At 34.7% G+C, this 68865-nt stretch overlaps 1 protein-coding gene, 1 long non-coding RNA gene, 4 other non-coding genes and 1 pseudogene across 7 annotated transcripts; 1 reads left to right on the forward strand and 6 right to left on the reverse strand.

Moving 5' to 3' along the window:
* Window positions 1-1064: 1064 nt before the first annotated feature.
* LOC138312070 (uncharacterized) lies at window positions 1065-2137 on the reverse strand. Its single transcript, XR_011206845.1, has 3 exons — window positions 1986-2137; window positions 1534-1677; window positions 1065-1286 (listed from the first exon to the last, which is right to left on the reverse strand). It is a non-coding gene; the product is annotated as an uncharacterized lncRNA (long non-coding RNA).
* An 8671-nt stretch (window positions 2138-10808) lies between these two features.
* Window positions 10809-17940, forward strand: LOC138312071 (uncharacterized). 2 transcript variants are annotated; one of them, XM_069253140.1, is made up of 8 exons: window positions 10809-11201; window positions 12061-12224; window positions 12442-12508; window positions 13215-13304; window positions 14090-14182; window positions 16011-16052; window positions 16405-16491; window positions 17196-17940. In XM_069253140.1, the coding sequence occupies exons 2-8, from the start codon at window positions 12159-12161 to the stop codon at window positions 17426-17428; spliced, it is 678 nt and encodes a 225-aa protein (XP_069109241.1). In that variant the 5' UTR covers window positions 10809-11201; window positions 12061-12158; the 3' UTR covers window positions 17429-17940. The 2 variants fall into 2 exon arrangements, with proteins under 2 accessions (XP_069109241.1, XP_069109242.1); XM_069253141.1 differs by having other exon boundaries at window positions 13215-13294; window positions 14095-14182.
* A 378-nt stretch (window positions 17941-18318) lies between these two features.
* On the reverse strand, window positions 18319-21866 carry LOC138312072 (putative nuclease HARBI1; annotated as a pseudogene).
* A 2678-nt stretch (window positions 21867-24544) lies between these two features.
* Trnad-guc (transfer RNA aspartic acid (anticodon GUC)) lies at window positions 24545-24616 on the reverse strand. The gene has a single exon. It is a non-coding gene; the product is annotated as a tRNA-Asp (tRNA).
* Window positions 24617-25318: 702 nt separating this feature from the next.
* On the reverse strand, window positions 25319-25390 carry Trnad-guc (transfer RNA aspartic acid (anticodon GUC)). The gene has a single exon. It is a non-coding gene; the product is annotated as a tRNA-Asp (tRNA).
* A 5600-nt stretch (window positions 25391-30990) lies between these two features.
* Trnad-guc (transfer RNA aspartic acid (anticodon GUC)) lies at window positions 30991-31062 on the reverse strand. The gene has a single exon. It is a non-coding gene; the product is annotated as a tRNA-Asp (tRNA).
* A 2262-nt stretch (window positions 31063-33324) lies between these two features.
* Window positions 33325-33396, reverse strand: Trnad-guc (transfer RNA aspartic acid (anticodon GUC)). Its single transcript has one exon. It is a non-coding gene; the product is annotated as a tRNA-Asp (tRNA).
* Window positions 33397-68865: the final 35469 nt, after the last annotated feature.

The following is a 68865-nucleotide window of genomic DNA, read 5'->3' on the forward strand; positions in this document are numbered from 1 at the left end:
ACCACCATAGTAATTAAAAGGTGCCATTCTTTTAAGAATATTGACAATAACTTGAAAAACATCAAATGGGAATGACGTGTAGAGTAGCATCTGAAATTTGAATATTAAAAATCAAATTATGAATTGCAATTGAAGATGATTGTATACCTTAAGAATGCGTTTCCTTTTTGGAAGCTTGCAATTTAATGTTTAAAATGTATTTTTTATCCCCCTCAATCATGTTAATAGATACAGAAAAAAAAAAACAATTTCAAGATCAAATATATCAATATTAAAACTGCCTTGTCACTGTCAGACAAGAAATCTATTACTCTTCAAAAATTATCTACATTCATCCATGATACCAAATATTGTTTAAATATAAAATAATAAGCACATTCTCTTTCTGGACATCATACACTGACCAATTAGCAGGCCCAAGGTCGCTAGATGGACTTTTGGCGAAAATGTAAGACATAATCAATGTATACATCAGACATTGGACTTTCACCTTTTCTGTGTCTTCTTTAATATCATTGATTGACATTCTTGGTTTTACCATTTTTAGCGCCTTTATCTCCTCGGCCATGTTTTCAATTTTTCTCTCTAAATCTTTAACTGCAAAAAAAAAAAAATATTAACTGACAAATTTAACAGTTACCTTTTCCCCCAATTTGAATTACTAACATCACACCAAAATGAATTATATCTAAAAACTTTCATTTATTTTTTCTAAAATATGTGTTTGAAGGTGCAGCTGTTAAGTTTTTATATTGCAAAGTTAGAGTCTGAAATTACCATTTTACCCCAAAAGTTAGTTTTGTTGAAGTATTATGATTCAGAAGATAACCCTACGTTGTCTCAACTTCTATTTATACTTGACAAATTTGGTTTGGTTTGTTTTGCGTCCTATTAACAGCCAGGGTCATTTAAGGACATGCTAGGTTTAGGAGGTGGAGGAAAGCCTGAGTACCTAGAGAAAAAACATTGACCCACATTAGATTCGAACCCGAAACCCAGAAGAAGTAGACCTGTGGTAATATGTCAGTCTCATATTTCTTAGACTGGTGCAAATATAATATTACATTTCCTAACATGCTGTTAAGTTTACGAAAATATGACTCTTTGACTGGTGACATACATATTAATGTTCTTACTTAATTTAGACGGGTCTCCGATAGCCTCATCGCCATCTTGGTAATTGTTTAATCCATAAGTATGGTCACTTTCCAACGCAGTGTGGATGTTAGGAGTTTTCACATCTGGATCCGGAGGTATTGCCTTCTTCTAATCTTTGCACCTTGCGTCTGTTGGAGACGAGATCAATTTTATAAGGAGGACTAATTTAAAATTTCAACATCAAATGTCAATTTGATGTTGAAATTTTGATGTCAAATTCAACAAAAATAAGGAAAACCACAGAAATTTATTAGCCAACAAATATATAACATAACATGAATAATACTGACCACAACTAATTATAATGATTAGGTAAAACCGATAGTATATTTTGGGCTAATTAACATTCATTTTGAAAGAAAAACCCTAACTTACTTTCTTGGTGTTGATACAGGTATATCTGGAAAACACCCAACATTTTTGCTATACACAAAAATTGAAGGATCCAATTCTTTTTTTCCATCTGGAAAGTGGCAACTGCATATCCTGTCATTAGAATTATATTCCCTGTCCGCTCTCCTGGAAAATAAAATAAATAGTAAATAAAATGTTCACTTTCAGTAGATTCTACAGCAGTATCGGGGGATGGGAGGTGGGATGTTTAGTGATCCCCCTTCTAATATCATGTACAGACATAATGCCAGGTTTCTTTTAATGAAAGAGATGGTCTGCATATACAGAGACAATCGTCGATCTACGCTTATAACTGACCACTTTCTCGTTCTACATGTAGGTAAGAATCAGTCTGGGTGGTGCATGTAAACAAAACAGCTCCGTTCGCATGATTTGAAACATACAATAATGTATTTGTTTAAATATATCGTTACCTGCATCTTTCTATCCATTTCTTGCGTTTCTTCTCATCAACTGGAAAACGGAATAAACTGCAGGTCTGTTTTCCACCCGTTCGATGGGAACAACCAAACGCAAAACAGTACACCATCTTGTTTGTTTGTACCCGGAAGTTGTAAACCGGAAGTTCACGGAAAACGAGACTTACGGAGCCTATTTGCGTTATTCAATTTGACCTTAGGTTAATCATGCAATAGGGGCAACAGGTACAATAAAATGCCCTACCTGCAAGGTCAGAAAATATAGTGCGTCGTGAATAAATTGACAAATAACCCAATATGTAGGTTTTGAATAAACAACATTTTATTTTTCATCAGTAATTGTGTACAATTGATAAAACAAAATACAATTCATATCATATTTTTGAATGGACATATAATTATGAAAAAAAATATCGCGTAGGGGCGTGTAAAATACGGTAATGCGGCTCCTGAAATGACGGCATGATGAGCATGACGACAGTGAGGCCTAGATGTAAATTTACGGATAAAACAGCTTACGCTTTTTATTTTGAAAATTTAAATTGAAAAATTTTGACAGTAAAGCCATAAAATGTTGCATTTGCGAAGAATCCCGGAGCTGATGTCAGTGATGTATTGTTTGAAAATGTGATTTGAGACGGATTTACCTCGGGGACACGAGTTTGATCATGAGCGACGAAACCATGCCCAGCGGGAGGCAAAGTGATGGGGCCTACCTGACACTGCTCACCGGTACCACGGTTTACATCTAGATCCGTGCAAGTTCTTACGGTTTTTCCGCTTGGAATTGATATTGTCGACAAAGCTGTGCTCATAGCTTTTTTTTTTTTTTTTGACCGGCTGAGATATCTCTTGTATATTATCTGAGAGAGGATTCATTTCTGTGGGAGGACATGAACATGATGTGTCTAGTCTCGTGAACCTGGTCATTCAAATACTGAACAACAGTTGCTCTGAGACAGTGGGGTGTATACTTCCTCTCAACACCAGCAGATTTACAAATGTCTGATAGAAAATATGTTTTGCAATCGGTTTTCTAGTGTACCAGATATCATATCTACTGGGAAATTCCAGCGTGTTTCATTTGTACTGTGTAAACAAAGCGCACGGACCGTCAGCTGTTAGATTTTGAATTTAAGAACTTTAACATGTCAACTGGACGATTTGCTGTACCGGTACGATACATCCTTTTGTCAGACGGAGCCTCGGCAGACTGAATTCCGTTCTGTTGTGTGATTTAATGTCACGTACTCGCTATCCTCTGTCTTGTGAAAAGTGAAGGAATTCGTAAGGAGCTGGTGATGAAACTCCATACCTCTCGTAACAAAATGGATGCTTAGGTTAAACCAAACGTTGTGGCGGAGTACCAACGGATTGCATTTTCCGTTAGAAAGGGAAGTGAAGATTTTTGTTAAATCATGTTGTTCTATTATTGGTTTGTGTTGCGTTGGTTTAAGACTGTCAGATCTCGCGATTTGTTTAAGGAGCCCGTCTAACACACCGTTTGCTTTTCTAAATTTTTTATCTCGTATGACATCAATAGTTCTATTGATGTCAGTCATATGTCTATTGATGGCCCATCTGATGCTTATTAAACTGTTCTTGTGATTCATAGATGTAGAGTCGTCATCGGTATTATCAGTTTTCTATGGTCTGGCTTCGGCGTAAAGTCGCCCGAGGCATTCTGCTAAGGTGTCCACAGTCTTATTTTGCATGTGCATCTGGTGCCACATTCCAATCTTAAAAAATAAGCAAGGTTTCGTTGATTCTTTGGATAAATATCCGTTTAACGCGATCATTTTTTTAAAATCTAGGCCTATAGATTTTTTTTCAGGCTACTCGCGATGGGATTCCAGAGTTTTTTTATACTGTGTAAGGCTGAAACGATGTGATTATTTGTAAAATAAGTCAAATTTTCCATTTGTTTCTGCTGAGTTACTATCGAGTTACACGGTATAGTTTTTACTTTTAACAGTACTGTTACATGTATATAACCTTACTATAGTCTACCTTGAAATACTCGCATGCCCCAGGCGGTGTTTTTCTTTGTGTTTTTTATTGTCTCTCTTCAAAAAGGTACTCTATTTCTTTGGAGGACATTTTATGGAATCTGGATGACGGCAAACATGGTGTTTTTGGTGATGGTAAAATTTCCTCAAGGTCTGGGCTTTGTAGATATTGCTCCATATTCTGGACTCAACGTCGTTTAAGACGTTTGATGCTGCCAAGTTTTGAATATCGTCAAGTTGAATCGACTAGAGTTCATCCTCGTCACTATTTATTAGGCTAAAATTATTCGTTATAATCTTATCAAGAGTGCAATTAGAAACAAACGACGGGTTTGTCATTTCACGCGCGTTAGATTTTATTTCAGTATTAGATATCTAATTTAATTTCGTATTTGGCATGCTGCCAGGTATCTGACATCCTAATTTTATCATGTTAAAAATATCTAACAATTCTTTTTAGAATTAAATAAAATACACTTGATACTTTGATTATTGTTTACTGGCAGCCATGTTTGTTTACAATAGATATGTACGTGTGTATCCTTACACTGACCGCATCACTGTAAATTGGAGTACATTCTCTGATATTCTACAATGTGGGGATGAGATTCCTAATTGGTCATGCAGGTAGGCGCCAGAATTGTAGCTGCTGCCCATAATGCATGAACGTAAAAGGTGACTAAATTTAGGAGGTTATCTTTTCTCTTCATCCTAACTGACTTTGTTTCCAAGTGCCTCACTTTTGGCCTTGAGTTAAGCGTTCGCCCCTGTTAGGAAGACTCTTTGTTCTGTCCCCAGGCCAAGACACACCAAAGTCTAAAAAAAGTGGTAGTTTCTGCTCCTGCTTAGCGCTCAGCAAAACGGGAGTGGGACGACTGGTACAGTGTGGGATGTGTTGCTTTGTGTTTTCGGCGGTATGACTCAGTGATATAGCACTATACAAAGGGCAACAGTTAAACTATACAAGAGGACACAAATTCGAATATACCGCAGTCTTCAAAAACATGCACCTCGTTGCATAGATAGAAGGCCACCCTTACATGACCATGGCTTTTTAGAATATTTGTGAATTTTCCGAGCAATATTAATAATTTCCGCATATTGCACATATTTGAATATATACCCGTCCTGAAATCGTTCAACTGCGTTTGATTGTATGATTTACTTATATAAGTAAAGTCAGTATTTCCAATATATAAATCACCTTTAATCATTTTGACGTAGAATCTATTACATTACTGTTGTACACTGCTGGAAGCCATCCTAACCCTCTGATGATTTTTGCAAATGAAACAAAATTACCACGCCCATGATTTCACACACCTCAAGCACATGCAAACATGCATACAAAGTGAGTTACATTCAAACCTTCCCTGTCTTATCAATATGAGACTGTCCATGATACAGTGTACTTTTTATGGATCAAAATCCATGATTTAAAGAATACTTTTTTTCTTGCAGTTTTTGGTGTTTGTTTTTTAAAGAAAAGTTACTTATGGTAATGTTCCAAATGATGAAAAGATAATATATGAATTAATTATTAAATTATTTGAATTATTTCCACTATTAAAGTACGTAACGGACGTGATTTGTCAAAATTTAAAGATCAAATATAAAGCTTAATATTTGAAGAAAGGGATCTTTTGAGGGGTTTTCTTTTGTAACATTCAAAATAGCTTTAATATGATCACGTCTTGCAGTCCAAGTTTCTATCTGGGATAAGTCCACGCAAATTGGACGAAAGGCAACGATAGGCAGAAACTTGACCCTGCAGGTAGGGCGTTAGAATTGTACCTGCTGCCCCTATTGCATGATCGTAAAAGGCGACTACATTTAGGATCTTGTCTTTTCTATTCTTCCTAACTGACTTTATCCTTCCTAATGCCTCCCTTGGCACCGCCTCACTTTTGGCCTTGAGTTGAGCGTTCGCCCCTGTGAGGAAGGCTCTGGGTTCTGTCCCCTGGCCGAGACACACCAAAGTCTGTAAAAGTGGTAGTTTCTGCTCCTGCTTAGCGCTCAGCAAAACGGGAGTGGGACGACTGGTTCGCCCGTTGTCAGTATAATGTGACCGGGTGGGGTGTGTTGCTTGGTGTCTTCGGCGGCATGTTTCAATGATATAGCACTATAAAAAGGGCAACAGTTCCACTATACAAGAAGACACAACATGAATATACCGCAGTCTCCGAAAACACGCACCTCGTACAACATACACGCAACACACCGCATACATGGGAGGCCGTCCTTACATGACCATAGCTGTTAATAGGACGTTAATCAATCAAACAAAAAGCAATGGAAACTATTTCATATAGCAAATATATCAATGCAAGTTAATGAAAACTATGGAGTTGTTCATTTTATGACAGATGCAAAAATAAACACACGAGCTGAAACATAATGAATAATTTTAAGACATTTGTTTCACAAAGTAATGGACGTGACATTGGACAGCTCAGGCTTGCTTCAAGTACTTTAAACATTTCATTTGATGGAAAGGTGTCAATATAGTTTTATTTATTACATAAATAATGAAAAAATAACTATGTATCCAAATGTAAGGCCTTTTCTAAATATATTGTCGGTAACTCAAATTTCTATTTATTCAATTCAAAAACTAATAACATAAACAATTTCTTTCAAAGAAATTAAAAGTATTGATAAACATAGAAGCATTTACCCATTCAAAATAGGGTATAATCAAGTGTCATTCAATTATCGAAGGATGGTTTCAATTACATAGCAATTTTTAGCTCACCTGGCCCAAAGGGCCGGTGAGCTTTTGCCATGGCGCGGCGTCCGTCCGTCCGTCAACATTTCTTTTAAATCGCTACTTGTCATAAAGTACTGCATGGATTTTAACAAAATTTGGTCAGAAACATCCTTAGGGGAAGGGGATCAGATTTTGCATAAATGATGACCCTTACCCCCCTCCAGGGGCATGAGGGGCGGGGCCCAATAGGGGTAATAAAGGTAAATCCTATAAATCGCTACTTGTCCTAGAGTTCTGCATGGATTGTCACCAAATTTGGCCACAAACTTCCTTAGGGGAAGGGGATCAGATATTGCATAAATGGTGACCCTGAACCCCCTGGGGCAGGGGCCCAATAGGGGTAATAGAGGTAAATCCAATAAATCGCTACTTGTCCTAGAGTTCTGCATGGATTGCAACCAAATTTGGCCAGAAACTTCCTTAGGGGAAGGGGATCAGATTTTGCATAAATGGTGACCCTGACCCCCTGGGGCAGGAGGGGCGGGGCCCAATAGGGGTAATAGAGGTAAATCCTATAAATCGCTACTTGTCCTAGAGTTCTGCATGGATTGTCACCAAATTTGGCCACAAACTTCCTTAGGGGAAGGAGATCAGATTTTGCATAAATGGTGACCCTGAACCCCCTGGGGCAGGGCCCAATAGGGGTAATAGAGGTAAATCCTATAAATCGCTACATGTCCTAGAACTCTGCATGGATTGCAACCAATTTTGGCCAGAAACTTCCTTAGGGGAAGGGGATCAGATTTTGCATAAATGGTGACCCTGACCCCCCTGGGGCAGGAGGGGCGGGGCCCAATAGGGGTAATAGAGGTAAATCCTATAAATCGCTACTTGTCCTAGAGTTCTGCATGGATTGCAACCAAATTTGGCCAGACACTTCCTTGGGGGAAGGGAAACAGTACTTGTATAAATTTTGGCTCTGACCCCCCGGGGGCAAGAGGGGCGAGGCCCAATAGGGAAAGCAAAAGTAAATCCTATAAATCGCTATCTGTCCTAGAGTTCTGCATTGATTGTAACCAAATTTGGCCAGAAACATCCTTGAGGTTTACAGAATTCGTATAAATTTTGGCTTTGACCCCCTGGAGCAGAAAGAGTGGGGCCCAATAGGGGAATTAGAGGTAAATATTCAAATTCCTTCAGAAAAGAAACAATGAACTTGTATTCAGAATATTACATATGTACTTGGCATTACAAACCAGGTGTGCGATACAGGCCCTCTGGGCCTCTTGTATTAATTAAAAATACTCATTACATTTTTAAATGGCATTATCAATACATGTATTTTACAATATTATTAATTAAATTACTATTACTTTACCATTGTAATTAATTACATCACACATTATTATACCAATGTAATTAATTAAATTATCATAACTTTACCTGGTCCAATGTAGTTCATTAAATAACCATTACTTTACCAATGCAATTAATTAAATCACACGTTACTTTACCTGTTGAATTAATTAATTACCATTACTTTACCAATTTAATTAATTGATTACCATTACTTTACCAATGTAATTAATTTAATGACATTACTTTACCAATATTATTAGTTATATAGTCAGTTACTGACGAGCCTCCTATACTTCTTATAGAGGGTCAGTAAGATTTATAGGGGGCGAGGGCGTAGCCCGAGCCTCCTATACTTCTTACTGACCCTCTATGCCTTTAAAGGGGGTCAGTAACTGACTATATAACGAATTTATCGCAACGAGGACCATTTAGTTGTTTCATTAATTCTTTTTTTCCTATTTCATAGTATTTGTTTGGTCAAGAATATGAAATCAAACTTAAATCATACTGGCGAATGATAACAAACAATCGACACTTTTAAAATAATTGGCCTTCTTCAGTAGGCTATACATTTATTTATTCATTTATTAATTTCAGGAATTTTCAAATACACTGTATAAGGAACCTGCAAAATAATACTGAATAATTCATAAATCAACAATGCATTGATTGTAACCAAATTTGGCCAGAAACATCCTTGAGGTTTACAGAATTCGTATAAATTTTGGCTTTGACCCCCTGGAGCAGAAAGAGTGGGGCCCAATAGGGGAATTAGAGGTAAATATTCAAATTCCTTCAGAAAAGAAACAAATGAACTTGTATTCAGAACATTACATATGTACTTGGCATTACAAACCAGGTGTGCGATACAGGCCCTCTGGGTCTCTTGTATTAATTAAAAATACTCATTACATTTTAAAATGGCATTATCAATACATGTATTTTTACAATATTATTAATTAAATTACTATAACTTTACCATTGTAATTAATTACGTCACACATTATTATACCAATGTAATTAATTAAATTATCATAACTTTACCTGGTCCAATGTAGTTCATTAAATAACCATTACTTTACCAATGCAATTAATTAAATCACACGTTACTTTACCTGTTGAATTAATTAATTACCATTACTTTACCAATTTAATTAATTGATTACCATTACTTTACCAATGTAATTAATTTAATGACATTACTTTACCAATATTATTAGTTATATAGTCAGTTACTGACCCCCTATAAAGGCATAGAGGGTCAGTAAGATTTATAGGGGGCGAGGGCGTAGCCCGAGCCTCCTATACTTCTTACTGACCCTCTATGCCTTTATAGGGGGTCAGTAACTGACTATATAACGAATTTATCGCATCGAGGACCATTTAATTGTTTCATTAATTCTTTTTTTCCTATTTCATAGTATTTGTTTGGTCAAGAATATGAAATCAAACTTAAATCATACTGGCGAATGATAACAAACAATCGACACTTTTAAAATAATTGGCCTTCTTCAGTCGGCTATACATTTATTTATTCATTTATTAATTTCAAGAATTTTCAAATACACTGTATAAGGAACCTGCAAAATAATACTGAATAATTCATAAATCAACAATAAGTTCGACATTCCTATGTACACAGTAGGCCTACCTCAATACTACACCAGACCGTCTGTATATTGAAAGCATCACAAACAAGAGTGACACAAAACATCCATCTAACATTTTAAGCACAATCTCCTTGATCATCTGTGCATTCTTGCTGAGATAATCACTGAAAAGTTATGCCGAAAAATTGGTTGTAGAGTGAGGATTGATCTGTGGGTCCGAACACCTCCATTTGTTTATAATCACAGTCTAGAAAATGCTTGAATTGCTACGTTTGACTTTCGCCGCGTCATCAACTTTCAAACTGGAGTAGGGGAAGCAACTCGTATTTAAAAAAATGCATTTCATTTAATTTGAAGTATTAAAACGATTAAAATTATTTTTACACAAAAATTAACAAGTAATATATAGTTTTACGGTAATGAAGTGGTATATTTAGTTGAAGAGAATGTGTTTAAATTTTGAAGCGAGGGCGACAGCCGCCATATTGCACCATAATAAAATTTACTGACCCCCTATAAAGTGTTAGGGGGTCACCACGTGACGGCTCTCCGCCAATCATTTGGGGACATTTCTGTCCGAGGTGCGATAAAATTAATTAGATCACACAATACTTTCAGCTTTTACTAAAAGAAAAATTAGCAGTTTCCCACGGACTGGGCACTATGTAAAAAAGCTTTCTTTATATAATACATAAAGATGCATTCATTAATAAGGTACTTTAAATATCCAAATATTTCGCTGATAAGAAGTTAGAACAGTCGTATTTATATTCCATCGATCAATACAAACTCATGTTAAATTATATTAAATTTTTGTGGTTTCATTGATCAACCTTTCAAAATTGGTATGATCAGAAATATTACATAGTATGGAAATAAGACAGTCTACATTAGTAGAAGGAACAGAAATTTTAAAAAAATATATATATCAGGTCTTTAAATGCCATCATAACTTTACCACCTTTGAAATTCTATAGATATGATGAAATGGTAAAGATTTAACGGAAATGTGGACAAACGGACGGACAGACGCTGCGCCATGCCGTAGACTCACTTTGGGAGAGGTGAGCCAAAATTCTCAGTTTTTTAAAAACATCATTTCTCTTCCTCTTTTTGTTTTAATGCAAAAAGCACGCGAGGTTACTGGGTACCGTTTCACAAAGCATACGTAACTTTACGGGTACACGTAGGATATACGTGCACGTATCTTTACGTGTACGTAAATTTTAAGGGCGTTTCACGAAACCGTACTTAACTTTCCGCACTTACGTGCAGATTTACGTGCACGTAACATAGACCGGAAGTCGCAAAAAGTGGAACTCTTCATTTGTAAACATCGCCCAAGCAGCAGCAGACGATAGGCAATGGAGAACAAAATGAAGAGGCGTCCGAACTTTACTGAAACTGAATGCCAGACGCTTGCAGAGCTGGCTATCCAGCACATAGATATTATTCAGTGCAAGTTCAGCTCGACTGTTACTATAAAAAAAAAAGCTGACGTCTGGCAACAGATCACAGACAGGTACGTCTACGTTTCATGAGAGGCACATAACTAGCACAAGCTTTTATAGTATACAAGGACGTATATGAGAAGGATAAGTCACACTGGGTTTTGGGAGAGTACAAGGCAGGAGCTTTTGTGTTTGTGCACTGACCGTGACGTTGAGCGACGACTGATTTTCCTTTGATATCCGCCGGCGCAGCCTTTGATGTAGCTTGCGGGTGCGAGGGTTACCGTCTTACTTTCTGAAGCGGGCCGTCGTTTCATGAGCTGTCATATTTTTTTAACGAAAATTTAAGACATATTCTCTAAATTATCCGTCCTTAACACAAATTATAAACGTTGTGAAATTTAATAAACTTTACATTGGTGTTTCGTTTGACTCGATAAGACAAGTATTTGTTGAGCAAAACGGTTTTTATTTCCGGTTCATAGGCGTATCGCGTGGTGTTTAGTAATGTAAAGAGACAGTCACGTATCCTTCTCACTTATAAATCCTTGTAGTATACGATTGTGTTTGGTACAGCTATAATATAGCCAGAGCACCCGCGATTTACCTGTGGATTGGCGACAGTACTCAAGTCTAAAAATAACTAGCTACACTAATTTCAGTACATCGATACAAGTCAGCGGTAGAGCGGTATGGGTTTACTTTATATACACACGTCGTTCTCAGTTGGGGTAGCACGCTGTAAGCCCATCAAGCAATCAATATTCTCCTTAGGAAAAGCATTACGAATTTTAAGGAAGATTTATTACTTAAGAATTAAGTTGATTAAGTCAATGACCTTTGTTATGATTATCAACAGGTAAAAAGGACAGTCTTCCATTTCTCATTTTTACATGCATCATTTTTATCTTTTATTCTGTTCGTGAGCAGCATCAATGCAATAAGCCCTACAACCAGAAGTAGAGATGAAATAAAGAAGAAGTGGCAGGACATGGTGGGGGAAACAAGAAAAAGGGAGTCTGCCCTGCATGATGATGCAGAGACAGACAGGTGGAGGGTCAGCTCCCAAACCGCTCTCACAGATGCAGGAGCAGGTATATGTCTCAATTACTATTTCAACATTATTGACATCATAATGGTCATGTTTTGGGTTTCATTTACTCACATAGACTTCACTTTGGCTCGGCTAGTTTATATAGTAGAAATGATAAGTAAATATAATGAAATGCAATGCCATTGAATAATAGCTTCATTATTTCAGTTATATTACACATTTTTTATCAGACATTGTACATCCTTTTGTGATTACAGATTCTAACTGTGATTTCAAAAGCTTCCATCGTTGGTATTGAAGGTGGTGTGGAGTCGTCAATGGAAGGTATATATAACTATTTGATGCTAATGGCAGATTAATAAATGAAACATCAAATATCATTTAACTACACTAATTCTGACATACTGGTGTGTAAGTTAATCAATGTCCTATGAAATTATGTTTTTAATTGATTGATTACACTGCATGAACATTATAAAATTATCAAACAAGGAAAAAAATCTTTCCAAAATGTGTACATATGTTAAACTCATTACCAAAGGACTACACTATATGCCCCTCCCCTTTTCTGGAGAAGAGTTGAAGTTGTATCCCATGGATTTACAACAATAATTGTGGCCTGTAACATCAGCATTGTATCCCATATTATGTGTCTCAAAGCATAAAAGGCATATCTATGTTTACTGTAACAGATTAAAGTACCATGAGTACAGATTAATTTAAAATATGGCTGATTTTTTGGTCCACAACTTACATTTTGGTTCATTAATAAGTGCCCCCATTGTTACAATTATTTAAGTGCCCTGGGCGCTAATTACAGTGAATACGGTATGTATGGTTTGAGTTCCTTTTTTCAACACTTTATTTTGATTCTGTTTTTTATCATTTTGCAAAAGTTTGTATATGTACATTTCTGAAATGTATTGACAATATAGTTTATTATATGTCCCTTGCACCGAGAAAATACATTATTTCATTTTTATTATGTATATTATATATTGCGTAAAGAATATGTACATCTCTCTAACAGATACACAAGACAGCAACATGAAATCTAAAGTTGCAGCAGGAAGTGGGAGCAGTCAACCTTGTTCAGGAAGAAGTAATGCTGTCAGTACATGTAAGTGAAGAAGAACAGTATAAAGCTGATAAAGTTTTGAACTTAAAATTTTCAAACACATTTACATTATATTTCAATTATAATATTTGCGCTATTTATTTTAATAAGCTGTATTTAAATATCAGTCTATTTTCTCACATCTCTCATTGTAGACTTGCATATGCCCAGAAAGGCTCGATCACACACCTTTTTAACTTATAAAAAGTAGAAATGAAATATTCTTGAATCAAAATATAATAAGGATTGATTCTTTGCTTTGGTCAATTTCATGGGGTGATGAATTGTGTTGCTCTTAAAACAAAATTCAACATGAATCATTCGACCAAATCAAGATTCAGTCATTAATTATTTTGTTTTTATTTAAAAGACCTTTTGCTTGGTAATATGTAATGCATTTTTTAGCCCACTATCTGAAGGGATCTGTCTCAAATTTTATATGTACAATGGAGTATGTTTGAAAAAGTTTGAAAAGCAGGGAAAAATCCCCCTTTTCATTGTCAGGCATAGATCATTTGTTGGTGGGCACCAAGATCCTTCTGGGATCTCTTGTTTTTAACAATTTTCATGTCTTAAATATAAGTTTAAAGGAAAATGGTTTAATGAATTTTATAAGGTTGCAATATATTAAGGGAGATAATTGAATCTTATACATCTTTTATGTTTACAAGTCTATTTAGATTTCATGAAAAAAATAACCTTTTTCACTCTCCTTATGAGATAGTAATTCCATATTAAGTGCATCTTTTGAAGTGAAGAGTGAAAAATCAACATTGAAATATCGACAGGTCAGTTGACATCTCCATTTACTCCATGGAGTCAGCAGAGTACAGCTGGTGAATGTATTGAAGGTGCAGCAACACCTGAGGGCGTTCCAAAGGGTATGTATAATTTTATAGATGGATAGTTTATCTCGAGGTTGAACATTGTTGATTATGCAAAGATTTTTAAAATGTTTATTTTCTGTCCATGAACATATATTTTTAGGTCACCTGAGACGAAGTCTCAAGTGACCTATTCTAATCACCTTTTGACCGTCGTCGTTGTCAGGCATAAGGCCAATCAAAATTGTGAATTATATGGTCTCCACCCCCCAGGGGGCTGTGGGAGGGGCTAAAAGGGAAATTTATTTAATGGAGCCAAATAAATTTCACTGTTGCCTATTTAATTTACTCTTAACTTAACTGTATTTATTACAAAATTAAACTTTGATCTGCTTAATAGATAATTTTATGTATACCTTTAATTTCTTTACTTTTGGCATTTAATTTTGTTTCAACAAAGACATTTATACTCATCAGTTGCCCTGACTATCATTTTTAAAAGTCTATAAAAGGACCAGGTCTCTGTACTGTGCATTGATTCTGACAATTAGATCACATAATGAAAATTGAATATTCTCGAGGTCTGTCAATTTAGCTGTAAAAACAGACATAAGATTTCTAGTTAAAAGTTTGTACACAAGGTCCACCTGGCTTATACCAGAACATATATAACTTATACATGTTTCCTCTAATCTACTTATGTATTTAGCCTGATTTCAGTTGCAATATTTCCTATTTTATATATAATTAAAACGTCATCTTAACTGTATACTGTATATATATTTTTAAAATTCTCGTAACCCCATTTCAGGAATACTTATATGTCCACCTTTGTTGTATAACCCCACTACCAAACACCTCACTGCCGTTGTCCCTGTGACGTCACATCCGGTTATTCCCCAAATCAGCGTTTTTTCAGTATTTTCCATTCCGTGAACACTTTAAGGTCCTTTAGAAAAATTGTGAATTATATGACCCTGGGGTCTCACATTTCCCCCTGGGGAGGGGGTCAAGTTTACTATAGTTTATATAGGCACATTTAAGAGCATTTTTTGCTCAATTTTCATTGGAAACGAGTTAAACTTGGTTAGAATTATTAGCCTGATATAGCATTTTAACATCATATCCATATTGATCCTGTCTAACCCCTTGGGGGCAGAGGGACGGGGCCAAAAAAGGTCAAAATGATTAAAATTTCAAAAAATACTTCTAAGTTCACAGGTTTGATGGAAGCAAATACTCTTCATAGACTAAAAAGTCAAATTTATAAATCACTGACTAACTTCAAGGCCCAGCATATAGTGTTTATATGTCTTTCATTTGTTTCATTATTTGTTTCATTATATATTCCAACTCAGGTGACCGTTAAGGCCCATGGGCCTCTTGTTTTTTTTAAAAACATTATGCCATTGTTGTACACGTATTTTTTTATGCTTTTATATACATGTATTGTCTAATTATATAATATATCAATGTTTATTCATTATAAATGGAAAATCTCTAGAGATTTTATTATGAAAATATAATAAATATGTAAATGTCAATAAGTATTGAACTGCATTCATTAAATTTGCCGTTGTCCAGTTCCAAAAACTCATTCTTCAGTAATACTAACCAACTTATAACAGTTTAAATTCAATGCTGAATAAATAATCTAATACATTTATATATTTTACACTTGCTAGGCTTGATCACTATATGTAAGTACTAGCCGATTTTGTTTACCATAACTGCATGGTAACATTGAACTTTGAACTTGCGTATGAAAATATTATATGCAACGTAAATGGGCCCCATAGAATATATTCTTAGAGGAATTGCTCCATTCAAGCATGGTTAACATAAAAACGAAATCCAATCCCTATATATATTACATTTCAAACAGATGATGCAATTGTCTTCAAAAAGAAGAGGAAAGTCACATCAGGTAAAAAGGACCTTGTTTCCATTTCTAATCATACTGTTATGGTCAAGTTCACCTGAACATATCTCAATTACCAAATTAGAATAATTAAAATCATTGAAAGTAAGCAGTCAGCAATATTGATAAAATAATAAAGATCAAGTGATCCTAGTAAAAAATGATTATAAAAAATAATACCTTTAATTTATTAAAGGTCAAACTGATCATTATGTATTAGGTTTTCATATAACTAATATACGCAAGAGAAATGTATATTTACATGTATACAACCACAGGTGCTCGTTTCTAGTTGAGGTCAGTACCTTGCTCTTCTATATTTGAGATATATGAAGAACACTTTGTGCTTTATTGTTAGATGACTGCGAAATAGAAAAAGCGGAGATCAGCACTACATGTCTTCACTACAAAAAGAAAACAAAAAGACCTACATCTCTATGTGAAGGTATTATATGTAAAGATATATTAATGGATGTATTAATATGAACAAATCAATTTATGATGTCTTAAGGCTAATGTAGTTATCACTATTTACATGTTTATAAAAATTATTTGTTTTTGAGACTTTAGGGCATCGATATCGAATTTATACCTTGTTTTTTCTCTCAGAATCCCTTTATGTACATGTACATGAATATATTTACATTTTCACTGCAGTCCTACTATGTAATCTTACCAAATGTTGTTGGCAATCTTATTGACTATGAAATTCAACTGCTTATAGTGACATCATTATCATTGTGACATCACAACTGTCGTGCCAGCAATCATGGAAAATGGCTGTTCCATCCTTGAGGATAACGAATAATTAATTTATCATAGATACAAAATCTTTTCTGATTTCATCATAAAATTGTAACCAAATGTAAATATAAGCATTGAATGTATTTCTGTTGGCATTCATAGCCAATATCTATACAAAATTCAACATGAAGCGCTAAGCCCTAGTGTGCTTCATAGAATTTGCCTCTATCCAGTTGGCATCGGCTAAGAATGCCAAGTGAAAGATGTTCATTGCATGCCTATATAAAGATAGAGCACTGGTTAAAACACATCTTGATCGAATATTCAAGTCAATAATGAAATGATGCTATAAATGGTTAATTGAGAAAAGATATTTTACATGTGCTATAACTATGTCATTTTCAGATTCAAGTCAAGAAATCATCTTACTTGAAAAGGAAAAGGTTGCCTTAGAGAGGGAGCGTCTGGACGTTGAACGGATGAGGTGTGCGATAGAGAGAGAGCGTTTGGAACTGGACAAAAAGAAATTTGACATTGAGAAAGAGAGACTGCAACTTTTGCAGTCCTTGGCAAAACGTGATACATTAAGTATTAGCCCGCCATCTTTGTCCCTTTCCCCTGTAATAAAATTTATTTAAAAATGCTCCACCGCCGACAGAGCATAAGTGATATTAATCACTTGAACAATAATTGGTGTTTAATCGTGTATATGTATGTATAATCAACAGAAAAAGGATAAAGTGCCACGGAATTTTTTCAGGATGCAATTTATTATTTTTTGTAATTTAACTTGAAGTAAAATTAGAAGCTCAAACTTTTCAATGGTGGTAATAGTGTAAAGTAAGTAACTTTTGTTACTGAAGAAAAATACTAAATCGCCTGCTCCTATTTTTGATATTGAAAAAAATACCATTTGTCAGCGGTGGTGGAGCATCTTTAAGCCTTTGTTAAGGTCATGGTAATTCAGTAAAATTGTGTAAATGTACAGTACATATATACCATGACATCACAATTTATTGTATCTTTCAAAAGGGCAGATAACTCTATAATGTTTAGAGGCGGGATATCTTATATTATTGCAGTGAAGTCGATTATTTAATTTGTAGTTCAAGGTTTTGGTGCAAGTGTTCAAAAACTGTTATCAGTATAACAACTGGCATTGATTTCTTCATTATATTTGGATTATAGATACGTAGTGTCGTAATTTCTGCCTTAATATAGGGGCTTAGGATTACACCTGTTATGGATATGGTAATTCATTTAAGGGATAAAATATTGGATTTTAAGAATTTCATGAGGCCCACTGGGTATACATGTACATGTACTTGCATTAATTCTGTAATGGCTGCCAGAAAATAGTAACTTACTTTTCATTCAAGACACTATTGATACTTCGATTTCTCAAATGTTTTTAATCTTGCTCATCTGATTTTAAATTTCAGACATAGTAAAAAAAAAAACCAGAAATGTAATGGTAAGAAGAATATCTGTTCATTAAATCAACTATATGTAAATGATATTTCAACATTCAAAATCGTTGCTGAATAAGATGTGCTCTGACATCGCGTCCATCTTCCAGATGTCCATGGTATTGGATGTTTTCTGGTTCTGGTTCTGGATCTATTTCATTCTCGGGAGGGTCAACCGCATTATCAATGCACAAGTTATGAAGAATAAAACAAACGTAAACCACCTTGCATGTTTTTGCTGGAGAAAACATGATGCAACCAGTAGACTTGTGTAAACACCTGAAAGGAATTTTCAGAGAACCATTTGTGAACTCGTTCCAGTTTCGTACATCTAAAAAGTAAAAATCTTTCTAAATGATATCATATACATACATGTATGTACTTCATATTATGATAGTATACTCTCTATGTTAAACAAATATATAGAAAAAATAATTGAAATTGAAGTTTGATTATATACATGTACAATGGATACATGGCCATATATTGCACCTGCATGCAACTACATGTATTTGACATACTCGTTTATATTTTCCTTATGTACTCATTCAATTTATCATTCTTTTACTTCCATTGATATAAAGGAAATCAATTTTTGTACAAACTAAAATACCTGAATCTTGACTTAAGCAGTCCAAAAGATCTCTCTACCACATTCCTTGTTTTCATATGAGATTTGTTGTACCTGCATGGATAACAAAGAGACTTAAATGATTAGTTTGTCTGTCTGTCTGTCTGTCTGTATGTAAGTAGGTACATTTAGTATGTAAGCCTGTATGTTACATCTTTATTAGCGGGTATGTACAATTGCGAACTGAAAAAATAAATTGTGTATAGAGATCAGTGATTTCATTACCTTCTTATTAAAATAACCTTTTAATGCATGTACTTGAATTCACATTCTGTTTGCATTTCGTTCTCTGCAAGGTGTTTTGTTATGTACTCTATAAAAATACATGTAGTGGACCAAGTCTCCTTGTGATTATTCACATCGGATAGTTTCTAATCTATTATATGTTTCACGGATAAATGAATTCACGTCCCTTTTACTTAAATTGCATGTTTAAAGCGAATTTGGGACCTTCGCGATTCCAAACATATACACGTTCACGTATATATTAAGAATGTTACTCAATCAAATATATATATTCACTTTAATGCACATACATTTCATCACTTTTGGATGCAGGGATGGCTACTGGTGTAAGAAGCCATGGCCTCAAGGGATAACCCGAATCCCCTAACAGCCATCCATACATCTGGTCCACTGTCGTTCCAACACCACTGTGGGTCGTGAACAGACCCTGGCCATTTGCAGACGACATTTATGAACCTAAGATATAAAATAATGTGTCGAGTTTCTGTTCCCTATCTGTGATCAAGGATGTAGATGAGGAGGATAAGTCACTCGGTGTTTTGGACGAATACGTCGCGAGCACTTTTGGCGACGACATATTTCCTTTTGACTCGCCCAATACGTACGTGTATAAACGACCCTCCCCCTATAGGCGCACCTACCATCTTCTAGAGAAGAAGTTGAAGTTGTATAAGCGCCCCCATCCAATGGATTTAACAATGTTTTACAACATGTGATGCCTTTAACATCATAATAATTTATTATATGAACTCGCGAGTCTTTACATGTGAATCACGACATCGGGGACAATGCGTCTCAAAGAATGAAAGACATATGCATGTTTAATGTACATGTAACTGATTAATGTGTTATTAGTACAGAAAGGATTAAAATATGGCTGATTTTTTTCGTCCACAACTTACATTTTGGTTCATTAATAAGTGCCCCCTTTGTTACAGTTTGGATGCTATATGTAATTACGGCGAATACGGTATGTAGAGTATGATATACCGATTTTTGACCTAGACCTCTAAAACGTCTAAAATGGTCTTCGGCCACTGACTCTGATGGGTCCATAATTATAAACTGTAACTAATTCTCAGATCCCTGTGGGATTATAATTACCGTTTTACTTTCTGAAGCGGGCCGTCATTTCATGAGATATATATCTTTTAATGACAATTTACGACATTTCTTCTAAATCTTACAGGTATTTGTTGAGAAAAATGATTTTTACTCTCAATTCATCGGTCCCGCGTCGTGTATAGTATGGTGTAAAGAGACAGCTGTGACAAATCCTCCTCACTTGTATATCCTTGCTGTGATGGTTACATGTATAAGGAGGATTCAATTAATGGTAACGTGATGCTAATATCCATACCATGCATTACCACAGAGCCTACATTGTACATATGTACTCTATGACAGTTTGCATTGTTTTGTATACTTTATTGTGCATAAAACTCGAGCAGATATCAAAAAAATATACGACAATATAACCATGCTTTGAAATAATCGACAAATATGGCTCGACATATCGCATATAAATATAATACGCGTGCTATTTTCCACAGGCAACTTTTACCACATGTTTTGTAATCCTTCTATGATAATACAAAATATGGATATACATTTTATCTGTTTTGAACAAGAACATTAAGTCAAAATAAACTACATGTATAAATAACACACACACACACATTACATATATGTACATTGTATGTAAACTAATTCTCAGGTCCCCGTATATTTTTCACATACATGTACCCATGAACTAGACCTACTTAAAGGTTAATTTACATTTAGTCTTCATGATTTTTTTAAAAAATAATTATGCATTTCTTAACATAATTTATGTTATCAGCACCAATTGAAATTATCATGACGAAAAATTTACAGTTAAAACAATGATGATATCATAGTCAAGAATCAAGGACTAGAGTTAAGAGGCTTAATTTTGTTTTTTCATTGTTTAGCACAAACTGATTAACACGTTTAGAGTGCATCGCTTTGGTATTGTAGCAAAAATGATTCAGGGATATATTTAGGTGTACGGCTTTCACATTGTATGTTCCGTCTTTTTGGTTTTCTTTCTTTATTATAATCGACTTAGGGGACATCACTCTCATTCAATTAAAGAACGCTGGCGGGTATGCATGAGTTACATCAATACATCTTACTTCAAAGAATGGTCGCAGATTGCTTGCACATTTAGTACATGATAACCTTTTCTGCAAACAAATACGTGCTCGTCGACGGTGGGGGATTGGATTGGTATAAGAGTCCCATCAATAGCACCCACAACATTGGGCAATCCGACGATTTCGTGGAAACCTTCTTTCACTGCACGGACTTCAGTCATGGAGGAAGGGAATTTTATAATATGGCGATACTCGTCAAAGAGTGCATTGGTCACAGATGAAATACTGCGACTAACAGATGCTCTGCTAATCCCGTGCAGATCTCCTACTTCTGAAAGAACCCCCCCCCCCCCCCCCTTCGCAAAATATCTAGGCACACAAGGACCCGTGTTGTGGGGGGCACTGCATGTGAACGCCGAGTTGGGCGTGTAATAACAGGTGAGATTGTTAGCAATATATCATTGATTAAATGTCTCGGTAGTCTATACCTCTCAATCAGAGAAACATCATCGAACATCTCTAAGATGTTTTGCCGGTCCCGGAACGCCCTTTCTCGTCTAATCATCCGTCGATTTTCATCTTCTTCTTGTAAAAACAACACGGCCGCCATATTTGTTTACGTTTACGTGGGGTTTACGGGTGGTATTTTGTTGGCGTAAGTTACGTACGGTTTTGACGTTATTTACGTGTACCCGTAAGTCATTTACGGGTACCCGTAACTTACGTGTGCTTTGTGAAACGGTCAAAATAACTTACGTACAGGTTACGGGTACCCGTAAAGTTACGTATGCTTTGTGAAACGGTACCCAGGTTAGAAAATCCTCGGTAAAAGGCGAAGGATGTCTGGATATATAATCGATTTTAATGGAATTGAGTTCCGATTTTTCATAGTCGATTTGTCTCTGAGCGATGTAAATAAATGTAAAATAAAAATAGAAATTTTGAAAAATAAATCCTCCCCGGCGGGGAATTGAACCTCGGTCTCCCGCGTGACAGGCGGGGATACTCACCACTATACTACCGAGGATTAGATGATAGCAAGGTTGCGCACAATTGCTTTTTAAGATATATGTGTCATAACCGGGGGAACAATTTGACAAGTTGTTGTTTTCTTATTAATCTACTAAAAACCAACAGGTTTAATGAATCAAGCTGTGGAAATCATTGAAAGGGACTGACAGACAAACATGTAATATGCCTTATAAGCAAGGTAAAATTCTCGGTTTTTATGCCTTACATATGTTTCGATGGAAACACACCTGCAGAAATCTATTTACAATTAATTAATAACCACGTTATAATGTGAAAAGAAATTGTAGACCACAACTTGGCTTAATGGTCATGCCGTATGTACTCATTTCAGTGCAGTGTAGACCTGCCAAAATCATATTGTTTTCAGTTCTTATTTGTGCTTGTAAAATTAAAATCTATGCACTGTAAGTATTGAAATTCTCAAAATGTTAGCTATAATTGGTGGTGAATAAAATATTAAAGCTCTTTTTGATTCGTGAGTATAAATTTACGGCATGTATAACTTAAAAAGTTTGGTTGAACGGGCACGAGCTGTACGGCAACTGTATTGTACAGGTTAGAAAATCCTCAGTAAAAGGCGAAGGATGTTTGAATACATAATCGATTTTAATGGAATTGAGTTCCGATTTTTCATAGTCGATTTGTCTCTGAGCGATGTAAATAAATGTAAAATAAAAATAGAAATTTTGAAAAATAAATCCTCCCCGGCGGGTAACTGAACCTCGGTCTCCCGCGTGACAGGCGGGGATACTCACCACTATACTACCGAGGATTAGATGATAGCAAGGTTGCGCACAATTGCTTTTAAAGATATATGTGCCATAACCGGGGGAACAATTTGACAAGTTGTTGTTTTCTTATTAATCTACTAAAAACCAACCGGTTTAATGAATCAAGCTGTGGAAATCATTGAAAGGGACTGACAGACAAACATGTAGTATGCCTTATAAGCAATGTAAAATTCTCGGTTTTTATGCCTTACATATGTTTCGATGGAAACACACCTGCAGAAATCTATTTACAATTAATTAATAACCACGTTATAATGTGAAATGAAATTGTAGACCACAACTTGGCTTAATGGTCATGCCGTATGTACTCATTTCAGTGCAGTGTAGACCTGCCAATATCATATTGTTTTCAGTTCTTATTTGTGCTTGTAAAATTAAAATCTATGCACTGTAAGTATTGTAATTCTCAAAATGTTAGCTATAATTGGTGGTGAATAAAATATTAAAGCTCTTTTTGATTCGTGAGTATAAATTTACGGCATATATAACTTAAAAGTTTGGTTGAACGGGCACGAGCTGTACGGCAACTGTATTGTACAGGTTAGAAAATCCTCGGTAAAAGGCGAAGGATGTCTGGATATATAATCGATTTTAATGGAATTGAGTTTCGATTTTTCATAGTCGATTTGTCTCTGAGCGATGTAAATAAATGTAAAATAAAAATAGAAATTTTGAAAAAATAATTCCTCCCCGGCGGGGAATTGAACCCCGGTCCCTCCCGCGTGACAGGCGGGGATACTCACCACTATACTACCGAGGATTAGATGATAGCAAGGTTGCGCACAATTGCTTTTAAAGATATATGTGCCATAACCGGGGGAACAATTTGACAAGTTGTTGTTTTCTTATTTATCTACTAAAAAACCAACAGGTTTAATGAATCAAGCTGTGGAAATCATTGAAAGGGACTGACAGACAAACATGTATTATGCCTTATAAGCAATGTAAAATTCTCGGTTTTTATGCCTTACATATGTTTCGATGGAAACACACCTGCAGAAATCTATTTACAATTAATTAATAACCACGTTATAATGTGAAATGAAATTGTAGACCACAACTTGGCTTAATGGTCATGCCGTATGTACTCATTTCAGTGCAGTGTAGACCTGCCAAAATCATATTGTTTTCAGTTCTTATTTGTGCTTGTAAAATTAAAATCTATGCACTGTAAGTATTGTAATTCTCAAAATGTTAGCTATAATTGGTGGTGAATAAAATATTAAAGCTCTTTTTGATTCGTGAGTATAAATTTACGGCATATATAACTTAAAAGTTTGGTTGAACGGGCACGAGCTGTACGGCAACTGTATTGTACAGGTTAGAAAATCCTCGGTAAAAGGCGAAGGATGTCTGGATATATAATCGATTTTAATGGAATTGAGTTTTGATTTTTCATAGTCGATTTGTCTCTGAGCGATGTAAATAAATGTAAAATAAAAATAGAAATTTTGAAAAATAAATCCTCCCCGGCGGGGAATTGAACCCCGGTCTCCCGCGTGACAGGCGGGGATACTCACCACTATACTACCGAGGATTAGATGATAGCAAGGTTGCGCACAATTGCTTTTAAAGATATATGTGCCATAACCGGGGAACAATTTGACAAGTTGTTGTTTTCTTATTAATCTACTAAAAACCAACAGGTTTAATGAATCAAGCTGTGGAAATCATTGAAAGGGACTGACAGACAAACATGTATATGCCTTATAAGCAATGTAAAATTCTCGGTTTTTATGCCTTACATATGTTTCGATGGAAACACACCTGCAGAAATCTATTTACAATTAATTAATAACCACGTTATAATGTGAAATGAAATTGTAGACCACAACTTGGCTTAATGGTCATGCCGTATGTACTCATTTCACTGCAGTGTAGACCTGCCAAAATCATATTGTTTTCAGTTCTTATTTGTGCTTGTAAAATTAAAATCTATGCACTGTAAGTATTGTAATTCTCAAAATGTTAGCTATAATTGGTGGTGAATAAAATATTAAAGCTCTTTTTGATTCATGAGTATAAATTTACGGCATATATAACATAAAAGTTTGGTTGAACGGGCACGAGCTGTACGGCAACTGTATTGTACAGGTTAGAAAATCCTCGGTAAAAGGCGAAGGATGTTTGAATATATAATCGATTTTAATGGAATTGAGTTTCGATTTTTCATAGTCGATTTGTCTCTGAGCGATGTAAATAAATGTAAAATAAAAATAGAAATTTTGAAAAATAAATCCTCCCCGGCGGGGAATTGAACCCCGGTCTCCCGCGTGACAGGCGGGGATACTCACCACTATACTACCGAGGATTAGATGATAGCAAGGTTGCGCACAATTGCTTTTAAAGATATATGTGCCATAAAGATCGGGGAACAATTTGACAAGTTGTTGTTTTCTTATTAATCTACTAAAAACCAACAGGTTTAATGAATCAAGCTGTGGAAATCATTGAAAGGGACTGACAGACAAACATGTAATATGCCTTATAAGCAATGTAAAATTCTCGGTTTTTATGCCTTACATATGTTTCGATGGAAACACACCTGCAGAAATCTATTTACAATTAATTAATAACCACGTTATAATGTGAAATGAAAATGGAGACCACAACTTGGCTTAATGGTCATGCCGTATGTACTCATTTCACTGCAATGTAGACCTGCCAAAATCATATTGTTTTCAGTTCTTATTTGTGCTTGTAAAATTAAAATCTATGCACTGTAAGTATTGAAATTCTCAAAATGTTAGCTATAATTGGTGGTGAATAAAATATTAAAGCTCTTTTTGATTCGTGAGTATAAATTTACGGCATATATAACTTAAAAGTTTGGTTGAACGGGCACGAGCTGTACGGCAACTGTATTGTACAGGTTAGAAAATCCTCGGTAAAAGGCGAAGGATGTTTGAATATATAATCGATTTTAATGGAATTGAGTTTTGATTTTTCATAGTCGATTTGTCTCTGAGCGATGTAAATAAATGTAAAATAAAAATAGAAATTTTGAAAAATAAATCCTCCCCGGCGGGGAATTGAACCCCGGTCTCCCGCGTGACAGGCGGGGATACTTTTTTTTTTATCTTTAAAAATAATCTTTTAATGTTCCCAGCAAATAGGACCCCCGGGGTTGGGGCCCCGAAGGCTCCTCACATTTCATTTAATATAAACATTTGAAATCAATATATCACGTACTTTATAACGCATACATTCAATTTCTTTTCATTTGCAATAATAATGCAAAGACAATGAGTACAATAGTGTTAACTAGATATCTAAAACAAAGGAACTCAAATCATTAGAATTTAAAAAAATATCATCACCTTTTAACAATGCATTATCTGCAGCAATATACTTTTTGAACAACTGATATTTCTTTGCCATTTGATAATAATGTCTAATATAATCAAAATATTTTCTAAGTGTATACTTAAAGAAAGTTTTCAAATTCAACTTTGACATATCACTAACTACTAAGTTGCGCCTTTTAAATATACAGAAACGAACTACTCCAAAAAAGAAGTTAATGAAATACGGATTAGTGAATTTGATCTTTCTTGTGAAACCCAGAAGTACAAGACTTCCTAGAGAAATATCCGATAAGTAATTCTGATCAGCCTTTGAAAAAAGTTTCTTTGCTAATGTTTGGATATAGGCTAAAAAATCGGAAAGTTCTGAACAATCAAGAAACAAATGCTGTAAAGTTTCTGAATCAGTTTTACAAACTAGACATTGGTCATTATTAACTGTGCCAATTTTCTTCAGCTTTTCCATGGTAAATATAGTATTATGAACAATACGATAGTGAACATCAACAATATCACATGGTAAAAATGGCAAATACATTATTGCAAAGACTTGTGGTAGGCTCATGCTATTAAAAACATTTGACCAATATTCAGTTGATTTTGGTCTTCTGAAAAATCGACGAATGAAACACCCATATATATCTTTGGTAGTTTTTGGATAGAGCTGTACAGTAGTCCCATTACCATCCATATATGTAACGAAAGGTCTACATTCAGTTCTTATATTGGTATGTACATTGCTGAAAATGACATCTTTATATTTAGCAGGAACCGAGTCCATGATAATTTTATAATCATTTAAAATCATATCGCTAGAAATATCTGGATTACTATCCTTGATAACATCAACTATTGCATTTGAGTGAATGAACTTGGATACAACTTCTAAAGTCAAATGTTTAACCTTAACTATACCAGCTTTAGCGAAACATTCAATAAAAATAGGTTTGCCATTGTTCAAAAATATTGGGTTGAAAAACAACGGCTGTTCATACACAAAAAAGGTGTCCTCATTGTAGAACACTTCATTAACAGACTGAAAGATATACCAAGCCTTTAACATTTCGTGATAAACAATGGGTAAAGATCTAAGATACTTATTAGGAAACTTACAATAAATAACCTCAAAATCGAGATTTAAATTCAGAACTTTGTTAAAAAAAATACTGACCCGTACATTTCCAGACTGCTCTGCAAGAAGTATCTAACCACCTTAAAAGAAATTTTAATCTAAACGCTTTAAGTTTTAATTCAATATCAGGTACATTCAAACCACCATCTTTTCTTTTGCCAATAATAGTATCATAAGCGACCAAATGTGCACTTTTATGCCACAAAAAATCAATACATAGTTTCTTAATTTCAGTAATAGCTGCCAGAGGTATTGTATGTGACGTTAGACAATACCAACATCTAGACATCAACAATGAATTAATTACAATAGCTCTCCCTTGTATAGTTAACTGTCTCTGGGACCACATTTTCAAAGTATTTCTAATGTTAGCAACCTTAGTATCCCAATTCTTTTCGTTACATAAACGTAAATCTATACCAACATACACACCAAGAACACAAATAACCTTTTCGCATAATTTTATACGAAACTTATCAAGCTCATTTGGCGAAATATTACCTTGGCCAACACATAGAATTTCTGACTTATCTTTATTAATTTTGGCACCAGATCCCTTACTATAAATTTCCAATAATTTAAAAACATTTTCAATACACATTTTATTTCCAAGTGTCAAAGTAGTATCATCCGCATGTTGATACACTTTAGATTCAAAATTTGTATTAGGAACCGTGATACCATTAACATCTGGAGATTTCAAAATCATATTTCCCAAAGGTTCTGCCGCCAAAACATATAACATCGCAGAAATTGGACAGCCCTGCCGTACTGAGTTCCGGATGGATATAAATTTGGTAAGATTGCCATTATATTTTACAGAACTAGAAATATTGGTGTAAAATATCTTAATCCAGTCAACAAAATTCCCACCAAAACCAAATTTTTCCAAAACTTTGAACAAATACGAATGACTTACACGATCAAAGGCCTTTTCTTGATCAATTTTTAGAATATACCCCTCACGATCTTCCTGTGTAGTAAGATCAATAATATCACGCACACAAAAAATGGTATCCGCGATATCACGCCCAACAACACAGCAAGACTGAAAATCAGAAATAATAGAAGGCAAAACAGACTTAAGCCGCTCTGACATAACCCGGGCTAAAATTTTATAATCTACGTTTAAAAGGCTAATAGGCCTCCAATTTTTCAACAAAGTTTTATCACCTCTCTTTTTATAAACCAGATTAATAACCCCTTGTTTCATACTTTTTGTCAATTCTTTTTTCTTCCCCAGATACTTTGTACAACATGAGGAAAAATATATTTCAAATCATCAAAAAAATGGCAATAAAATTCAACAGTCAGACCATCTAAGCCTGGACTTTTAGACTTAGACATAGAAAACAAAGCTTTGTGTATTTCATCAACAGTTACAGGCGAATCGCACTTGATTCTGTCATCCTCAGATACCTTTTTGTCAATAAAAGTTAAAACATTTTCAATATCACAATCATCTGTTTCAATACAATTATACAATTGATTATAAAAACTAAATATTTCATGAGACATCTCTTCAGATGACGCTAAAACATTTCCATCGCTGTCATGCAGACACTTTATGGCATTAGAGTTCTGCCTATACTTCTCCAATTTTAAAAAATAACCAGTATTTTTATCACCATCTACTGCCCATTTCGCTTTTGACCTCAAAACAGCCCCATTACACTTTTCTTTTTCAAATTTTTCTAAACTCTGTTTTAACTCATCATACTTAGTACAATCAAAGGATCTCCCATTAGCTATATCACAGGAATAATTATGCAGTTTATTCTGAATCTTATAAAACTCGGACATTTTCTGTTTTCTTCGATCCTTACCATAAACTCGAGAAAACTTTTTAATTTTATATTTCAAATTATCCCACCAAACTTTCGGTTCATTAACATACAAAGGGCAATTTTTAGCAGAATCTATTATAGACCTTATTTTTGTATTAAAATCATCTTCTAACAAAAAACAATTATTAAAAATCCAAATACCTGGACCTTTACTTTCACTATCACAGTCAATTTTCATAACAACAAAACAATGATCACTAAACGAAGTATCATTATAGTATACATTTTGTACAAAAGAACTTATGGTTTTAGCTACTAGAAAGTAGTCTATACGACTTTGCGATAAAGTATCTAAACTCACTCGTTTCCGTGAAAAAACAGCACAATTTTTATTTCTAACTCTCCAAATATCGTGAATATCACATGAAAACATAAGACTTTTCAATGCCGACACACTAGGATTCACCGTATGTGACGTAGCACCTGTACGATCTAGAGTGGAAAGAGTAGTATTAAAATCACCCCCTGTAATCAGATTCTCCAAAAATGGTCCTAACCAAATTTTTAAACGTTCAAAAAAAGTTTTTTTTTCACTATCAACATTCGGAGCATATATATTAACAATATTCCAATCCTTATCTTCAATTGTTATCTTCAATCGTAAAACTCTTCCGTCATACCCATCAAAATCAATCAAACCATCTTTAAAATCATTAGACACTAAAATAGCGACACCTTTCCTGTTATCATTGCTATTGTTAAAAACAATCCTACCTTTCCATAGGTGACTTATTTGATTGACAAAAGTGTCATCCCAGAAAGTTTCTTGCAATAAAACAACTTTATAATTATGATACTGAAAGTATTCAAATAAATTTTTAACTTTAACAACATCCCTTAAACCATTAACATTAATGGATGATATCGTAAACATAAAAAAGCACAACAAGACAAAGTTCATTATAAAATTATTTAACTTAGATTAGATGATAGCAAGGTTGCGCACAATTGCTTTTTAAGATATATGTGTCATAACCGGGGGAACAATTTGACAAGTTGTTGTTTTCTTATTAATCTACTAAAAACCAACAGGTTTAATGAATCAAGCTGTGGAAATCATTGAAAGGGACTGACAGACAAACATGTAATATGCCTTATAAGCAAGGTAAAATTCTCGGTTTTTATGCCTTACATATGTTTCGATGGAAACACACCTGCAGAAATCTATTTACAATTAATTAATAACCACGTTATAATGTGAAAAGAAATTGTAGACCACAACTTGGCTTAATGGTCATGCCGTATGTACTCATTTCAGTGCAGTGTAGACCTGCCAATATCATATTGTTTTCAGTTCTTATTTGTGCTTGTAAAATTAAAATCTATGCACTGTAAGTATTGTAATTCTCAAAATGTTAGCTATAATTGGTGGTGAATAAAATATTAAAGCTCTTTTTGATTCGTGAGTATAAATTTACGGCATGTATAACTTAAAAAGTTTGGTTGAACGGGCACGAGCTGTACGGCAACTGTATTGTACAGGTTAGAAAATCCTCGGTAAAAGGCGAAGGATGTCTGGATACATAATCGATTTTAATGGAATTGAGTTCCGATTTTTCATAGTCGATTTGTCTCTGAGCGATGTAAATAAATGTAAAATAAAAATAGAAATTTTGAAAAATAAATCCTCCCCGGCGGGGAATTGAACCCCGGTCTCCCGCGTGACAGGCGGGGATACTCACCACTATACTACCGAGGATTAGATGATAGCAAGGTTGCGCACAATTGCTTTTAAAGATATATGTGCCATAACCGGGGGAACAATTTGACAAGTTGTTGTTTTCTTATTAATCTACTAAAAACCAACAGGTTTAATGAATCAAGCTGTGGAAATCATTGAAAGGGACTGACAGACAAACATGTATTATGCCTTATAAGCAATGTAAAATTCTCGGTTTTTATGGCCTTACATATGTTTCGATGGAAACACACCTGCAGAAATCTATTTACAATTAATTAATAACCACGTTATAATGTGAAATGAAATTGTAGAACACCACTTGGCTTAATGGTCATGCCGTATGTACTCATTTCAGTGCAGTGTAGACCTGTCAATATCATATTGTTTTCAGTTCTTATTTGTGCTTGTAAAATTAAAATCTATGCACTGTAAGTATTGTAATTCTCAAAATGTTAGCTATAATTGGTGGTGAATAAAATATTAAAGCTCTTTTTGATTCGTGAGTATAAATTTACGGCATGTATAACTTAAAATGTTTGGTTGAACGGGCACGAGCTGTACGGCAACTGTATTGTACAGGTTAGAAAATCCTCAGTAAAAGGCGAAGGATGTTTGAATACATAATCGATTTTAATGGAATTGAGTTTCGATTTTTCATAGTCGATTTGTCTCTGAGCGATGTAAATAAATGTAAAATAAAAATAGAAATTTTGAAAAATAAATCCTCCCGGCGGGGAATTGAACCCCGATCTCCCGCGTGACAGGCGGGGATACTCACCACTATACTACCGAGGATTAGATGATAGCAAGGTTGCGCACAATTGCTTTTAAAGATATATGTGCCATAACCGGGGGATTACTATCTGCAATGTTGTTGTTTTCTTATTAATCTACTAAAAACCAACAAGGTTTAATGAATCAAGCTGTGGAAATCATTGAAAGGGACTGACAGACAAACATGTAGTATGCCTTATAAGCAATGTAAAATTCTCGGTTTTTATGCCTTACATATGTTTCGATGGAAACACACCTGCAGAAATCTATTTACAATTAATTAATAACCACGTTATAATGTGAAATGAAATTGTAGACCACAACTTGGCTTAATGGTCATGCCGTATGTACTCATTTTAGTGCAGTGTAGACCTGTCAATATCATATTGTTTTCAGTTCTTATTTGTGCTTGTAAAATTAAAATCTATGCACTGTAAGTATTGTAACTCTCAAAATGTTAGCTATAATTGGTGGTGAATAAAATATTAAAGCTCTTTTTGATTCGTGAGTATAAATTTACGGCATATATAACTTAAAAGTTTGGTTGAACGGGCACGAGCTGTACGGCAATTGTATTGTACAGGTTAGAAAATCCTCGGTAAAAGGCGAAGGATGTCTGGATATATAATCGATTTTAATGGAATTGAGTTTCGATTTTTCATAGTCGATTTGTCTCTGAGCGATGTAAATAAATGTAAAATAAAAAAAGAAATTTTGAAAAATAAATCCTCCCCGGCGGGGAATTGAACCCCGGTCTCCCGCGTGACAGGCGGGGATACTCACCACTATACTACCGAAAATTAGATGATAGCAAGGTTGCGCACAATTGCTTTTAAAGATATATGTGCCATAACCGGAGGAACAATTTGACAAGTTGTTGTTTTCTTATTAATCTACTAAAAACCAACAGGTTTAATGAATCAAGCTGTGGAAATCATTGAAAGGGACTGACAGACAAACATGTAGTATGCCTTATAAGCAATGTAAAATTTTCGGTTTTTATGCCTTACATATGTTTCGATGGAAACACACCTGCAGAAATCTATTTACAATTAATTAATAACCACGTTTATAATGTGAAATGAAATTGTAGAACACAACTTGGCTTAATGGTCATGCCGTATGTACTCATTTCAGTGCAGCGTAGACCTGTCAATATCATATTGTTTTCAGTTCTTATTTGTGCTTGTAAAATAAAAATCTGTGCACTGTAAGTATTGAAATTCTCAAAATGTTAGCTATAATTGGTGGTGAATAAAATATTAAAGCTCTTTTTGATTCGTGAGTATAAATTTACGGCATATATAACTTAAAAGTTTGGTTGAACGGGCACGAGCTGTACGGCAACTGTATTGTACAGGTTAGAAAATCCTCAGTAAAAGGCGAAGGATGTTTGAATATATAATCGATTTTAATGGAATTGAGTTTTGATTTTTCATAGTCGATTTTGTGTCTGAGCGATGTAAATAAATGTAAAATAAAAATAGAAATTTTGAAAAATAAATCCTCCCCGGCGGGGAATTGAACCCCGGTCTCCCGCGTGACAGGCGGGGATACTCACCACTATACTACCGAGGATTAGATGATAGCAAGGTTGCGCACAATTGCTTTTAAAGATATATGTGCCATAACCGGGGGAACAATTTGACAAGTTGTTGTTTTCTTATTAATCTACTAAAAACCAACAGGTTTAATGAATCAAGCTGTGGAAATCATTGAAAGGGACTGACAGACAAACATGTATTATGCCTTATAAGCAATGTAAAATTCTCGGTTTTTTATGCCTTACATATGTTTCGATGGAAACACACCTGCAGAAATCTATTTACAATTAATTAATAAACCACGTTATAATGTGAAATGAAATTGTAGACCACAACTTGGCTTAATGGTCATGCCGTATGTACTCATTTCACTGCAGTGTAGACCTGCCAAAATCATATTGTTTTCAGTTCTTATTTGTGTTTGTAAAATTAAAATCTATGCACTGTAAGTATTGTAATTTCTCAAAATGTTAGCTATAATTGGTGGTGAATAAAAATATTAAAGCTCTTTTGATTCGTGAGTATAAATTTACGGCATATATAAACTTAAAAGTTTGGTTTGAACGGGCACGAGCTGTACGGCAAAACTGTATTGTACAGGTTAGAAAATCCTCGGTAAAAGGCGAAGGGATGTTTGATATATATAATCGATTTTTAATGGAATTGAGTTTTGATTTTTCATAGTCGATTTGTGTCGTGTGAGCGATGTAAATAAATGTAAAATAAAAATAGAAATTTTGAAAAATAAATCCTCCCCGGGCGGGGAATTGAACCCCGGTCTCTCCCGCGTGACAGGCGGGGATACTCACCACTATACTACCGAGGATTAGATGATAGCAAGGTTGCGCACAATTGCTTTTAAAGATATATGTGCCATAACCGGGGGAACAATTTGACAAGTTGTTGTTTTCTTATTAATCTACTAAAAACCAACAGGTTTAATGAATCAAGCTGTGGAAATCATTGAAAGGGACTGACAGACAAACATGTATTATGCCTTATAAGCAATGTAAAATTCTCGGTTTTTATGCCTTACATATGTTTCGATGGAAACAACACCTGCAGAAATCTATTTACAATTAATTAATAACCACGTTATAATGTGAAATGAAATTGGAGACCACAACTTGGCTTAATGGTCATGCCGTATGTACTCATTTCACTGCAGTGTAGACCTGCCAAAATCATATTGTTTTCAGTTCTTATTTGTGCTTGTAAAATTAAAATCTATGCACTGTAAGTATTGTAATTCTCAAAATGTTAGCTATAATTGGTGGTGAATAAAATATTAAAGCTCTTTTTGATTCATGAGTATAAATTTACGGCATATACAATGGGGAAAAGTTTGGTTGAACGGGCACGAGCTGTACGGCAACTGTATTGTACAGGTTAGAAAATCCTCGGTAAAAGGCGAAGGATGTTTGAATATATAATCGATTTTAATGGAATTGAGTTTTGATTTTTCATAGTCGATTTGATGTCTCTGAGCGATGTAAATAAATGTAAAATAAAAATAGAAATTTTGAAAAATAAATCCTCCCCGGGCGGGGAATTGAACCCCGGTCTCCCGCGTGACAGGCGGGGATACTCACCACTATACTACCGAGGATTAGATGATAGCAAGGTTGCGCACAATTGCTTTTAAAGATATATGTGCCATAACCGGGGGAACAATTTGACAAGTTGTTGTTTTTCTTATTAATCTACTAAAAACCAACAGGTTTAATGAATCAAGCTGTGGAAATCATTGAAAGGGACTGACAGACAAACATGTATTATGCCTTATAAGCAATGTAAAATTCTCGGTTTTTATGCCTTACATATGTTTGGAAAATCTTTTCAATGATTTTCCACAGGCTTGATTCATTAAACCTGTTTGGTTTTTGGTACACTTTATTAAGAAAACAACAACTTGTCAATTTTCCCAGGTTATGGCACATAGCTCTTTAAAAGCAATTGTGCGACAACCTTGCTATCTATCTAATTTTCGGTAGTATAGTCGGTGAGTTATCCCCGCTCCTGTCACGCGGAGACCGGGGTTTCAATTCCCACGCCGGGGGAGATTTATTTTTCAAAATTTCTATTTTATTTTACATTTAAGTTACATTCGCTCAGAGACAAAATCGACTATGAAAAATCAAAACTCCAATTCATTTAAAATCGATTATATATCCAGGAAATCCTTCGCCTTTTATCCGAGGTTTTTCTAACCTGTACAATACAGTTGCCGTACAGCTCGTGCCCGTTCAACTCTAAACTTTTAAGTCTATTACATGCCGTAAATTTATACTCACGAATCAAAAAGAGCTTTAATATTTTTATTACAGTCACCACCAATTATAGCTAAACATTTTGAGAATTTCAATACTTTACAGTGTTCTGATTTTGTAATTTTACTCAACTCATCACTCGCCTCAAATAAGGAACTGAAAACATTATGATTTTGGCAGGGTATATCACTGCACTGAAATGAGTACATACGGCATAAACCCATTAAGCCATGTTGTGGTCTATACAATTTCATTGTCCTACATTATAACGTGATTATTAAATTGAATTGGGATATTAGATTTCTGCAGTGTCGTACTGCCATCGAAACATATTTAAGGCATAAAAACAGAGGATTGTTCTATTGCTTATAAGGCCTATTATGTGTTTGTCTGTCAGTCTCCTTTCAAATGGATTTCACACAGCTTTGAATTATTAAGAAGACCTGGTGTGTTGTTTTGGTAGATTAATAAGAAAACAACAAACGTGTCAAAGTTTTCCCCAGGTGTATGGAACTTTAATAATCTTTTAAAGCAAAAATTGTGCGCAAACTTTGATATCAGTCTAATTTTTTCGGTTGTATAGTGGGTGAGTATACCCCAAGCATGTTCCACGCGGGAGGTGACCGGTGGTGTTCAATTGGCACCCGCGGGGGAGGAGTTATTTTTCAATATTTCTATTTTTATTTTAACAATTTTATTTACATCACGCTCAGAGACAAATCGACTATGAAAAATCAAATGACTCAAATTCCATTAAAATCCCATGTATATATCCATAGTAGACATTCCTATCGCCTTTTACCGTAGGATTTTGCTAAACTCTGTACAATAACAGTTGCCTTACAGCTAGTCCCTGAATGTTCCAACCAGTACTTTATATGTATTACATGCAGATAATTTTATACTCACACGAATCAAAAAAGAGCTTTTAATGATTTATATTCACCACCCATTTGTAGACATACAACGCTTTTTGGAGAAGTTTGACAATAGCATACAGTGCATATAGATTATAATTTTTTGACAAACCACAAATAAGAACTAGATCAAACAGTGATGATATTGGCAGGTCTACAACTGCAGTTGTAAGATGGAATGACATACGGCATGGGACCGTCTAAGCCCAAGTTGTGGTATAGCAAATTTCATTTCACTTATATGACGTGATTATTAATTTATATGTAATTAGATTTCTGCGAGGTCGTGTGTTTCCATCAGTCAAATACATTTGTAAGGCATAAAAACAGAGAATTTTACACTTGTTTATAAGGCATAATATGTCGTTTGTCTGTCAGGTTCACTTTTCAATGATGTGTCCACAGCTTGATTCATTAAACATGTTGGGTTTTTAGTAGTATTAATAAGATAACAAAAACGTGTAAAATTTGTTACCCGGGTTATGGCTCATTTTTTTACTTTATAAAGCATTTGTGCGACAACTTTGCTTTCATCTAATCCTCGGTTATATAGTGGTTGGAGTAACCCCGCCTGTCACGGCGGAGACCGAGATTCAATTCCCCGACGGGGAGGATTTTTTTTTCAATAAAATTCTATTTTTTATGTTTACATATATTTACATCGATCAGACACATAATCGACTATGAAAAATCAAAACTCAATTCCATAAAATTCGATTATATATACCAACATCATTCGCCTTTCTACTGTAGGATTTTCTAACACTGTTTACAATCACAGTTGCCGTAACAGCTCGTGCACGTTCACAACCAAACTTTTTACAGTTATACTTGCTCGTAGATTTTTGATTAACTCACGAATCAATAATGAGCTTTAATATTTTATTTCACCACCAAATTTAGATAAACAATTTGTTTGAGAAAGAATTTCAATACCTTACTGTGCATTAGTGCTTGTTAATTTTACAAGCACAATAAAGAATTGATAACAATATGACTTTTGGAAGGTCTACACTGCAGTGAAAGGAGTACTTACGGCGATTGACCATTAATGCCCAAGTTGTATTGGTCATACTCAATTCATTTCACATATATTAACTGTGTTATCTTATATTAATTGGTAAATAGATTTCTGCCAGGTGTGTTTCATTCTGAACAATATGTAAGGCATAAAAAACAGAGAATTCTTTTACTCATTGCTTATAAGGGACTATTTACATGGTTGTCTGTCACAGTCCTTTTCAATGATTTCCTCAGCGTGATTCATTTATATAAAACTCATGTTGGTTAATTTTGTAGATTTATAAGGAAAACCAAAACTTGTAAAATTGTTCCACCCGGTAATGGCCACAAGATATCCTTTAACAGCAGTTCGTGCGCAACCTTGCTATAATCATAACTTCCTCGGTTAGTTTTAGGGGTGAGTATAACTCGCACTTGTCCACGCGGGGGATGACCGGGGTTCAATTCCCTGCCGGGGAGGAATTTATTTTCAAAAATTTTATATTTTTATATTTTACATTTATTTCACATCGCGCAGAGAACAATTCGACTTTGAAAAACTACAAAACTCAATTCTCACATTAATCCGATTTTTTTATCCATAAACATCCTGTCGAATTTTAAGCTGGATTTTCTAACCCTGTACCAATACAGTTTGCCGTAGGGGACAGCTCGTGCCCGTTCAACCACCAAACTTTTCTAAGTATTTCATGCCGTAAAGTTTATACTATCGAAATCAAAAAGAGAGGGGAACTTGAATATTTTTATTCACCACCAATTATAGCTAACAATTTGAGGATTTCAAAGTGATATATAGATATATGTCCCCCCCACCAGCCCCCCCCCCCCCCCCACTGCCAATAAAAAAAAATCTAAAGGAGTATAGATTTTGATATAAGTGGAATAATAACATTTTACAATACACAAATAAGAACTGAAAACCAATATGATATTGGCAGGTCTACACCTGCAGTGAAATCGTGTACATACGGCATGCCCATTACAGCCAAGTGGTGGGTCTTCAATGTCAGATTTCCACATCTATAACGTTCGCTTATTTAATTTATTGATAAATAGGATTTCTGCAAGGTGTGTTTCACATCGATACATATATGTTAAGGCATAAAAAAACAGAGAATTTTACACTTGCTTATAAGATAAAATACATAAGGCCATATTCCATGTTTGCTCTGTCAGGTCATCTCTTCAAATGATTTCACAGCTGGATTCATTTATAACTCGTTGGTTTTTAGTAGATTAATTAAGAAACCAACAACTTGTCAAATTGTTCCACCGGTTATGGCCATACATATATGTTTATATAGGCAATTGCTGCGAAACCTTGCTATCTTCCTAATCCTCGGTAGTATAGTGGCTGAGTCATCCCCGCCTGTTCACGCAGGAAACTGGGGTTCAATGTCCCGACGGGGAGGATTTATTTTTCCATAATTTCTCATTTTTATTTTACATTTATTTACATCGCTCAGACACAAATCGCAACTTATGAAAAATTCAAAACTCAATTCCATTGATAAATCGATTATAGACTCCAGAACATCCTTCGCCTTTTACGAGGATTTTGTGCTAACGGTACACAAAAAACATGTGCACGTACAGCTCTGCCATGCCCGTTTCAACCAAAACTTTTAAGGTTATATATGCCGTAAATTTATTACTCACGAATCAAAAAAGTGCTTTTATTATTTTATTCACCACCAATTATAGCTACCATTTTGTAAGGAATTACAAATACTTACAGTGCATAGATTTAATTTTAATTTGAACAAGTCAGAACTTGAATTCCCAATATGACCGATTGGAAAATCTATGATTTTGGCAGGTCTAGTCAATGCAGTGAAATGACGTACATACGTCATGACCAGTAAGCACAAGTTGGGGTATACAATTTACAAGAGATAACGAGTTTTTACGTGGTTATTAATTAATTGTAAGATTGGATTTCTGCCTGGTGTGTATAACCATCAAAACATTATGTAAGGCATAGAATAACCGAGAATTTTTAACATTGCTTATAAGGCTTAACTTTCATAGTTCTGTCTGTCTCAGTATCCCTTTCTCATATGATTTCCATACTGCTTGATTTCATTAAACATGTTGGCTATTTAGTAGATTAAGTAGAAAAACATACCAAACTCTGTCAATTCGCACTTCCCTACCGGTTATGGCACCATGATATCTTTAGAAAGCAATTGTTGGTGGTGGGCAAACTCTTGATATCTATGCTAATCCGTCAGCGTAGTATAGTGGATGAGCGTATCCCGCCTGTACACGCGGAGGACAGGGGTTCAATTTCCCTGCTCCGGGGGGGGCGGATGAGGAGATTTATTTTTCATAATTTCTATTTTTATTTGACTTTTTTTTAACATCGGCTCAGATAACAATATCGACATGAAAAGAATCAAAAACTCAATTGCTATTAATTTGATTTATGTATTCAATACGCTTCATGCGCTCTTTTACCTTGAGGATTTTCTGAACCTGTTCATTCTACAGTTTGCCGCCCATAGCTCGTGCCCGTTCAGAACAAGAACTTTTTAAGGTTGTAATTATGCCGTAAATTTTTATCCACAGAACTCAAAAAATGTAGTCTTTAATATTTTATTCACACAGCAATTATAGCTAATCATTTTTGAGAATGTTTCAATACTTACAGTGATTAGATTTTAATTTTACAAGCACAAATTAAGAACTGAAAACAATATGAGTTTTGGCAGGGTCTACACTGCAGTGAAATGACGGTAATATACGGCATGACCATTTACGCCAAGTTCGTGGTCTACATTTTCAGTTCACATTATAACGTTGGTGATTAATTATTGTAAATAGATTTCTGCAGGTGTGTTTCCATCGATAAACATATGTAAGGCATAAAAACCGAGAAATTTTAACATTGCTTATAAGGCTATACCATACATGTTTGTCTGTCGACAGTCCCTTTCAATGATTTTCCACAGCCTTGATTCATTAAACGCTTGATGGTCCTTTTAGTAGATTAATAAGAAAACAACAACTTGTCCAAATTGTTCCCCCCGGTTATGGTCACATATATCTTTAAAAAGCAATTGTGCGCAACCTTGCTATCATCTAATTCCCTCGGTAGTATAGTGGTGAGTTATCCCCGCCTGTCACGCGGGAGACCGGGGTTCAATTCCCCGCCGGGGAGGATTTATTTTTCAAAATCTTCTATTTTTATTTTACATTTATTTACATCGAGCTCAGAGACAAAATCGACTATGAAAAATCAAAACTCAATTCCATTAAAATCGATTATATATTTCCAAACATCCTTCGCCTTTTACCGAGGATTTTCTAACCTGTACAATACAGTTGCCGTACAGCTCGTGCCCCGTTCAACCAAACTTTTAAGTTATATATGCCGTAAAAATTCACTCATACGAACACAAAGAATCAAAAACTCATTTTAATATTTTATTCACCACCAATTATATAGCTAACATTTTTGAGAATTTTCAATACTTATACAGTGCATAGATTTTAATATTTACTAAGAAGCACTAAATAAGAACTGAAAACAATATGATTTTGCATGGCAGGTCTACACTGCACTGAAATGAGTACATACTCGGCATGACCATTAAGCCAAGTTGTGGTCTAACAATTTCATTTCACATTATAACGTGGTTATTAATTAAATTGTAAATAGATTTCTGCAGGTGTGTTTCCATCGAAACATATGTAAGGCATAAAAACCGAGAATTTTACATTGCTTATAAGGCATAATACATGTTTGTCTGTCAGTCCCTTTCAATGATTTCCACAGCTTTGATTCATTTAAACACCTGTTGGTTTTTAGTAGATTAATAAAGAAAAACAACAACTTGTCAACAGTTTGTTCCCAGGTTATGGCACATATATCTTTAAACTAGCAATTGTGCGCAACCTTGCTATCATCTAATCCTCGGTAGTATAGTGGTAACGAGTATCCCCGCCTGTCACGCGGGAGACCGGGGTTCTCAATTCCCCGCCGGGGAGGATTTATTTTTTCAAAATTTCTATTTTTATTTTACATTTATTTACATCGCTCAGAGACAAATCGACTATGAAAAAATCGCAAAACTCAATTCCATTACAAAATCGATTATATATTCAAAACATCCTTTCAGCCATTTTACCGAGGATTTTCTTAACCTGTACAATACTGTTGCCGTACAGCTTCGTGCCCGTTCAACCAAACTTTTAATGTTATATATGCCGTAAATTTATACTCACGAATCAAAAAGAGCTTTAATATTTTATTCACCACACAATTATAGCTAACATTTTGAGAATTACAATACTTACAGTGCATAGATTTTAAATTTTACAAGCACAAAATAAGAACTGAAAACAATATGATTTTGGCAGGTCTACACTGCAGTGCAAATGAGTACATACGGCATGACCATTAAGCCAAGTTGTGGTCTACAATTTCAGTATTCACATTATAAACGTATGGGTTATTAATTAATTTGTGAAATAGATTTCTGCAGGTGTGTTTCTCCATCGAAACATATGTAATGGCATAAAAACCCGAGTAATTTTGAGCATATTGCTTATTTAAGGCATAAATACATGTTTGTCTGTCAGTCTACCCTTTCAATGATTTCCACAGCTTGATTCATTAAACCTGTTGGTTTTTAGTAGATTAATAAGAAAAAACAAAAACTTGTGTCAAATTGTTCCCCCGGTTATGGCACATACATACTCTGTTATATGCTATTTGTGCGCAACCTTGCTATCACATCTAATCCTCAGGTTGTATAGTGGTGAGTATATCCCGCCTGTCCATCGCGGGAGGACCAGGGGTTTCAAATCCCCGGCCGCCGGGGAGGATTTATTTTTCAAAATTTCCTATTTTTATTTTACATTTATTAACATCCGCTCAGACAGACAAATCGAGTCTGAAACAAATCCAAAACTCAATTCACATTAAAATCCGAATTATATATTCAAAGACTATCCTTAGCCATTTTAACCAATAGAGGATTTTTCTAACCTGTACAATACAGTTGCCGTAAATCGATCGTCGCCGTCATCAAGCCAAACTTTTAAGTATATATTATGCCGTATATTGTATACTCAAGAATCAATAAAGAGATTTTACTATTTTTTTCACCAACCAATTATAGCTTACACATTTGGAGATTACAATACTTACAGTGCATTAGATTTTAATTTTACAAACACAATAAAAGAACTGAAAACAATATGATATTGGCAGGCTACACTGCAGCTCTGTAAATGAGTATCAAACGGGCAAGACACATTAAGCAAGTTGCTGGTCTTACTCAATTTTCATTTAACATTATAAGCGTGGTTATTAATTTATTGTAAATAGATTTTCTGCAGGAGTGTTCCCATCGAAACTTATGTAAGGCATAAAAACCGAGAATTTTTTCATTGCTCTATAAGGCCATATTACATGTTTGTACAGTTCAGCTCCCTCTTCAATGTTTTCCACAGCTTGAGTCATTAAACACTGTTGGGTATATTGTAGATTTAATAAGAGAAACAACAAACTTGTCCAACAGTTTGGTTCCCCCGGTTATTGGGCACTTAATATGCACTTTAAAAGCAATTGTGCGAACAACCTTGCACTATCATCTAATCCTCGGTGAGTATTGTCGGTGAGTATCCCCGAGCCTGTCACGCGGAGAGGGACTCGGGGTGTCAATGTCCCCCAGACGGGGACGGACGTATATTTTCAAAATTTCTGTACTTTTTATATTGTAGACATTTTTGTTAAGCATCGCTCAGAGGACAAATCGCACATATGAATAAAATCAAAACCTTCTGAATTCAATTAAATAGATTATGTATTCAAACATCCTTCTCGCCTTTTCTACTGAGGATTGTCATAACCTGTAGACATTACAGTTGCCGTATAGCTCGTTGGGGCGCCCAGTTCAAACAAACTTTTAAGTTATATATATACTCGTAAAATTTTATACTCACGTGACCGCAAAAAAGTGAGCTTTGATATTTGTATTTACACCACCAATTATAGCTAACATTTTGATGAATTTCAATTACTTACAGTGCATAGAGTGTTTTAATTTTACATAGCACAAATTATAGAACTGAATACAATTTGATTATTGGGCAGGTCTACTCTGCAGTGAACATGTAGTACATTACGGCGATGACCTTTAAGACCATGTTGTGGGTCTGTCATAGTTGTCTATGTTTACACATTTTTAAGCTGTTGGTTAGTAATTTTATTAGTAAATTAGATTTTCTGCAGGTGTCGTTCTCCATCGTGAATCAATATGTAGAAGGCATATAAGAACACGGGAATTTTAAATCTGCGTATAACGGCATAATGAATTGTTTGTACTGGTCAGTCACCTTTCAATGATTTCGACAGGCTTTGATATTCATTAAACCTCTGTTGGTTTTTAGTAGAGTTTTAATAAGGAAAACAACAACTTGCGTTCAAATTGTGTTTATCCCGACCCCGATGTTTTTTTATTGGCCAACAAGATATATATCTGATGTTAAAAGCAATTGTGCGCGCAAACCTTGCCTACCAATCTAATCCTCGGTAGTATAGGTGTGATGTCGTGTGATCCCCGCCTGTCACGGCCGGGAGACCCGGGAGTGTTCAATTCCCCCCGCCCGGGGAGGATTTTATTTTTCAAAATTTCTTTATTTTTACGTTTTACATTTATTTAACATCGCCTCAGAGACAAATCGGACTATGAAAAAATCACAAAACTCCAATTCCATTAAAATCGCTTATTTATTCACACCATCCTTCGCCCTTTTTACAGGAGAGGATTTTCTAACCCACTGTACAAATACAAGTGTTGCCGTACAGCTCGTGCCCGTTAACCAAACTTTTTAAGTTATTATATGCCGTAAATTTATACTCACGAAATCCAAAAAGAGCATTTTTAATATTTTATTCACCCCACCCAATTATAGCTAACATTTTTGAGAATTTCAATACTTAACAGTGCATAGATTTTTTAAATTTTACAAAGCACAAATAAAGAACTGAAAAAAAAACAATATGATTTTGGCAGGTCTACACTGCAGTGTACAAAATGAGTACGTTGTCGGAGATGACCATTAAGCCGTGAGTTGGGGTGGTGCTGGGGTCTACAATTTTATGTTCACATTATAACGTGGTTTATTAATTAATAGTAAATAAGATTTCTGCAGGTGTGTGTCCATCGAAACATTTGTAAAGGCGGCATAAAAAACCGAGAATTTTTACATTGCTTATTATGGCATAATTCATCGAGTTTGTCTGTCAGTCCACTTTCAATGATTTCCACAGACTTGATTTCATTAAACCTGTTGGTATTTCAGTAAGATTAATAAGAAAACAACAAACTTGTCAAAAAATTGTTCCCCCGGTTATGGCAACATGATATCTTTAGAAAAGCAATTGTGCGCAACCTTGCTATCATCTAATCCTCGGTAGTATATAGTGGTGAGTATCCCCCCGCCTGTCACGCGGGCAGACAGGGGGTTCAATTCCCCGCCGGGGAGGATTTATTTATTTTTTCAAAGTAATTTCTATTTTTATTTTTACATTTTTTTAACCATTCGCTCAGACACAAATCGACTATGAAAAATCATAAAACTCAATTTCCCATTAAAAATCGATTATATATTCAAAACATCCTTCGCCTTTTTACCGAGGATTTTTCTAACCTGTACAATACAGTTGCCGTACAGCTCGTGCCCGTTGCAGAAACAACCAAACTTTTAATTTATATATGCCGTAAATTTATACTCACGAATCAAAAAGAGCTTAATATTTTATTCCACCACCAATTATAGCTAACATTTTTGAGAATTACAATACTTACAGTGCATAGATTTTAATTTTACAAACACAAATAAGAACTGAAAAACAATATGATTTTGGCAGGTCTACACTGCAGCTGAAATGGAGTACATACGGCAATGACCATTAAGCCAAGTTGTGGTCTACAATTTCATTTCACATTATAACTGTGGTTATTAATAGAATTGTAAATAGATTTCTGCAGGTGTGTTTCCCATCGAAACATATGTATGGCAATAAAAACCGAGAATTTTTTACATTGCTTATAAGGGATAATACATGTTTGTCTGTCAGTCCCTTTCAATGATTTCCACAGCTTGATTCATTCAAAAACCTGCTTGGTATTTAGTAGATTAATATGAGCTAAACAAACAACTTGTCAAATTGTTTCCCCCGGTTATGGCACATATATCTTTAAATAGCAATTGTGCGCAACCTGTAGTGCTATCATCTAATCCTCGGTAGTATAGTGGTGGAGTATTCCCCGCCTGTCACGCGGGAGACCGGGGTTCAATTTTCCCCCGCCGGTCGGAGGATTTATTTTTCAAAATTTCTATTTTTTATTTTACATTTATTTACATCGTTTCAGAGAAAAATCGGACTATGAAAAGTCAAAACTCAATTTCCATTTAAATTCGATTATATATTTCAAACATCCTTCGCCTGTTTACCGAGGATTTTCTAACCTGTACAATACAGTTGCCGTATAAGCTCGTGCCCCGTTCAACCAAACTTTTAAGTACTATATATGCCGTAAATTTATATCACGAATCCAAAAAGAGCTTTTATAATTTTATTCACCACCAATTATAGCTAACATTTGAGGAATTTCAATACTTACAGTGCATAGATTTTAATTTTACAAGCACAAATAAGAAAACTGAAAACAATATGATTATTTTGGTAGAGATCCCCCCCACTAGAGCATATAGCCACACGAGAAAATGAAGTACATACGGCATCGAGCGCCATTAAGCCAAGTTGTGGTCTACAATTTACATTTCACACGTTTATAACGTGGTTATTAATGTAATTGTAAAATAGATTTCGAGCAGGGTGTGTTTCCATCTGAAACATATGTAAGGCATAAAAAGAAACGAGAATTTTTATACTTTGCTTATAAGGCATAATACATGTTTGTCTGTCAGTCCCTTTCATTGAATTTCCACAGCTTGATTCATTAAACCTGTTGGTATGAGAGATAGAATAGATAATAAGAAAAACAAGCAACCTTTTGTCAAAATTGTTACCCCCGTTTGTTATGGCCACCATATATCTTTAAAACAGCAATTGTGCGATATCATCATTGAGAGCCTTATCATCTATCCTCTGTAGTATAGTGGTGAGTGTATCCCCGCCTGCTACACGCGGAGAGACTGGGGTTCATATTACCCACGATCACGGGCTGTGGAATTTTATTTTTGTCAAAAAATTTCTTATTTTTTATTTTACATTTTATTAAACATCGCTCTCAGACTCAAAACCGACTATGGATAAATCAAAACTCATTTCCATTAAAATCGACTATATATCCAATTACATCCTTCCCCTTTTTACCGAGGGTTTCCTAGACTGTACAAAATTACAGTTGACCGTTCAGCTCGTATGCCCGTGTTCAAACGCAAACTTTGTAAGTTATATATGCCGTATATTTATAATCACGAGATCAAAAAGAGCTTTGAATATTTTATTCACCAACCAAGTATAGACTAACATTTATGTGAATTACACAATACTTACATGAGTGTGTGATTTTAATTTTACAAGCACAAATAAGAACCGAAAACAATATGATTTTGGCAGGGGTCTACAACTGCAGATGAAATGAGTTACATACGGGGGGGGGGGGACAAGGACCAGTTGTGGCGTACAATTTCATTTCACATTATAAACGTGGTTATGTATGTGTGTGTGTGAAAATGTTAATTAGATTTCTTGACAGGTGTGTTTTCCATCGAAAACATATGGTTTCAGGCATAAAACCGGAGAATTGTTTACATTGCTTATAATGTGTGATATATCATCTGTTTGTCTGTCAGACCCTTTCAATGATTTTCACACAGGCTTGATTTCATTAAACCTGTTGGTATTTAGTAGATTAATAAGAAATACTAACATCTTGTCAAATTGTTCCCTCCGGTTATGGCACATATATTCTTTTAAAAGCATTTGTGCGCAACCTTGCTATTCATTATTACTCGTTAGTATAGGGGTGCTGAAGTATCCCCGCTGTCACACGGGAGACCGAGGTTCAATTTCCCCAGCCGTGGAGGGTCTTTTTTTTCAAAATTTATATTTTATTTTTCATTTATTTACATCGCTCAGAGACAATTCGCACTATGAAAAATTCAAAACTCAATTCCATTAAAATCGATTATAATGTATTCAAAACATCCTTTCGCCTTTTATACCTGAGGATTTTCTAACCCTGTACATTACAGTTGCCGCCATAGCTCTGTGCCATAGTTCAAACAAACTTTTTAAGTTATATATGCCGTAAATTTATACTCCACGAACCAAAAAGAGCTTTAAATATTTATATTCACCACAATTATACGCTAAAACTATTTTGAGGAATTTTCAATTACTTACAGTGGTATACGATTTTAATTTTACAACGAACAAATAAAGAACTGAAAACAATATGAATTTTGGCAGGTCTACACTGCAGTGAATTGGTTTACATACGGCGATGGACCATTAAGCCAAGTTGGGGTCTAACAATTTCATTTCACATTATAACGCTGGTTATTAATTAATTGTTAAATAGATTTCTGCAGGTGTGTTTCCATCGAAACATATGTTAGGGCATAAAAACCGAGATTTTCTTTATTTAATTTTACATTGCTTATAATGCATATTACATGTTTGTCTGTCAAGTCCCTTTCAATGGATTTCCACAGCTTGATTCATTAAACCTGTTGGTTATTTAGTAGATTAATAAGAAAAACAACAAACTTGTCAAATTGTTCCCCGGTTATGGCACATATATCTTTAAAAGCAATTGTGCGCAAACCTTGCTATTCATCTAATCCTCGGTAGTATAGTGGTGAGTATCCCCGCCTGTCACGCGGTGAGACCGGGGTTCAATTCCCCGCCGGGGAGGGGTTATTTTTCAAAATTTCTATTTGTTATTATTATACATTTGTTAACATCGCTCCAGACACAAATCGACTATGAAAAATGCAAACTCAATTCCATTAAAATCGATTATATATCAAAACATTCCGTGTAGCCTTTTACCGAGGATTTTCTAACCTGTACATTACAGTTGCCGTACAGCTCGTGCCGTTTCAAACAAACTTTTAATGTTATATATGCCGTAAATTTATACTCACGAATCAAAAAGAGGCTTTAATATTTTATTCACCACCCAATTATAGCTAACATTTTGAGAATTACAATACTTACAGTGCATAGATTTTAATTTTACAAACACAAATAAGAACTGGAAAAACAATATTGATTTTGGCAGGTCTAAACTACACTGCAGTGAAATGAGTACAATAACGGCAAGACCATTAAGCCATGTTGTGGTCTACATTTCATTTTCAACATTGTTAGCGTGGTTATTAATTAATTGTAATTAGATTTCTGCAGGTGTGTTCCCATCGATACATATGTAAAGGCATAAAAATCGAGAATTTTTTACATTGCTTATAAGGCATAATACATGTTTTGTCTGTCAGTCCCTTTCAATGATTTTCCACAGCATTGATTCATTAAACCCTGTTGGTTTTTAGTAGATTAATAAGGAAAACAATCCAACTTGTCAAAATTGTTCCCACCGGTTATGGCACATATATCTTTAAAAAGCAATTGTGCGCAACCTTGCTTATCTTCTAATTCTCGGTTAGTATTGTTGTGTGAGTATCCCCGCCCTGTCACGCGGGAGACCGGGGTTCAATTTCCCCGCCGTTGAGGATTTATTTTTCAAAATTTCTATTTTTATTTTACATTTATTTACATCGCTCAGGGACAACAGATCGGACTATGAAAAAATCAAAAAACTCAATTTCATAAAATCGATTATATATCCTAGACATGCATTCGCCTTTTACCGAGGATTTTCTAAACCTGTACAAATACAGTTGCCGTTACAGCTGTTGCCCGTTTTCAACCATCCTTTCTTTTTAGTAATTTAATGCTCGTAAAATTTTACTCACGAATCCAAAATAGAGCTTTAATATTTTTTATTCACCCACCAATTATAGCTAAAAATTTGAGAATTTCAATACTTACAGTGCATTGAATTTTAAATTTTACAAGCGACAATTAAGAACTGAAAACAATATGGAATATTGGTTAGGTCTTCACTGCACTGAAATGAGTACATACGGCATGACCATTAAGCCAAGTTGTGGTCTACAATTTCATTTCACATTATTAACGTGGTTATTAATTAATTGCGTAATAGATTCTGCCACGCAGGTGTGTTTCCATCGAAACATATGTAAGGCATAAAAACCAGAGAAAAACCGAGAATGTGGAAGGAGAGGGAATTTACATTGGCTTAATAAGGCATATTACATGTTTGTCTGTCTCAGTCCCTTTCAAATGATTTCCACAGCTTTGATTCATTAAACCTGTTGGTTTTAGTTATAGATTAAGGGGGGGAAGAATAACAACAACTTGTCAAATTGTTCCCCCGGTTATGGCACACCACATATGTATAATTACTTTTTTTTTTTATTTAAAAGCAATTGTGCGCAACCTTGCTATCATCTAATCCTCGGTAGTATAGTGGTGAGTGAGTTATCCCCGCCTGTCACGCGGGAGACCCGGGGTTCAATTCCCCGCCGGGGAGGATTTATTTTTCAAAATTTCTATTTTTATTTTACATTTATTTACATCGCTCAGAGAAGACAAATCGGACTATGAAAAATCAAAACTCAATTCCATTAAAAATCGCTATTATATATTCAAACATCCTTCGCCTTTTATATCGAGGATTTTCTAACCTGTTACAATACAGTTGCCGTATCAGCTCGTCACGTGCCGTTCAACCAAACTTTTAAGTCTAAATATGCCGTTACAATTTTTATACTCACGAACCAAAAAGAGCTTTAATATTTTATTTCACCACCAATTATAGCTAAACAAACTTTGAGAATTACAAAATACCTTACAGTGCATAGATTTTAATTTTACATGCCACAAATAAGAGACTGAAAAGCAATTATAGAATTTTGGCAGGCCTAAACTGCAGTGAAATGAGTACAGACCGGCAAGACCTTTAAGCCAAGTTGTGGGTATACAAAAATTCCATTTCACATTGATAACGTGTTTATTAATTAATTGTAAATAAGATTTCTGACAAGGTGTGTGTTTCCATCGAAACATATGGTAAGGCCATAAAAACACGAGAATTTACATTGCTTATAAGGGATATTATCATGTTTGTGTGTCAGTCTCTGTTCAATGATTTCCACAGCGCTTGATACATTAAAAACCTGGTGGTATATTAGCTAGGATTAATTAATGAAACTACAACTAACTGTCAAATTTTGTCCCCCGGTTAAAGGCACATATATTTGTTTTAAAGCAAATTCGTGCGCATCCTTGCTAGCATCTAATCCTAATTAGTAGTTAAGTTCAATCGCCTGTCACGCGGGAGACCGGGGTTCAAATTCATCCCGCCTGTGTAAATTGAGGCTTCATTTTAAAACAAAGCAGACATAACATATATAAATGGCATGAAAGGCTTAATAATCATTTGTAAATTGTTTCCAATAAAATTTTGATTTAAATTAAAGCAAACAAATTAGTGGAACATTCCATCAATCCAATTTTATGACCCATTATTTTTATGGAAAGAAGTATCCAACTGGTGTAACAGTTACAATTCCAATCAATAAGACAATTAAACATATATTTGTTTATGATAAAATAATAGTACATAGTATCGAAAAAGAATTAAAAATTTCACCTTAAATCAAACCTTTTGAAATGTGACCATCCTCATTTTCACACTGTTTTAAGACTAAAAATGTTCATTAAGAAAAAACAGGAGGAGGCTGTATCACAGTTCACATATTCTACACCGTGTCCAGCCTGTGGTAGTTTCATATGGACAAGTGCACAATGATATTCTTTTGATCCGTAAGAATTTTTATTACCGTGCAAAAAGACCATTACCTGTATCCCATTCTGTGCTTTTGCTCCGGTTTTCTTAACATGTGTTCCTGACATTTTAAATTACCTCTGAAATATAAAGACATGTTAAGCATAAGCCAAAGTTAAGCTTGAAAAGAATTGAATGAAAGTGTGCCTTGACGATTGATTAACACTTTTAAGTTATAATGAAATAAAGGACGCGCTCGATTGGTATCCATTAAAAGATATATAATCATTCTAAGTCTACAATTTGTTTTTTACGCCATTAAAAGATACCTAGTTTGTAATGTATCATATCCTTATTGTTACATTGTATGAACTAAAATAAAGCATTCGCTGGCATTAAACACGTTTATCTGTTATTTGTAAACGCTGCAATACACATATTGCATGCATAAAACACCCAAAAATATAATTTGTTAATTTTGAATTTATTATATTTTAATAAACAAAAAAAGATATTATGGAAGAATGGCCGCAGTATGATAAGAGCCTTTGAAGGAAACTGGTATTTCCGAGCATACCAGCATGTCTCCCACGGTTACCACGAGAGACCGGTTCCCCTAGGTTAAAATTTCTGAGGGCGAACTGACAATGAGATATAATACTAAAACCCATTATCACCACCAAATTTGTCAAATTAACAAGGTGGACACCTCCCTCCATGGTACACGGAGGGAGGGGGGCCTGCTAGTAACGACAGAAATCCCCATTCTTTATGCCTAATAAACCAGTCATGTGCGTAAAGCAAAGTGGTATTTGATATTAGCCGGATGAGCCCATGTCCCTCTGAATGTCTCCCTCTGGGCTCCCGACCTGAGGGTTTCATTTTTTTTTTTTAAAATACCCTCCCATACTGCGTACCCATTCATACCTAGCAAAATAATTTGCTTGACATATAATATAACCTTTTACCTTACAGCTAAAAACCCCAATCCAAATAACCTATGGTAAAAATAGGTTAAACCAATCAGTGAATTCCCCACCCCCCCAAGTACTGCCTAATTCGTTGAAATTTCACCTAATCCTGATTACTAGGGATAGGAAATTTAGCATATGTGTTTTGGTTTTGGAATCTGAAAAATTTCTAATTCCCTGGTAATTGTTGAGCAGAATCCCAATACCTGTGGTAGAAAGATGAGTAATCTGGGCATGTAAAATGACTGTGTTGATTGGATTGTAGGATGGCATTTAAGGACCTTTAACCTGATCAAATAAATGTTTCTTAATTGCATAGATTTTAACGCTTTCTCTTCCTCTCAACTTTTGCATATGAGCAAGCCCCATGGCCCATGCCAATAACCTGGGTAGTATTTTAGACCAAATTAAGTAGTAAGGGGAGATTGACAAAGCAAACCTTAAAAGTGAACACCTGATTGTTTCTATCAACTCTTTGCCTTTAATGCAACTACATCATTGGACCCAAGTTGAATCAGGATCATTTTTGGAGGCGGGGATTTTCCAAATTGTCAATGAGAGGGTCAAATTCACTCCAGGTCATTTTACGGGTCATCCAATGAATAAATTAACCTTTCTGTCAAGATTAAGGTTTGTACCACTACATCTCTTAGCTGCCTCCTTCATAACTTTCAAAATGGTATAGAAGATCCTATGACCCATTTTCTGGGGATAAATAAAAAATATCTGATGATGTTTTAGAAAAGCATGAAATTGCAATACTTTAATAATCCAAATTTAAATCAAAACGCTGTAAAAACCATAACCGACTTTATTATAATTTAACTTTAGAGAATTATACATGGGAAATGAGTTCAAATCACAAATGTGGTAAATTCAGGTTTCACTCCTAGCTGCTGTTGCCTAGCTTTTAAAAACTGTATTAATGGAATTCTTATGTATTTTGAGTAGAACTTTGATGATTTCCATCGACCCCATGCTTGTATTTTCTTTTCAGAAATTCCCCTGGTGGCTGCCTCTGTTGCAAAATGAATTATTAACGAAATGAGTGAAAATAATTTAGACAAGGGATGCGCGAAAAAGTTAATGATTTCTTTAAAAATTAACAGCTACCTGATAGCGAGTAATTGATGAACCATCCCTATGTATGAATAACTGCTGATTAATGTATTTGGCCGAATCAAAAGGTATTTGTTCAGGAGTGAGACAGGGCAAATATCTGATTTCAAGATAACTGTTGATATGTAATAATGCAGATGACCTCTCTGGTCAGTCTTTGATTCTCTGATACAAAAATTTTAAATGTTCTGAAGGAGAATTTACAATGGTAACATCTGAAATTCCCAGTGGACGTGTATCATTTACCATATTGCTACTGGATATGAAAATTAAAAAATTTCAACCCTGAAAAAATTTTTTAAATGCTATAAATGCTGCAGAAAAAAAGTTCTTTCAATGCTTCATATTTAGAGCTACAGAAAAGGGATTTTTACCGACCAGTTTTAAAAAAGTAGGGGTAAAGTAATAGGGAGACGCGCATCCACGCGTTTGTTACCACGCTGTTTCCATAATTTTCTTATACAATAAAACATTGTGTGGAATCCTGTTGACCCCGAAGATTATGCTCATGGGGTGGTATTCCACTCATAAGTTTTGTTGATGCTGAATCCTGTAGTGACAGATAAGAAAAAATTTGTACTAAATGGTCTGATTTCAGGCCAAATGCTCGACATATTATAAGAGGACCTGAATGTTTGGAAAACTGTAACGCTGAGTTGTAAGTTTTCCATGTACTATTAGCCATTGCATTTTGAAGTAATCTATTTAGCTTCAACCTTTATAATCTCCCATAGGTATAGGTATTGGGGTATTGGGACACTACTGCTGCTGGGGCTGACCGGCGAAAAACTGGCCCACTGTTGACGAGAAATGGAATCAGCTATAAAACATTATATTTTACCAGGAATGTTATTCTGCCCTTATTTAAAATTTCTAAGTTAATTCAACAAAATTAATGGCCTAATGATATCATCATGTGATTTAGAGGATTTTTTGTTTATATTGTTACAACAGCTGCATTATCACAATGGAACAAAACTTTCTGATTTCTCAAACTATAGATAAACATATTGACACATAAATTGGAAATAACTCTAGAAATGAATTTTTTTTAATTGGAAACCCATTTTTGACCAAGCTGTGGGCCAGGACCCATAAGCAAAGACCCTTTACACCAAAGCCCTTTTCATTTGACCATGCACTGTTTGTATATTGCAATTCCATGGAAGCAGAGGTGCTCCAGTGTCTTTGGAATTACTGTCATAAATTGTAATTTTTAAAAATGACAACCATACTTTAATGTCTTCTTCCTTCATCGATGCACTAATCTAATCTTATGATTTGGCTTTCCAACACCATCAATAGTATCAATAAAACGATTAAATCACGGCCAGGGGCGACAAACTTCATGCAAAGTTTAGCATACCCAGTACTGACTGAAGCTTCACACTGGGTCACTTGTTAACTGTTAACAAATACTCAAGCTCTTTAATAATTTTGAACAATTTGTCCCGAGGTAATCGCATTACTAATTCAAACATGTATGAAAAATCAACTTTCAAAAATCATAAACAAGTTGTAGGTCTACAGTAACAGCCTTTTCTTGGGATAATGGTAACCCTTTTTTCATGTGAAAAATTTCTCAAAAAATATCTTTAAAGAACTGGCTTGACACTGATTTGTTTGGCACTGTCCCAAAATCATCTAAATAATGCAGAATATTTTTGTGTTACCAGTTTTGTTAACAACTAACCAGTTAATAAAAGTTGCAAATTTTTTTCATTGCACAACTAATCGAGGCCCCCATATAAAACATTTTGTCAAAATAGTAATGCCCATCAAACTTTATACCCAGTAGATCAAAATCATAAGGAGATATTGGTAAAAAAGGCGAGACTTTTATCTGACTTTGCTAATAAAGCATGAACCGAGATTGTGTATCATCTCAGCTGCATCATCTATGCTTGCATTTTACACACTGTTACATAACTCTATGTGGATTAAAAAAATCATTTAAATTGAATTGTTCCCCTGGTTATGAAAATGATGTATAACTTAAAACCGTCATTTTTGGGAATGACATCACCTACTGGCGATACCTGTAAGGTTTTAAGGAGGGATACGCAAAGGGACCATAGTATGCGTATCAGCCTCCAACTTGTCAACGCTTGATTTTTTGCCCTGTTATATTTCTGGGGCCTGTTTTATTTAGCTAAATTTTCTGCCTTTATTTTACAGGACCTTTTACATACTCTCAGAGAGAATCCCTCCTTAAATCCTTTGCGATATAATCAAACAATTCCATTAACGGATAATCCTGCAATTTACTTTAAAAGTTTTTTATCATAAATTATAGGATTTTATACCTGGCTAATACATTGCCGTTGTGGAAGTCGTGCCCGTTGCGCAAAACTAGCTCTTAATTATATTATGCCGTAAATTTTTACTCAAGTCATTGCAACAAAAGCTTTAATATGTTATCCACCACAATGTAACTACATGCATGACGATTTGCACATTTGGACCCAAATTTACATTGTTTTCCCTTAATTTTTTTTTAACAAGCACCCTGAACTTGAAACAGCAGATTTGAACTAGAGGGCTTGGGAGGTCTAGCATCTGCAGTTTGAAATTGTTATACATTAATCTGGCATGACCATTAAGCCATAAAAACTTGTGTCTATCAATTTCCATATTTGTAACGTGGTTCTTAAATTGCGGTAAATAGATTTCTGCAGTACTGTACCCCATCGAAACATATCTAACTGCATAAAAAACCGAGATTTTTACATTTCATATATTTTAGGATTTTTGACATTTTTCTGTGCAGTCATTTTTCTAATTTCACCTAGTATTTTTGAAGGAAGGCTGATGTCCAAGCATGAAGGTTAGTTACCTGAGTATATCTTTAGTACATTTCCCCAAATTTTCCCCGTGGTTTATATCTGTAAAAGCAATTGGCGCGAAACCTTGCTATCCATCTAACGGTAGTATAGTGGTGAGTATCCCCCCGCCTGTCACGCGGGAGACCGGGGTTCAATTCCCCGCCGGGGAGGATTTAATATTTTTATTTTTCAAAATTTCTATTTTTATTATTTACATTTATTTACATCGCTCAGAGACAAATCGACTATGAAAAATCAAAACTCAATTCCATTAAAATCGATTATATATTCAAACATCCTTCGCCTTTTACCGAGGATTTTCTAACCTGTACAATACAGTTGCCGTACAGCTCGTGCCCGTTCAACCAAACTTTTAAGTTATATATGCCGTAAATTTATACTCACGAATCAAAAAGAGCTTTAATATTTTATTCACCACCAATTATAGCTAACATTTTGAGAATTACAATACTTACAGTGCATAGATTTTAATTTTACAAGCACAAATAAGAACTGAAAACAATATGATTTTGGCAGGTCTACACTGCAGTGAAATGAGTACATACGACATGACCATTAAGCCAAGTTGTGGTCTACAATTTCATTTCACATATGTAAGGCATAAAAACCGAGAATTTGTAAATAGATTTCTGCAGGTGTGTTTCCATCGAAACATATGTAAGGCATAAAAACCGAGAATTTTACATTGCTTATAAGGCATAATACATGTTTGTCTGTCAGTCCCTTTCAGTGATTTCCACAGCTTGATTCATTAAACCTGTTGGTTTTTAGTAGATTAATAAGAAAACAACAACTTGTCAAATTGTTCCCCCGGTTATGGCACATATATCTTTAAAAGCAATTGTGCGCAACCTTGCTATCATCTAATCCTCGGTAGTATAGTGGTGAGTATCACGCGGGAGACCGGGTTCTAAACTTCCCCGCCTGTCATCGTGGGGGGGTAAGGAAGGGAGACCTAAATTTTGGGGTTCAATGGAGGCGGCCTTCCCCGATAACACTTGTTGTAGTGGAGGTTTTATTTTTCAAAATTTTGTGTTTCTATTTTATTTGAAGTATTTAGCATCGCTCAGGAACAAAACATTTTATGGATGGTGTTTGTATATTGATGGAAAAGTTTGATTTCGCGATTTTATTCACTCAGCGTTTACGCTTGTGAGTTCCCTCCATCTTCTGCCTAGATTTGACGTATGAATCGTGAATAAGCTTGCAGCAGCTGTTAATGTTGAAATGGGTTTTCGCCGATCTAAACGTCGTTTTTATCAAGGGACCAAGCATGTGTGCTGATGGTACGCGTATATGTGCGTGTGTAAAATTGCCCGCCGATATTGGAAATCTCCTACTGTATGACAAAGAAATACTTGAGAACTCGACTTACACAACACGTACATTCATGATAATCAGCTGAAGGTATGTACAACTAAGCTACTCGGATTCAACCATCTTGTTCCGTCTGAATGTCCACATTTTTTGTGTGTTTCACGTGCTTGGAGTTCAAGGTCATTTCCAAAGGGCTTGCGAGCAAAACACAGCACGCATGTGTGCGTTGTGGAGTACACGATTCTCGCATTTTGAGTGTGATTTGTTCGCGCGCACCCAGGTGTGTCGACACTCTTTAGTGAGCAGAGTTTGAGCGCTATGACATGTACATGTATTTTGACACTGGCGATACAACCGGGTTCAGTATAGCGGAGATTCGGAACGAGGTGTGGTGATACATGCCGAGTGATGATGTATCTACCGCGCTCTGAAGTTGGAACCTGCAGATTCCATTCCCGTTACCCTTATGGAACATGGTGATAGCTCAGAATTCCAATGAGCACCAGTGGTGGGGGATGATGACGCTGACGAACTGGCGATTATGATGATGATGATTATGACGATGATGGCGGCGGTGATGCTGATGATGGTGCGTGGTATTGCACGGTTCTTTACATACGGATGTCGATCGAGAATTCATAATCCGTCCAGAGTCATAACACTATTAACAGACAGGTAAATTGATGATCTGTTTGCTTTGGCTACGTCCCTCGCGCAGCCAATGTTTGTTCCAAGTTTGGGATAACGATGGGGGGAAGAGGAATGAGGTGGATGATGGATAAGAAAGTAACGATATAGGCAGACCATCTGTGTTGCTCAGGTGAAAAGAATTATATTAACTAAATTAGAGTCTTCTGACCATGTATGGCGTGGAGATAAAGAAACAAGAAAAAGAGAGGAAGATAGAAAAGCGCAAAAAAAGTTAAATACAATTACTTGTCACTTACTCTAAATGAAACATTTGTCATGTTTGTAGTTTTCGGCTCACTGTTTTTACGGTATCATCTCTAATATGTTTAACCGGACTAAGAGATGTTGTGTAAAGATTTACGAATTTAATTTAATATTTTTCAGTATCATAATTACTAAAGTTATTTTATTGCAAAGAACTTTAACTAAAAGGATGACACATTCTGTCAATCAAATAAAGTCAACTCTGTGTGATAAGGCGCGATAAAGATTTTCTTTAAAAACAAAAATGTAAATAGATAACAGTAAAGAGTAGTCGCTAATTTCTTAGTGTTCATTAATTATTTTAAAAAAGCGATGGTTATCATATTGATTCTCGAAACACTAGCGACATATGACGGGGACTGAGTTTTGTACTGAATTAAGACATTAGACGATTTGATTGATGAATTTGTATGTGTAATATAGTTAATTAAATGATATGCCCCGAATGAGGGTTTGTTTTAGTGTGAATCTTAGTAAAGGGTTTTCTTTTGCAAGAACGGTTGAAAAAGTTTGCGTTTAGAGTACCATAATTTCTTGGAGAATCTAGAATCTAACATAGTGAGGTGATTTCTTAATACTAACTTCCTGAACAACACTCTAGAACGATACGGGCTATGCTAGAAAACAGTACATTACGGTTGACAATCCCTAAGTCGTGTCCGGCATAGAAAAAGTCTTTATGTTTTTCATGTGAAATACACGATAATTAGGATGAATTAGTGAAACATAAACGATTAGTGACTGTGTTTTTTCACGCAAACGAGTGAGTTTAGATACTTTATCGCAAAAGTGTTGCGGATACGACTCGCTTGGGTCTAGTAGCTCAAAACCATAAGTGTCTTTCGAGTAGCAAAATGGGTATACTATAATTTATACTTCGTTCAGTGTGATCATTGCTTAGTAGTAATGAAAATCTGACTGATGATTAGTTGAAGAAGTAAAGGTCCAGGTATTTTGATTTATAATAATTTGGTTTTTTGTTATAAGATGATTTTAATACAAAAATAAGTCTTTAATAGATACTGCCTAAACATTGTCCTTTCTATGTCACTTGAACCTAAAGTATTGGTGGGATAATTATGAAATATAAAATTAAAAAGAATTACTCGATTATTCCGGTAAGGATCGAAGTGAAAACAGACGAAGATGTCCGATTTTTATAATGAATCAGAAGAGAGCTGCATAAGTTATTTCTTGGTGGATATATTGCCATGTGGTAAGCTTCAATATAGATTTTTTACAAAAATGAAGAGCGTTAAAGCTGACATATGCAAGTTAAAAACATTCAGTTGCAATATAAAGAAAAAATAATTAAGAAATTTATTTTTTTTTCAAAAATTGTTTCATGAGAACATCCCCTATTGCGATGACAGTGATGTTAACTAAGGAAGTGGGCCAGCCATTTTTCTTTTGCTCTGCATAGTAACCTTCTCAGTCCAGGACCCCAAATATTAAAAGCCACGGGACGACTTCAACACACCTGTAATCATATCTAATCATATTTGTCTCAGATACACATTTGATTGATATTGCAAATAACAATGTCAAATTGAAAATAAAACACTGCACTTTTTGATTGAATATATTTAATTGAAGTATAGCTGATATCGTTAGTGAAATTTTCAATTCCCCAACATATGTTAAAAATTCCAGAAAAAAATTTTACATATTTAATAACATTCGCTGTTTTAACACGTACATGTACAACGACACGTGAATTTTGATACAATTTTTGTCGTCGTTTAATTCAACATAAAACTTTTTACATAAGGTGCTTAGGTCAGTAAATTATTGCATTAATACTTTAAAGCCATATAACCATTTTATACGTGAAGATAAATTTGGACTCATTATTTTTGGATTTCATTCATTGCGTTTTTATTCATTTTTTATTGAGCAAAAACATTTAATGAAAATTAAAGGTCCAGGTATTTGTATTTTTGCTAAAAAAAGTTTTAGTTTTACAAGGGTTTTGTTTAAAAATTTGTAGGTGATATATGATTTGTGGACTGCTAGTTGTATAGTACATGAATGAGCGCACGTGTGTCGATTCACGCGCTTTGGTGGGTCGGTGAATTCGGAATCATAAAACAAAAAAGGCTGTCTCAAGTTATGGTAAGGATTTTAATAAGAAAACAGAAAATGTCAAAAAATTCAGAATAATGCATAATATGTAAGAATTTTTTGGGACATTGCAGATTTTATTGATGAGCTTAAGCAGAGTTTTTTACAGAAAAATTGAACAAGAAAAATGTAATGGTGCTGTTTTAAGATCAAAAGCGAAATGGGCTATGGAGATGGTGATAAAAAACACTAGTTATTTTTTTTTTAAAATTGAAAGTATAGACAGAATTGTAACTTGTCAAAAGTTTACATGATGTTGATGGCAATGTTTTATCAACGCCAGATGAAATGTCTAATGAAATATTCAATTTTTATAACGAATTGTATAATTGTATTGAAACAGATGATAATGTGATATTGAGAATGTTTTATCTTTTATTGATAAAAAGTAACTAATGATGAAGATAGAGTTAAATGTGATTTGCCTGACTATTGATGAAATACACAAAGGCATTGTTTTGTCCATGTCTAAAAATAAAAGTCCAGGCTTAGATGGTTTGACTGTTGAATTTTATTGTCACTTTTTTGATGATTTAAAATACATTTTTCCTCGAAATGTACAAAGTATATGGGAAGAAAAAGGGAATTGACCAGAAGTATGAAACAAGGAGTTATTAATCTTGTTTATAAAAAAGGGGGATAAAACTTTGTTGAAAAATTGGAGAACCTATCAGTCTTTTAAATGTTGATTATAAAATTTTAGCTCGGGTTATGTCTGAGCGACTTAAATTTGTTGTTTTGCCTTCTATTATTTCTGATTTTCAGTCTTGCTGTGTGTTGGGCGTGATATCGCGGATACTATTTTTTGTGTGCGATAGATATTATCGATACTACTTCGCAAGAAGATTGTGAGGGGTATATCCTTAAAATTGATCAGGAAAAGGCATTTGATCGTGTTAGTCATTCGTATCTTGTTTAAAGTTTTAGAAAAATTTGGTTTTGGGCAAAATTTTGTTGATCATGGATTAAGATATTTTTACACTAATATTTCAAGTTCTGTAAAATATAATGGTAACCTTACCAAATTTCATATCGATTCGGAACTCAGTAAGGCAGGGCTGTCCAATTTCTGCGATGCTATATGTTTTGGCTGCAGAACCTTTGGGAAGTTATGATTTTTGAAATCTCCTGATGTTATGGGTATCACTGTTCCTAACACAAATTTTGATTCTAAAGTATACAGCACGCAGACGATACTACTTTAACACTCGGAAATAAAAAAAGTATTGAAAATGTTTTTAAATTATTGGAAACGTATAGTAAAAGGCTCTGGTGCCAAAATTAATAAAGATAAATCTGAAATTCTATGTGTTGGCCAGGGTAATATTCACGCCAAATGAGCTTGATAAGTTTCGTATAAAATTATGCGAAAATGTCATTTGTCGGTCCCTTGTAGTGTATATGTTGGACTATTATGATTTTCGATTTATGCGCATATAAAAGAATTGGGATGATAAAGTTGCTAACGTGATCAGAAAGATATAAGATTTACACAAGTCATGTTGATACGACAGGAGACAAATTAACTAATACATAAGGAGAGCTATTTAGTGATTCTTCTCATTGTCGAATGTCCAGAAGGGTACGTAACATTTGTATAACGTCACCATACAATAACCTCAAGCTGCATATTACTAAATAAAAAACACTATGTAATGGCGATTTTTTTGCCTGGAATTACACTGGGGCCGCATTTGGTGGCCCTTATGATCCCACCATTTTTGGCAATAGAAAAGATGGTGGTTTTGAATATAACCTGATAGTGAGTTTAAAACTTAAAGCAATTAGATTATTATTTCTTTTAAAAGTGGCTGTTTAAGATCAAATCTTTTGCACAAGCAAGTCATGGAAATGGTCATGGGTCAGTATTTTTTAAACTAAATTAGCGGGCGTGATCCTTAAAATCTCGATTTTTTGCGGTGGTTCTATTGGAACTACATTGTACGCTGGGACGTTATGTCATAATATAAGTATCTTAGAATGTATTTACCTATTGTTTATCACGAAATGTTTAACGGTCTTGATGGTATGTGTTCAAGTCGTTGACTATACAGACGTGGCTCTTCTATAATGAGGGACAACTTTTTTTGTGTTATTGTCACTGCCCTTTGTGTTAGCTTCCACCAAATATGTGTGAACAATGACAAAACATGTCTACAATTTTATTGGATGTATTTCTACCAAAGCTGGTGTAGTTAAAGTGAATGCATAGTAGAATTTAGGAATCGTATCAAAGTTTCATTCAATCCAAATGCAAATAGTTGAAGTTATTAAGTTGAAAACGTATTCCCAGATGATTCTATTGATAATTTTTATATCATGATTACAAATAATTTTAATCATGAACTCTAATTCATGCCAAAAAATATTGATGTTATTTTGAGCAATGTAACCACATCCACTATACCTGAACTGATCGCTAGTCAATTACGGTTTCTTATATGGATGGGTAAATGGACAAACAGAACAGCACAATACACAAAACCCTCATAAGGATACTACTAACTGATGTTGTGTTATTTCCCCCGTCGATATATGTTCAGAAGACCAAAATCATACTGAAATATTGACGTTCAAAATGTTTTTAATAGCATCAGTTCTCACCACAAGTCTTTACAATAAATGCTATTTGCCAAATTTAACAATGTGATATTGATGTTGTTCCACGATCCGTATTGTTTTAATCTATTACTATATTTTCCAATGGAAAAGTTGAAGAAACATTAGGCCACACAGTTAAGTAAATGCCGACATTCTTCTTGTTTGTAAAACTGCATTTCAGAAACCTTCACAAGCAGTTCGTTTCTTGATTTTTGTTTCAGATACTTTCACGATATTTTCTAGACTACATCCAAACATTAACAATGAAACTTTCTTTTCAAAGTTCTATATAAGCATGATACTTATCGGATATTTCTCAACAGGAGTCTTGTTATCATTCTGGGGTTCTAACAAACAAAGAAGATCAATATTCGATCTACTCTCCGCTAATTTCTTTAAACTTCTTTTTTGGAGTAGCATCGGTTTTCTGTATATTTTAAAAGGCCGCAAACTTAGTAGTTTAGTGTATACATTCACACATGTTGACAGTTTGAAAAACTTCTTTAAGTATCAACTTAGAAACACAATTTTTGTTTATCATTAGAACATTATTTATCAAACTTTGCCAAAGAAAATTAACAGTTCTCGATTTCAAAAAGTACTATTGCTGCAGATAATGCAATTGTTAAAAGGTGATGATTATTTCTTTTTAAATTCATTCTAATGATAGGTTGAGTTTCGCTATTGTTCTCAACAGAGGATATCTAGTTAAACCACTAACATGTATAAAAACTCAACAGTCCTTGTGTATTATTATTGCCAAATGTGAAAAGAAAATTGCGAATGTATGCAGGTATATAAGTCTGTGGATTTATTGATTTCAAAAATGCGTTTTAATATAAATTTAAGATTGAAAGTGTGAGCCCAGAGCTCATCTCGTGGCAACACCCAACCCCGGGGGTCTCTAATTTCTAGCGCAGTGGACAACATTTAACAAGATTATTTTTAAAGAATTAAAAAAAAGTATGCGACCACGCCTGTCTCATCGCGGGAGAACGATAACGATGTTCCAATTCTATCCGCGCGGTGTAGGATTTATTCTCTATTCTTCTTCGAAAATTTCCTATTATTATTTATCACATTTAATACTCCATACGCAGCTAGAGACAAATCGACATATCAAAAAAACAACAACTTCTATTCCATTATATTCCATTTATACTATTCAAACATCCTTTCGCCATTTTACCGAGGTCGTTTTCTAACTTCACTGTACACTAGTAAGCTTTACCCTACACGCTCGTGACCGGTTCAACACATAACTTTTAAGTCTATATATGCCCGTAAATTTTTTTACTCACGAATCGAAAAGAGACTTTAATAGCATTTGTCTCACCTACCAATTGATAAGCTGAAACTTTCTTGAGGATACATTCCAAACTACATCTACACAAGTGCGCACCGGATATTTAATTTTACAAAGACCAAATTAATAACTGAAGTAACAATAATGTGTTATTGCGAAGGTTCTACACCTGCCACTGAAATTGAGTAACAGTACGGCTTAATGACCATTAAGGCAAGTTTGTGTGGTCCTACACACTTTCCATTTCACATTATAAACTTGGATATTAATTAATATTTGATAATAGATTTCTGAAGGTTGGTGTTTCCATCGACAAACATATGTAAGAGCATAAGACCGCGAGAATGTTTACATTGTCTTAATAAGGCTTACTACATGTTTGTATTTCATTCCCTTTCAATGAATTCCCCACGACGCCTTGAATCATTGCGAACCCTGTAGGTATTTACTAGTATATTAATATGGAGAAAAACAAACAAACTTGTCAAATAGTTCCCACGGGTAAGGCACATATATCTTCAAATGCAATTGTGCTGCCAACCTTGCTATCATCTAATTCCCACGGTATAATAAGTGGTTGAGTATACCCCGCCTGTTCACGCGGGTTGTAGTACCTGAGAATGGTTCAATACACCCCGCCGGGAGTGGATTTCTTTCTTTCAACATTTCTATCATTTTTATTTTTACATTAATTTTACAATCAGCTCATAGACAAATCGCACCTAAGAATAAATACAAAAACTCAAATCCATTAAAATCGATTAATGAATTCAAACATCCTACCGCCTTTTACTCGATGATTTTCTAACCTTGTACAATTACCAGTTGCCGCTACAGCTTCGTGCCCGTTCAACCAAACTTTTAAGTTATTATATGCCCGTATATTTTAATACTTCACGGAATCAAAAAAGAGCTATTAATAAATTTATTCACCACCAATTAATAGCTTAACATTTTGAGAATTACAATACTTACAGTGCATTAGGATATTAACTTTACAAGCACAAATTCAGAACTGAAAACACAATATGATTTTTTGGCAGTTCTACAATGTAGTAGAAATGAGTTACATTACGGACCGATTGAACATGATAACACCAAGTCTATTTTGTGGTATCAACATTTTTCATTTCACAATTATAACGTGGTTATTAATTTAATTTGTAACATAGATTTCTAGCTGTTGTGTATCCATCGAAACAAATGTAACGCATAAAATAACTCGAGGAATTGATGGGAGGTAGTTCCACATAGCTCTATAAGGCATCAACTACATGTTTGTCTTGTCAGTTCCCTTTCAATGATTTCCAACAGCTTGATTCATTAAACCTGTTTTTGGGTTTTATTAGTAGTTTAATAAGAACAATACAACATAAAGCTTGTCAAATTGGTCACGCCCGTTTTATAGGCACCTATTATCTTTTTAAAAGCAATTGTGCGCAAACCTTGCTAATCATCTAATCACTCTGGGTAAAGTTATATAGTTGTGGAGTAATCCACCGCTCTGTCCACAGGGAGCGGGAGACCGAGGTTCAATTCCCCGCCGGTGAGGATCTATTTTTCAAAAAAATTATCTAATTTTTATTTTACATTTATAGTATCATCGCTCAGAGGACTAATAGACTAAGTGAAACAATCGTAAACTCAATTCCATTAAAAATCGATATATGTATTATGTAACGTTTTACGACACCATATGGTTCCTTTCACATTTGAGTCTTTCATTACATATACAAGTAGGATATTACTCACCTTGTGATAGACCACACTCTTTGTGCGGTCGGGTCCCGCGTTTGTCACTCCGGGCGTTTTACATTACAATTTTTAGTTACGTTACCGCAGCCTTAGCAACTGAAATCCGAAAGAAATCCAAAACAGAAGTTTTTACATCCAAATTGTGTATTATTACATATTATAAAAACATGAAGATAATATGCAAAGATTTATGATGGTTACATCTCCAGCGTTATAGAAACAACCTTTATAGGGTACGATGATGGTTGTCAGTTACACTAATATACATGAAGGGTTTACCTATAAGCTACACAACACATACCAAAACCAGTCTTCAGAACGATCTCCATGGATCATTGACATGTTATTTTGAGACAATTTAAATTTTACCTCTTTGCTATATAAAACATAAATATAAACTATACCCAAAGACAGGAAGAATATATTAAAAATGCTTGGTAATTAAAAAAATCCAGGTAATCATCCGTATCGGTCTAGACCTATTCTAAGACCATATCGGGTTGTACGTAATTCTACCGGTGCTGAACCCAGATCGGGTTCAATCTTGATGTAACCAGATAGGGTACACGGCCTGGAACGGCTAATCGGATCCAAAATGTATCATAAGTTAGTCAATGGATGATGACCATTCGTTTAACCAGTAATAGGGGTTAATTCACTGATCTATTGTATGTACAATGAATGCACTCATAGAATCTGCCATGGTGAACAAGGGAGTCTATTCAGATCGCGCTCTTGAGAAATGTTAAAAATGGCAGTAGATTGTACTAGACTCGAGACTGGACAGTTGTTTGAAACTTGCCGCTACACGGGCTATTTATAGTGAACAAACGTAGCACCGTTACAACAGAGCACGCGGCTTACTAAACTTAGTATCACCGCACTCCAGCAAGCTAGAGAGTTCCTCGAATTCTCGAGGAAGATGACAACAGTTCAGACGTGTCACAGAATTCAAGTAAAAAGTTATTGTGTTTACAACGAAAATACCCATGGAAATAATTGGAATAATTACTTAATTGTACAGACCAAGGGTATAATATACTTGTTTAGACGATTTTGAATGCAAAATACATTTAAAAACTCTCTATAAACGAACCTGAGTCGAGGGCGGGATCCATCCGGTGCACACACTCGGACTTGCTTAACAAGTCAATATCGCCAACAAAAACCCGAATAGATTTCTAACTGTCCTACGTGGAGATTGATGATATTTATTTGATAAATATAGAGAGAACAGTTATATTGCGTTTCTTATGCCCCCCTCCAAGAAAAGCATTCGTCACGAATATTGTTAATACCAATAATTTATCGAGAATGTTAGCAAAATGTAACTGAGTTAATAGATCAATTTATTGTAACACAAAACGAGGCTTTGCACCCGCTAATATCCATTAATTTGCATACGGTTTGGGCCCGCAATACGACAATCGAGGAAAGGTCACAAGTTGCATTCAGTGTATAGTTATTACCGAACAGTGTTTCGATATCTCATTGTTTTAAAAAGGTCACATTATCAAGTAGTTTTAATGGTGGTCCTTCCTGATTGGTTTATGTAGCGGTGTCCAACACCGTTAAAATATTAAGATTAGATAGATTTACAACTTTAAAACTGTAATTCATCATAATTGGCGAAAATGGTTCTGGTCCATATTAATTCTACAAAAAATAATACATTTGTCCGTCAAACCCAGCCGGATGTTTGTAATTTTCTTTTCTTTAAGAAGTGTTATTTTACAATCTTGCATACATATTCAATCTACAATTTGGACAATAATTTTAAATCAAAACTTCAAAATTCACATTTTAACAGTAACACTTCAATATAGCAACAATCATACATAAGGTATAATAATTGTGTGTATCAATTTTTATCATGGTTTTATATATAAATATAGCCATTCTCGGATTCCAGCGGGATACTCCGCTAGAAAATCAATTCCAACACTCCAAGCGGGAATTGTTTGGATATTGAAGCGTATGATACAATGTAATTATTTCTGTCATAGAATTCTATAAGTTAACAATATTCACCATATTTGAGAATAAGTAGCCAATTAATCATAATATTACACCAAATAAATGTATTTACATATCTATCCCATTCCTTGGACCTTCCAAATTCCAGCCGGTTATTTGGGAATATCAATTCTCAGATAAAAAATATTTATATATATATAATACTCATATACATGAATCTATGCATTGTACTTTAAGTACATGAAGAAATTGATGAATGGTCACAATTTCCGTGTATTCAAAAATTGTAATTTTACAACCATAGCCTACATTTGTAAGAGTGGTAATACTTGAAAGCCATCAGCAAAAATTGTATTATTATTATTACTAGATCTTTGATTTCATTTATCTGGTAATGTATACAAAAATACAATATGGAGACTATATATCTATGTCTCCATGAATAATTTGAACAATTA

The sequence above is a fragment of the Argopecten irradians genome, unplaced genomic scaffold (genome assembly GCF_041381155.1).
Source record: "Argopecten irradians isolate NY unplaced genomic scaffold, Ai_NY scaffold_0199, whole genome shotgun sequence".
Classification (NCBI taxonomy): Eukaryota; Metazoa; Mollusca; class Bivalvia; order Pectinida; family Pectinidae; genus Argopecten; species Argopecten irradians.

What these genes read in the sequence shown, in the direction of transcription:
- LOC138312071 (XM_069253140.1), top strand. Translation starts at nt 12,159, where the DNA reads ATGATGATGCAGAGACAGACAGGTGGAGGGTCAGCTCCCAAACCGCTC. An exon ending in ACCTGAGGGCGTTCCAAAGG is followed by an intron (nt 14,183 to 16,010) that starts GTATGTATAATT and finishes CATTTCAAACAG; the next exon opens with ATGATGCAATTGTCTTCAAA. An exon ending in GAAGAGGAAAGTCACATCAG is followed by an intron (nt 16,053 to 16,404) that starts GTAAAAAGGACC and finishes CTTTATTGTTAG; the next exon opens with ATGACTGCGAAATAGAAAAA.